Here is a 67,027-nt window from a genome sequence, read left to right on the forward strand (position 1 = left end):
TGTACCAGGAGAAAGGATTAGGCCCAGACTAGGGAGGAGTCTAGTCTGTGAAAGAAGCTTATTGGAACATCTTTGAGGGTGAGATATTACCTGTAATCTGTTTCTTAATGTATTAAGCTTAGACTTGTGTGTTTTGTTTTATTTTGCTTTGTGACTTACTTTGTTCTGGCTGGTATTACTTGAAACCACTTAAACTCTTCTTTTTATACTTAATAAAATCACTTTTGTTTATTAATAAACCCAGAGTAAGTGATTAATACCTGGGGGAGCAAACAGCTGTGCATGTCTCTCTATCAGTGATAGAAAGGGTGAACAATTTATGAATTTACCCTGTATAAGCTTTATACAGAAATGATGGCATGTGGTAAACCCCATCCCTGCTGTGAGGAGCATGACTGATGCAAGGCCTGGTAAGAACTGGAGGAAATGATGAGGAATGGGATGATACCCAGGAATTGTCCCACTGGATCAAACCCGTGGGTCCATTTAACCCAGACTCCTCCAGCTGATTGTGGCTGGCACTAGATGCTTCAGAAGAAGGTTCAATAAAACCTTGTGGCAGGGGGTTATAGGGCAGCCTGCACCCAGGGAATTGTCCCCCTAGCCTCCACTAACTGGAGGTTGACTGATCCTGGTGGTGGTTATAGGGATGAGGAAGATGATGATGATGATTTCCACATTGTCTTCTGCTTCCCAGGCTACATACTCTGTGCCAAACCCTCTCAGCAGAGACCTTGGGGCTCCCTCCATAGCAATGCCCCACCTGCCAGCTTAGAACAACAGAGGTTATAACCCTGAGAGACAGGCTCAGCAGAGCATCCAAGAAGGGAATTGGAAAATTCACTCCAGCAGCAGCGCCTCTGAGATGTAAAACTGGACCCCTGGCTCCATCCAGATTCTTCCTTCAATCACTGTGAGGGTGGCGTTCGCTCCTGGGCTCTTGCTGATCACAGTGGCACCGGCCCCCACCACGTGAATGTAGCCCACTGGTGCGTGCACCTCACCACACACCTTCATCCTGCCCAGGGTGAAAAAGCAGCCATGATGGGGAAGAACAATTAATCGCAGTCCTCTTTATAACAGCCCTCACCATATCTGAAGACTGTTATCCTTCCACCTCTGGGCTGCTGTAGGCATCTGTAGTTGGCTAGCATCTTCTGGCCCAGATGTTTCCACATGTGCCCGGCAGTCCAGAGCAAGACTGTCTCAAGAAGTACAAGCCCTTCAGTTGAAGGGACTGTACATCTGGAGGAGAGTGGCATAATGGTTTGTACACAGGACTCAGGATTCTGTTCCCCATATCATTATTTTGGTGAAAAATTGTCCATTTTCAAAATTCTTAATTTTTTAATAGATTTTTTTCTTTGGAGTGTTCCTTCTTTTCATTTGTCATCCCCCCTCTCCTTCCCACCCCTTTTGTTTTTTCTCTTTTCTTTCTGGCCATTTTAAACAGATTTTCTCCAAATATGACTTGGGGTACAGGGAGATGGAAAGAAATGGGGGGGGGACAGAAAATAAAATATGGGAAATCAGAATAATATACTCTAACATTCTCCAATTCTGAAAAAAATTGGTCCATATGAATTCATTTCCAAGGTGTTTTCACTTTGCAGGGTTCAAGATGGACCCAAATAAATATAAAACTCTTTTTACCATTTTTCTGCTGTCCATTTTTTAATTAATTAATTTTTTTGGACCACTTTGCTAGACAGGTGCAAAGTAGAATAAAATATTTCTGGATTCATTGCTGTGGTCTGTGTTGTGTCAGGAGCAATCAATGTTGCATGTGATTTTCTGCCTGTGTATTCCCAAGTGTGTAGCTTGGAAGCTTTCTGTCATGCTTCTGGCCTTCACCTCTCTGGAGTTCTGGGTACCTACTTATGTTCTCCAGCTCTGATCAGTTGAGTCTCCAGTTAAATGAAAACCTCTCACTTCTCATCTACTTTTTCCTACTTTTTTTCCACTGGTGGGGGGTGGAGAAAGGAAATGATAAAATAAAGAATTTATTTTTGTTTAAGTAAAGTGGGATTTCAAACTTCAAAACGAAATATTTTTGACAAGCATTGTGGAAAACCCAGAAATGTTCACACAAATCAGATTTCTCCACAGAAAAATGTCATTGTTGTCACAACCTTGTTTTTCATTTTTATATTTCAACTGGCTCTTGAGGATGGCAGTAAAAAGGGGATGAGGAAGATGATGGGGGGGTGGGGGCAGAGAGAGAGAGATGAAGTTTTCCCATGACAAATTTTAGTGTTGTTGAAACTGGTTTTTGTTACAAATTTTTTTTGACCAGTTCTAGAGGCTGGCAATAAAAGGGGGATGAGGAAGCTGTTTCGTGGTGAGGAGGAGGAAGATCATGATGACTTGCATATTGTCTCTTCTGTTTCCCAAGCTACATGCTTTGCGCCAAACTCTTTGAACAGAAACTGTGGGGCTCATCAGGCAGCAATGCCCCTTCTGCCAGTTTGAGAACTGTGGGGGCTGGTTTGGCCTTAGGACAGCTCTAATTTGTACCCCTGTGTTGCTTTGCATAGGTGCAGAATAGCCAGCATGTCAAAAGGGCTTGGCTCCACCCCTTCCCTACTCTGGCGTGGCTCAGCTGAGTGCAGGGGCAGGACTTAGCTGGCTTTACATCACTATTCTCTCCCCATCCTCATTCCTGCCCCCAAAATACCCCCTCCCCTATGATGCAGGAGTGGAGGGTGCAACATTCAAGGCTGACCTTTGACTGAACTCCCCAGGTGCTACTCTGGCAGCAGGCCGGGGCCTTGCCACGGGCCGTGCATGTGGCCCCTTGAGCTATAACCATGCATTGTCTACAAACCAGCATGCCCTCATTGGCCATACAGAGACTAACCGTGCTTACGCTTTATGGCTTCAGTGGGTGCTGTCCTGGCTGGGATATCAGGGGTTAAAGAGCAGCAGAGGCTGAGTCCCTATCAGGGAAACAAAGGGCATGTGGGAAGGAGGGGGGAGTTTCCCAGGAGGCAGGCAAGTTGGATGGGCTGGGCCTAGGGGCTGTGGATGGAAAGGGCTCCACGCCTGCTTCCATAAATCATTTCTCCTCTCATCGCAGTTCCCAGAGAGCTGACTCACGGGGCAAAGAGCATGGTTTATGGCAACATTTCCCAAGCTGGGGTGGCACTAAGTGGGGGCAGGGAGAAGGAGCAGGGGAGCGGGCGGGCAGGGCAGAGAAGTTGCAGGATCCTGAATCCACCATGTCTCCTCCTGTAAAGATACTGCTGCAGTTGTGGGTGACAAGTGACCTGAAAGCCACCTTCCCCCCCCTCCATGCTTTTCTATCCGCCCCTGCTACAGCCAGGCCTGGGTACAGTGCGCGCACACAGGGCATCGGGCTGAGGCTTCCTTGCTCCCACAATAGTCTGCTATGAAAGCTGCTGTGGCCCAGCCCCAGGTGTCATAGGTGCAGCCACCGTGGGGTTCAGATAATAAGGACCTGTCCCTCCTACACCACCACTCCATCGTCTTTGGAACTCCTCTTCAGGTAGCTGAAGGCTGTTATCAAATCCCGCCTCACTCTTCTCTTCTGGAGACTAAACAAGCCCAGTTCCCTCAGCCTTTCCTTGTACGTCATGTGCCCCAGCCCCCTGATCACTTTTGTTGCCCTCCACTGGAGTCTCTCCAATTTGTCCACATCCCTTCTGTAGTGGGGAGCCCAAAACTGGATGCAATACTCCAGATGTGGCCTCAACAGTGCTGAATAGAGGGGAATAATCACTTCCCTCGATCTGCTGGCAATGCTCCTACTAATGCACCTACTAGTGCTTAGGTCCTGTCTGCCTGTGGGAGAGCAGTATTCCTGATTATCTAGTGCACGGGTCCCCAACACAGAGGACTGGACAGGTGTCAGAGGTCATGCCATCCACATGGCTGCAGAACAGTCCCACCTTTCAATTTCCCCTTGTTCTTGTGTTAGGAGGCAGGGAGAACAGAAGCTCCCAGTCTCCCTTCTCTAAATCATGCATTATTTGTAGGCTTGGAGGGATTCGATCTTCATCAGAAAATGTCGGTAAACTTTGATTTCACATTACGCACAGAAACCAACAACAAAAATATTTCCATTTAATGACCATTGAACTGGACAGAGGCAAAGTAAAGAAAATGCTGTCTGAGAACATTAGAATTTGATTTAAAGATATTTACTTTGTATATTTTGATGTGTGATGTTGACAATTTATATTTTAAGTTATAGTTTTAACTTTATGAATCTCAACATCTTACTGTCATTAAATAATTACTGCCTCGTGCCCCCCCCCATAGTTTCCCACAACTGTGAAAATTTAAATGGATCGACATAAAAAAGTGCTTAAAACCCATAATTTTGTGCTGATGTAAATAGATAAGTCAGGAACAATGCTTAAAAATAAACTATCTGTCAAAATTATAAAAAAATCTCATGCTGCCAAGCCTAATTATTTTATAGTTTTACCATCTGCCCTCTTATTCATTTCCTTTCTAAGGTAACAATCCTAGTCTTTTCAATCTCTCTGCCTATCAAAGCTTCTCCAGGCCCCTGTTCATTCTCATCCTTTTCCCCAAGCCCTTTTTGTTCTGCAATATCCTTTTGGAAATAGTTGTGAAATACTTGTACAACAGTATAGTGTTTTTTTTTAAAAATGTGTGCTGAAGTTGGTACGTGCCACTTTCCAACTCCACTACGACATGAGCATATTTCTCAAAGTGGAAGGTTTTTTCCAGTAACCAAGTGTCTGAATGAGTGTATGGTGGAACCTCAAACAAACATTGTTAACTTGCACTCTGGGGAAAAGAGCAGCTTGGGCTCATTCAACTTTCCCTGCACTTCAAGCAGTTTTTCCACTGAATGCTTGCTCCAAAGGATTGTTTGCTTCTGGCAAACACAGATCAGGTTCCATCTGGCCTAGCAACAGGTCTCCATGCTGTAGCTATAAAAATATCCACATTAGAATTGATTAAATGAAAAGCTGGAACATTTCAGGTGTCCTAAAAGAGAATCATAGAATATCAGGGTTGGAAGGAACCTCAGGAGGTCATCTAGTCCAACCCCCTGCTCAAAGCAGGACCCATCCCCAACTAAATCATCCCAGCCAGGGCTTTGTCAAGCCTGACCTTAAAAACCTCAAAGGAAGGAGATTCCACCACCTCCCTAGGTAACCCATTCCAGTGCTTCACCACCCTCCTGGTGAAATAGTGTTTCCTAATATCCAACCTAAACTTCCCCCACTGCAACTTGAGACCATTACTCCTTGTTCTGTCATCTGCTACCACTGAGAACTAGATCCATCCTCTTTGGAACGCCCTTTCAGGTAGTTGAAAGCAGCAATCAAATCCCCCCTCACTCTTCTCTTCTGCAGACTAAACAATCCCAGTTCCCTCAGCCTCTCCTCAGAAGTCATGGGCTCCAGCCCCCTAATAATTTTTCAGAGTAGCAGCCATGTTAGTCTGTATTTGCAAAAAGAAAAGGAGTACTAGTGGCACCTTAGAGACTAACTAATTTATTTGAGCATAAGCTTTCGTGAGCGAAGCATAAGCTTTCGTGAGCTACAGCTCACTTCACTCACAAAAGCTTATGCTCAAATAAATTGATTAGTCTCTAAGGTGCCAATAGTACTCCTTTTCTTTTTGCTAATCGTTGTTGCCCTCCGCTGGACTCTTTCCAATTTTTCCACATCCTTCTTGTAGTGTGGGGCCCAAAACTGGACACAGTACTCCAGATGAGGCCTCACCAATGCCAAATAGAGGGGAATGATCATGTCCCTTGATCTGCTGGCAATGCTCCTATATATACAGCCCAAAATGCTGTTAGCCACCTAGGCAACAAGGACACGCCATTGACTTATATCCAGCTTCTTGTCCACTCTAACCCCTACGTCCTTTTCTGCAGAACTGCTGCCGAGCCATTCGGTCCCTAGTTTGTAGCAGTGCCTGGGATTTTTCTGTCCTAAGTGCAGGACTCTGCACTTGTCCTTGTTGAACCTCATCAGATTTCTTTTGACCCAATCCTCTAATTTGTCTAGGTCCCCCTGTATCCTATCCCTACCGTCCAGCATATCTACCATTCTTCCCAGTTTAGTGTCATCTGCAAATTTGCAGAGGGTGCAATCCACACCATCCTTCAGATCATTAATGAAGATATTGAACAAAACCGGCCCCAGGACCAACCCATGGGGCACTCCGCTTGATACCGGCTGCCAACTAGACATGGAGCCATTGATCACTACCCATTGACCCCGATGATCTAGCCAGCTTTCTATCCACCTTACAGTCCATTCATCCAGCCCATACTTCTTTAACTTGCTGGGAAGAATACTGTGGGAGACCGTATCAAAAGCTTTGCTAAAGTCAAGGAATAACACATCCACTGCTTTCCCCTCATCCACAGAACCAGTTATCTCGTCATAGAAGGCAATTAGGTTTATCAGGCATGACTTTCCCTTGGTGAATCCATGCTGACTGTTCCTGATTGTTTTCCTCTCCTCGAAGTGCTTCAAAATTGATTCTTTGAGGACCTGCTCCATGATTTTTCCCGGTATTGAGGTGAGGCTGACTGGTTGAATCTTGGGGTATCCTATGAAATGCCAACACTGTCCCAAGAAAACTGGGATATGTGGTTGCATTATGTGAGGGGAAAAGTTGAAGTTGAAGGGCTGTTTACAGGAAATACAGATTGTTTGTTTGTTTTCAGTGGAAATTCAAATACCAAAAAATTTAACCAAATAATTATATCTGAAAACTGAAATATTCAATTTGGAAATGCTGCCATGGTGCCTCATGCTCCTATTCTCCTGGAGAGGCAAGTGTCTGACCAGACTCCATCTCCAATAATGCACCATTGTCTCCTCTCTTGAAGGGAGAGTATCATGGGAGTCATTGTCCACAGTGCATCATGGAGGTTGTAGTCTGACTGGGTAGCCCTGCCCATAGAGGAAAAAGGGGGTGAGGAACAACTCACAAGAGATACCATTCTAAATCAAACTATTTGGTTTTAAGGCATTAGGCTTTTTGGATGAAAAATCCAATTTGTTTTCATGGAAAACACACTTTTTGCAAAAAAAACAAACAAACCAGAAAACCAAACATACCAATTTTCCACTAAAAAAGGTTTAAGGAAGTTTTCAACGACCCCACTATGGGGCACAGCTTTGGCATGGATTAAGTACTAGTGAAGTGATAGTAAGTAACTCTTCTGAATGTAAGGAGGCCAACAGTGGGGAGGCCCACAGGTTGCTTTTGGGACATTAGGACATTTGCTATCTAGGGCTGACCCATCACTCAGTTCAGTGAATCCCATCTTTTTTGCAGCATCTTTGGCACAATAAGGGCATTAGTAAGTGCAGCCAATGTTCATGGTCTTTCACACAAATGCTCCATAGATCATCAGGCTGGCCCAGTTGGTCTCTGGTGTGGATTCCTCAGCCATCGGGGATGAGGTGGTCCAGGAATCAGCAGGTTGGGGCTATGAATCCTGAGAGCTAACCTTTAGGGGCTACGCATCACAGGAATCAACCTCAAAACAGCATACAGCAATTTGAATCAGATGGTGGCGCAGGCATTCCTTGGAGAAGAGCCCAGAGCACTGGGGGTGAGTGATTTCTACCCACAGTTTGGTCCATGGGGACTAATCAATTCAGTGCATACAGGAGTGGGAAGGATCTCCAAAGGTCTGAATGTAGAGCAACCAAGGATGAGCAAACTCCAGGCTTCACCCTTGTTTGTTTGGATTTTTTTTAATTGAACAGATTTTTGAAAATAGAAAAGATCCAAAGAAGCAGAAACTGTAGAGCAACCGCGTCATTTCAGCCAGTGTGACTTTTATTTGAGCAGTAGGGTACGTCTACGCTGCAGGTGGATGTGTAATTTCCATCTTGGGTAGACGTATATCAGGCTAGTGTGCTTAAAAATAGCAGAGTAGCCCCACCAACTGGGGCTAGCTGCCTGAATACAATCCCCTCGGAGCTCCTAGGGATGTTTGCCATGGATACGCTGCTCTTGCTAGTGCACTAGCTCAGTCAAAGATCGCTCAGGTATGTCAGCCCCAGCTGGAAATTACCTCTCCAGCTGAAGTGTAGCGGTACCCTAGGAGAAATAGGGAAGAACAAATGAGGGGGAGAGCGCACACAGTGTGTGGCTCCTCCTTTGTAACATGCCGCATTAACTCGATCTCAGATTGACAGAAGGCAGATGACTTACATATTTAATGGTGCAGTACACAGAAAACAGTCATACCACAGGAAGCAGGCAGGTTAACCCATCTCTGCTGTTTCCAGAATAAGGCGCTATTGATCTACTGAGATCCTCATGTGGTTTCCAAAGTCATCTTTTGAGACAGAAAGGCTTCAAGTTCACATTACAGTTCATACACTGGGTTTAATATTTTGCCATGGGATAACCACTGCACTTCACCATGTAAGAGTAAGTGTTGGCGTTCGGACCGCATTTCTTCACTCATTGTAGCAAAGATGTGAGAATTGAGTCCATTTGCTTTCATAGAACTCACAATTTTAACAACTATACTGAGGACAATACTAAGCACTGGAGACAATTTCTTGGCTGCCAAGACCTCTCAATGAACAAAGCAGTGAGTTGCTTGAGCAACTTCCATCATTTTTGCTACTACACCTGAGTGTCTGCCTGTCATTGCAGCCTGTCCCATACTCATTTAGGACCCAAAAGACTTCAGCACTTGTCAAGTTTTGTGGCAGTTCTTTTCAGTGGAGTAGATATTTTATTAAATGTGCCTTCATAGGCATAGTGCACATAAACAGAAAGAACCACTGTGTTAGAAATGTCCATTGACTCATCTGACTGAATTGCACACCAGCTTGGTACTCTCACCCTTTCTATCAACTGAGCTTCAATATATTCTGCAATATCAGGTTTCAGAGTAGCAGCCGTCTTAGTCTGTATCCGCAAAAAGAAAACGTGGACTTGTGGCACCTTAGAGACTAACCAATTTATTTGAGCATAAGCTTTCGTGAGCTACAGCTCACTTCATCGGATGCATCTGATGAAGTGAGCGCATCCGATGAAGTGAGCTGTAGCTCACAAAAGCTTATGCTCAAATAAATTTGTTAGTCTCTAAGGTGCCACAAGTACTCCTTTTCTTTCTGCAATATCAGTTATTCAACGTGAGACAGTATCAGTGACAGTAGAATGCAGCTCACTTTTTGGCAGCTGTATCACACAAGGCTTCGTGACAAGCATCTATTACTGAAGGCATGATTAGTTCTTCACCAGATGTAAATGGCAATTTGCATTTAGCTATGCATAGGGACAGCAGATATGATGCTTTTAACATACCTTCATTTGATGTTATGGCGGTGTGCAGTAGTTTCTTTTGCCTCTTCTCTTCATCTCACTTCTATTGGAAGAATTCCACTGACTTTTCTTTTAAATTTGGATGTTTGATTCAGAGTTGTGCCACACACAACACAGAGGTTGAGCATTCTACATCCTCTCTTGCAACAAACCCATACTTAATGTAAGATGAATAGTATTTCTGATTGAAGGCCGAATGTTTCTTTTCTTTTCTTCCTTATCACATTTGGAGTCACTTGCATCTCCATTCTGTTTTTTCTGAACTTTTGTTACCTCTGAATCCATTTTTTGGAACTATCTGCTTTGACAATGACATTGTGTGGTTTAGCTAAGTAAAAGTTTTACTAGAACTTAAATTTCACTCGCTGCTTTCCGTTAACTACTTCCTTCCAACAAATGCGGGCAAACTTGCTTTGCATGTCAGCACCATGGCAACTGATGTCAACTCGGTTGGTTGATTTATTCATTTATTATTTTTAATGTTCAGAAATAATTGAATGAATACCGTGAAGTAAAATACAAGTACAAAAACATTACATTTTAAATATTAATATTCTATGCTAGGGAAATCTCAGGGACTGGCAAGAAGGGCCATCATAGACCGGCGCCGGTCCATGGACCAGTCATTAAGAAACACTGGGATAAATGAAAAGCTGTCAACAGACAGAATGGGGCTAATCCTCAGATGGTTTAAACAGACACAGCTCCATTGAAGCCAATGGTGTTATGCTCATTTACACCAACTGAGGATTTGACCCCTAGTGAGCCCTATTCGTTTCCGTGCAAGACAGCTCACTTGGATGGAAGTTCAGGAACTTTACAGAAGAGCAGAGAGTATCTCAGGGGCATCACAGGATGGGCTGGTCTCTGAGCTGCAAAGTGCTCACTGCACTTTACTGCATCTTGGTTACTGTGCAGTGAACGAGGTTTGGCTGCTGCTTACTGTGAATGCTCATTCTCTGAAGGAGGCAAATCATCCATAGCGGACCTTGCCTCCTTCGCAGAACGTTCTCCTGGGGAAGCGGTGAGAGCTTAGATCACCATTTTCACAAACAGGTGCCTAAAGTTAGACTCTGACATCTTTATGGAGGCTCCTAAATGAGTGAGCTGATTTCTGAAAGTACTGAGCACCCAGCAGCTCCCACTTGAAATCATTGGGACCTGCTAGGTGCTCACCACTTTGGAAAATCAGACCAATTACCGACTGACATAAATACAGATTTAGGATCTTAAATTTAGGCTCTTGTTTTTGAAAATCTTGATCCCGGTGTCATTGAGAAATTGATGCAGAAGGCGGTCAGCACCTGAAGATCTGAGCTCCTTTTAAAAAAATCTGTCCACTTATTTTGGTGACAACCTAGGAGCTGAGCTCTTGTCAACCCGGTGGCATTCCAACGAGCAGCATTTTTGGCATTCTGCAGCTGTCTACCAAGTTTAATAGTGAAGGTATTTTATTGAATCCATTTCTTTCAACCACCAACCAAGCCAGGAAATTCCATATGAAATTAATATGAGAAGAGCTTTAAGAAAAAATTACTTTTTCTCTTTTACTGTTCACTGTTTCTGGAGCCCTCTGTAGCAGCTGGGAAGCTACTCACAGTTAGGTTGACCAGATGTCCCAGTTGTATAGGGACAGTCCTGTTATTTGGAGCTTTGTCTTATATAGGTGCCTATTACCCCCCTTCTCTGTCCTGATTTTTCATACTTGCTATCTGGTTACCCTACACACAGTTCAGCTGGTGAGTTATAAGAATCCTTTGCATTTGTAACGTGGGGGCATTGTAGTTTCTCTGCTTTGTTCAGAACACGACATACATTGAGAGTGGATGACGGGGGAAAGCAAAGGCCTTGTTGATCAAGGAATGTGTGAATCTAGAGAGAGGATTTAATACTGACCCCAGTAGAGATGTCTATGTAGTGGGTAGTTTCCACTAAGGGAGAGTTTGCATTCCAACATATAACACTGGGGTGAGAGCCAGGACTAAATTAACATAGAGTTCCAGATACTCATATGGTGTAAAATCAACATGCAGCATTTACTTCAGTGCACTCTGATTTCCATCAGCTGAGGATCTGGCCTTGAAGTCTTATCTTGCTCCAGAATAGGAGGGTCTCTCTGGCACAGAAATGTATTGTGGTGGCACAGAAATGTGTTGTGATTGGATTCTGGTTTAAATGAACATGGAGACTAAATTCTCAATGTGTTTTTTACCTTTTTCAACTGAAAATGTGGTTTCCACAAAATTTACACTTTCAGTAATGTGGAAATTTTAACTTTTGTGGAAAGTTTGATTTTCTATAGGGAAAATTGAATCATTTCAGGTCGTTTCAATCTTAATCTACATCTTCCTGAGCCACTGTGGAGCCTTATGGCAGTTGTAGTTAAGGTATCCCATGCCTCATTTTCCCCTCTGGGCCAGGCTCCTTGGCAGGACTACATCATGTGTCCTCAATGCATCATGGGAGATGTAGTCCAACTGGGGAGCGCTGCCTATAGGGGAAAATGTGAGCATGAGGCACCCGGGACCACAACTCCCATAAGCTCCTGTGGTTGCTTAGGAAGAGGCCGATTAAAAGTAGAACCAACCCGAAACAAAATGTTCAGACATTTCCAAATCAAAAATTTTTGAGACATATACAAATGTCAAAATATTGGACTTTCCCACAGGGCAGAAATTCCGTTATTTCCTCAACTCTAGTTATAATTTTCATAGTCTTAGTTCTCTGAGCCCCAAATCGCCAACTTGCAGACATGCCACATTCCCTGTTCCGGGGAAAACTCCTCTGAGAGTGAGAAATTACCTCAGTCTCCATGGTCCAATCAATCCTTGCTCTTTCTGTTGCAAATGAGAACAAAGGTGCCAATTATTGACAGCAGGGATGGCGGTTTTATTAATAATACTTAGCTTATCAGTGGATCTCAAAGCACTTTACAGATGAGGTGAGCATCACTAGTCCCAATTTGCAGATGGGGAAACTGAAGCACAGAAGTGATGAGACTTGCCAAATCATGGACCAGGACCTTATTGTGCTAGGCATTATACAAAAACAAGAGACAATCCCTGCCTAACATAGCTGAAAATCTAAGTGACAGTGATTCAGTATCTTGGTTAGGCCTTTATTGGCATCTTGGCACTTCTTGTCTTAGACAAAGTCAAGAAATTTGACAGCTGTTGAACAAAGGGAAAACAAGACTCTTTCTAGACTCCCAAAGAAATTCAGGGATCTGAGGTGTGTGTGTGTGTGTTTTTATTTTAGCCAAAACCTGTTTGTCCTCCTGCCAGTCCTTTTGTGGGTCTCTTGGGAGCTGCCTGGCTTGTGCTCTTAGTTCATTTGCTGGGATCGTTCTGTTGCTAATGGATCTGATCCCAAACACCGCACGTTGCGACGATGCCTCTAGTAGGGACCTTCTGCTGGTAAGTGACTGGACTCTGCCTGGAGATGTGACTTCTCAAATTGCTTAATGTGTTTAGAAAGCCAAGACCTGGAGTTGTCCCAATCCCAGCTCTGGAAGCCAGAAATTTTCTAGGAGTTTGGGTCCAGATTTGCCAGAATTCAGTAAAGACAATGGCCACTGGACTGTCTTTTTTTTTTTTTTTTTTAATGGTGCTGATATTGGTCACATTGAGGCTAACGGCAACACGCCTCTTGAATCAGGGGAAGCAGGATCAGACTGAAGGTCAGGCTTTTGTTTAAAAATAAAATAAATGTGGCTAATAAGTCAGGGCTGGACTTTTCTCCTTTTACTTGGTGTTAAAAGCACGAAGTCACTTGCAGTACATAAAAACTTGTTCTTATGTGCCAATAGGTGGCGCTCTTTCCATTAACTGTCTATATAGACCTGTGTATAGCATACATATGCATCTCTTCTGTAGAGCACTCCTGGAGCAAGCAGTACCTGGCTTGTGGAGCAGTCTTGTTGGTCGAGAGATTAAAGTCTCCACTGGGACTATTCAAGCAGAGTAAGAGCAGCTGATTTAGGCCTTAAATAATTATGGGTGAGGAGGAGATGCTCCGGGGAGTGCTTGGGAGGAGGTGCTGCTCTTGACACCATTGTGGAGTTTCGCTGGTCCCTGGCTCGGGTGTGTGCTTCGGGCTACAAGTCACCTGTTGTGACCCTGATACAGTGAATGTTTCATTTCTCAGTGGAATTGAAGTGAGGTCATAGTTTGGAATGATGTTTGCTCCTGCTAGACTTGATAACTGATGGCAGAGGGGTATGAGTGGGAGTGGGGGAAACTAGGGATTGAGATTATAACTGAATTTTTTTCACTGAAGGTTTTTTTTATGTGAAACACCATTTTCATTGAAAGTGAAACATTTAAAAATGTGACTATTTTGATGAAATTTTTTTGGTGGGGGGTGGAATAAAAAGAAACAAAGCATCCTGATAATTTCAAAATGTCCCATTTCAACATTTTTGGAATTAAAATTTTTTATCTTTTTCATTCCAAAATGATTTCTCAAAAATAAATTAGTTGAGGTTTTAATATTTGTAAATATAAATCCCTCAACATTTTTAAAAGGTCAAAATTAAAATGTTTTGATTGACCCCCAAACAATTTTTTTTCAAAATTTCATTTCACTAGAAATTTCAGATGTTTTTATTTTTGTTTTGGAATGGGGGAGGGGGATGTCAGAATTGTGGAATTTCCTGCAAAATGGAAAAGCTGCTTCCCATCCTGCTCTAGCTGAGTGATTATAAATGTGGTGGTATCACATTCCTTTCCAGGCAGCTGGCAGCTCAGCCCAATTCTGTGGATCATTTTATTAAAGGATAAAATCATTTCTGTTTTCACTGCCACCACATTGATCCCTAGTTTAAGCGTGCTAAAGATCAATAGCAAACATGCAGCTTGGCCAACCTGTCTTTCTCCAGAAAGGCCAGTTCAGTCATTTGAGGCTAAATACTCAGTTCTTCACACTGCTCACCAAAAGGGTCTGGGACTTTGATTCTGATGCTCTCAAGCAAAGGTTGCTATAAGTGTAAATGCCTTTTCATTCTTCCAACAAGAGCTTCAAGAATCTCCATTCAAAGGGTATGTCTACGCTGCAAATAAAGATCCGCAGCAGTGAGTCTCAGAACCTGGGTCAACTGACTCAGGCTTGTAGGGTTCATGCTATGGGGTGAAAAATAGCAATATAGACTTTTCTGCTCAAACTGGAGCCTGGACTCTGAAACACAGCAAGGAAGGAGGGTCTCAGTTCCTGGGCTCCAGCCTGAGCGAGAACATCTACACTATTTTTAGTGCCATAGTATAAGCCTGCGTTAGTTGACCTGGACCCGTAGAGACTCTCGGCTGCGGGACTTTTTTTCCTGTGTAGACATGTCCAAAGTATTGAGGGTAACAGCAAGTGACCAGCAGCATGTTTCATGGTACCTGCCCATTGACCTCTCCAGGGAAAAGCATATGGCTAGTAAGTAGGCGGTTCATATTGGCATTGGTGGTGATGGACCAGATTCATCCCTGGTGTAACTCCATTGGGGTCCTAACAGGAATGAGTTTGGCCCAGGGACTTCCATGATGATGGTAACGAGAGGGATGAGGATGGTGGTTGGAGGAATGATGAGGATCATATTACCAGTGAGGGTTGACTTCTTTTGTTTTGCAGGCCATGTTTTCTGCACCATATGCCATCAGCGTAGATCTTGGACCTCCCTCTGCTCCAGTGCACCCTTTGCTGGCTTATGGTAGCACTGCTTCAGCATGTGGCAGTAGTGTACCAGCTTATGGCAGCTTTGCTCATGCTCCCAAGACACAAACTGAGCAGAGGGCCTGCGAAGGAACCCACAGGAGAAATCACTCCTGCAGCAGCAGCTGCTCCGAGGAGTAAAATCCAACACCCTCCCCTCTGATAGATGTCCTTCCTTTTCTTGAGTGCAATCTTAACACTCAGCTCCCTCACTGGTCAGTCTCTCTGCTCTTCACACTGTGGGTGTGTCTGTCACATTGGTGCGGGTTCTCCGTCATTAGCTGGTTTCACACAGTGCAGATTGCAGTAAGATCCATGATGACCATCCTTTGGCAAATGCCCCCAGCAGGCCTTACACCCAAACATTTTCCCACCGGCTTCTTCAATACAAGAATGAACAGGAGCCCTAAGTTGGGTCTTTTCATGTGTTTGTTCACTATGGTGCGTGTGTGTGAGTGTGGGGGTGCATGGCTCTGTATGTGTGTATACACACATGGGGGGTGTATGGGTGTGAGTGTGGGGATTGCATACCTGTGTATGAGGATCTGTGTGTGTGTATCGATATGTGGTGTGTGTACACGGGTATGCAGTGGTGCATGTGCATACACACAGGGGGTGTGCGTACATGGGTGTGGGGTAGGCATACCTAAGTACATGGGGGTATCTGTGAAATCATAGACATGGACATTTGACAAAGACATAGACAAGAGGGTACCTGTGAAACATAATAAACAATATGCCCTTAGAGGTTGGGGACCAGCCTATAAAAACGTTGTACCAATGATAGGCTGTCAGTTCTTTTTCAGACTTAGCAATTTTTAGCATGTCTCCATTTGTATGTAATATCTGAATGACATGACATGCTTCCCTATATCCCTCTGTCTGTTGTAAAAACGGAGTCACCTTTGTTTCTGACAATAAGTGATCCGTTAGATCACGCTAATCCAGGTCAAGGTTAACAGAGAAATTAACTGGGGTGGCAGTTATAGTGCTCTGGGCTGCTTCTATCTTTGGTAGCTAGTACCTGTGATTGCTAGTGTATAATGCACGAGCATTACATCTACAGTCATCCACGGGGGTTGGCTGATACTTGCATCCTCCCAAAATATTGTTTCCTAGGATGTAACACATACACATTCTGTTGTACAAAAAGTGTGCCACATTTTCTAATTCATCCCATACACATGTTCTCAATGATGTGTCCTTGCTGCATGGTTCTGTGGTGACAGGTAGGGACAAGCACATCCATTTGAGGGCTCCATTCCATACACCCTCAGATGTCCAATAATTTCTCCTCTTTCCTAGCCCACTGATCCATAACCTGGGGTAGCCAAAAGGATCCAATGGTCAATTTTGCGAGCTGGCTCACTTTCCATATCTGTCTTCATAGATTGTTGAACAATTTTAATAATTTCACATAATAAATCAGGCTTAACCATGTTGGAAACATATTGCATCCATTCATATTTGTAGGTGTCAAACAAGGACCTCTTCTGTTTTAAAAGATGTGTTAATACCCGAACATTCCCAGATATTACCCAAAACATTTCGTGTTCCAGTGATGCTAAACTAAGAATTTGCATCTCAGTACATCCTATGGCCAAGGCAGCTTTATTCCCTAATTCTATTTCTTGTTCATACAGCAGCCAGGAGGTGGTGTTTAGCCACCGCCACATAGTCCATGATGCTTTTAGTTTTCCCTGACTTTATACCAAGTTCACAGTAGTATCTGACTGCTTGTGAATGAGACTATCTTACAGTTGTGACAAGGAACTTAACTTCTTCTTAATTACCTCCAGGTCTAGAGTATTCATAATCCCTGCTCCAAAACCAATCCCTCCTAATATGATGTCTGTTACATGAGGATGTTTCCCTGTTAACAGACTGGCATTTCTTGACCTCCGCCCTTCTGCAGCATTGGTTTCTGTAAATACAGTTCAAATGCTTATTAATCCTTTTCTGCCTAATGCAGTAGGCTTGGGTTTTTTTGGTAACAATATACAATGCTAGCAACAAAACAAGACAAAAAAACCAACAATTTTTGTCATGCCAGTAGATTCATGGTATTCTGGGTTGCTCTTCAGCTGGTACCAGCTTTTCCTGAAGTTCTGAAAGACCAAACATTTTTCTACCCCTTTTGGGGTGGCAGATTATTGCTTAAAATATCCCTTTCTTTTACAAATACCCTTGCTGATTTCAGGCAAAACAGAGGAATTATCCCCATACTTTCCTGTGTTTTTGTTCTATAGGCAGGCCAGATTGAATGGTTTTTAGGCTTTAAGAGAAAGTATCCCACTGTTCAGTCATTAAATTCATGAGGTGGTGTACCTCAGTTTCCCTTTTTATACAACAGGCCAGGTTTGTAATGTTTTTTCTGCTGTGCTAAGCTTTAAGTTTATTCACAGGTAATAGCTGAGAAGCATCATTACCATATTACCTTAAAGGTTTTTTCCAAAAATATCACACTTTACATTGTTACAGGGGTACTTATTAATATTAACATTGGGATAACTTTAATGTTAACATCAAATCTATTAAAAGTAGCTTGTTATACCATGCCTTTTAGTTACATAATTTGTTTTTGAGGCCAGTGTATTCAATGTCCTCTTTAAATCTTTGCATAGGCTTTAATTTAATTATATCCTTGGGGTTTTAGTGAATTAAAAGGTAGGGGTGTCATGCATGTAAGCAAACCCCTTTTGTATGGGTCTTCAGATTTCAGCACTGCATACACACATGAAAAGGTTTGGGTGTTTTTTCTACTTAGGGTTAACCCTCTCATTCTTAGGGTTGACTTTTTCCACCTTCCTCTGGAGGGTCATAATTTGAGCCTTTTGGTTTCAGGTAGTTTGTTTGCTGACCAGGTATATCCTTTATCTGCAGCTCCTTTGTGCTGTCATTTATGGGCAGTTCTCTCCTTCCTCTATCGGTTAGATAATTTGCATCAACACAGACGCTTTCTGACTTGCTTTTGGATCCAAAGCCATCAGCAGCTCAGAGACTCGGTCTTAAAAGGGAAACAATCAACTTTCACCAGAGTTTTGATTACTTTTAACTTTTAACTCCTGCTTCCAAAACACACAGCAATCTGAAAAAGAAAACCCAACCTATTGTGGCTCCTTTTGGAGCCCTAATAGGATTTTAATTAAGTAGCATTTTTTTTGCATTTCTTTTACCCCTTCTACAATATACACTGTACATGTCCTGGGGAAAATGCACATTCCTTCCATAGTTTAACTTTTATAACTTTATATTAGCCATATCAATTTTTACATAAAGTGTAACACTTTTGTGCTCAGCATTTTCATGTACCCTTATCAAAGTGACAGCCTGATTACTCAGAGCCACCTCAAGGCTCATTGTTTCTAACATTGCTTCTTTGTGCACCACACCCCAATGTTGCTCCAGAGGGGCACTGTTTTTTTTTTTTTAATTTTATTCTTTTACTACAGCTCTTATCTGCTATTTTGTTACCAAAAAACAAATCCAGAATCTCTTTCCATTCTCCTGGGTTTGACTGCCCTGCTGCAGCCATGACTTTGATCTTTAAAAAGATATTGAACGTTATAAAGCATTGAGATACCTTAAGGGTTAAATGCTAAATACCAAAGCCAAACACCACTAGTTACCTGCATCTGGCAAAAAGAGTCTAAGTTTTGCAACTTTGAATGAAAGATTCAAATGGATTTTAGTGGTATTATTTAAAAACAAAACCAATTTATCTTAAACCTATGAAACAGTTTTACAGACCAGGAGTGTTGATTTAGGTCCTTAAAACCTCACATATTTACACAGTATATTTACACACGCATTCTTTTATTTAAGATCCCTTACACTGCTTTAGTTTTTTACACAGCTGTACATAGATTACATTTGTATACGTTTGGGGGCAGTTAAGTTCCAATAGAAACCCCTTAGTTCTTTTAGCCAGTTGGCTAAATTGTTCATAGTCAAATGATTTAAATCAGATTGTCTCTTTGCCTGGCTTATTTACAGACATTCCTTTGGAAAAGGGACCATTTCCCCTTCAGAATGGCTGGAAAGAAACCAAGAATTTTCTTTCTAGAATACTTTTTTTAAAAAACATTTTTACAAAGTTTAACTGCTTAATTCCCTCCAGCCCCTGCAGAGTTAGCTTCTTACTCTCTCTTCTTAAATCACTTGCTTATCTGTTGCCAGCCTACTTGTCTGGGCCCAATCCTGCTTTCCTTGCTGAACCAGCCCTTTTCATGGACACAGGCTTTGTTCCACTATCAATTTAGCAAGGAAGGTGGGCTCCTTAACTAGTCCCAACACCTCCTGGTCCCTTTTCTTAAACATTTTTCTTAAAATTGTGAAATCACAACTATAACCCACAATCCTATATCCTTCAGAGAGTGAGGTCTTACAGAAATCTACTTCTTATTTGCTCACGCTTGTGCTGGTACTTACACAACACAAAAAGTCTATACCCACTAAAAACTCTGCCTGACAGAGCAGGAGGGGGGAATTCTAAGCCCTCTACCTTTTGGTCTTGATCCTGCTACGACCAAGGGTATATTCACCTATGCAATTTTTCCCTGACAGACAGGTAGGAGCGAGGACTGTAATCCTCCCCCTTATGGCCCGGCACCTCTACAACTGGGAGTGTATATACCTAGTGTGGCAGAGCTCTGACCTTGTCCCCGTGGGGCCCATGCTTCCAGGTGGTTTATGCTAGCCTCAGAGGCTCACCAGGACCCTCCACATAGCACTTCTCTCTCTAGGGCCAGGGTACAGTCTACTGAGCCCTTTTCATCATACACCAGCAAGGAGGTTTGTGAGAGAACTCCCACAGTCTCTGTGGTCCCTACAGGTTTATTCAAGAACAGTTTAGCCTCCTGTCCTGACAGGGGCCTGTCTTCCCCTCCCAGGAGGTGTTTCTGTAGTGACAGGTTGGGGGGAACCCAGGCCCGCCCTCTACTCCAGGTTCCGCCCCAGGGACCCTAATGGCAGCAGCTGTTGGCAGCCAACCTTTCACTGCCAGAGTTATTACATTTCCCTGGGCCACTTCCCCACAGCTCCCCAACTTCCTTCTCTTAATGTCTTCTTCTCCCTTTCCAGTGGTTTGAGGGTGTCTTCATTACCCAGCCCTTCAGCCACACTTCCTCTCCTCTGGCTCCCTCCAGCCTGACTGGAGTGAGCCCTTTTATAGTATTAGAGGGGCCTTAATTAGAGTCAAGTATTCACATTAGCTTAACAGCCTTGCCTGACTCTTTGCAGGTTAATTGAAGTCAGGTGTTCACCCTAGCCTGAAGCAGCCCCTGCTTTGATCAGCCAGGGAACAGAAAACTGCTTATCCAGTGGCCAGTATATCTGCCTTCTACTAGTCTGCTGGTACCCAGCTGGCCTGGGTCTATCACACTAGACAGTTTGTGTATATCTTCTCTGTATAATTTTCCCCGACTGACAGGTCAGAGAGAGGACTCTAATCTTCCCCCTATTGCCCAGCACTTCTACCACCGGGGGTGTGCACACCTGAATGATCGATCACTTTACACGTATGGTATACCTTTTAGCAGTATTTTCAACAATCACAGTGCATGTCTTCTCCCGTTTGCAATTCTCCACCAAAAATGTTATGCTTCCAAGAAGCACATGGGATCTTTTTCAGGGGAAAAGGCAATACGCCACGTTTATTGAAGAGACAACAATTAGCATATGTATTCAATCACACCACCCACCCATCCACCCACTGTCCCACCAGTTGATGTTATAGTTACCAGTCCAGAGTCCGGATCAATCTAGTGGCCAGCTAGGTTGATCACGTGTAGGGAGGAGCTGGGTTCTGTCAGTCACGACACGGTGCTCCCGGGAAGTCTTGGCAGGACAAACCCAAAGTTTCATAGCAAGGTACCCTGTTTATATAGTGATTTTTTCTTCACTGGGACCAATGAGTTTTGCTCTGTCATGCTGTAATCAATTGGGGTGCTTGTTTTCTTAAATTGTTTTTCTCATCCTTTATCTTGTTCTTTCATCAAGTCTCTCAGGGAGTTACCCCATGCTGGTTTTGATCACTGCTATCTTGTCCCCACTGATAGGTTCCTGTCTCATCTTTAGAGGCATCAATCTGCCTTCCTCTGACATTTCAATAGGGGCGTGTTGCAGCCTCCTGGCACCCTTGCATCTGTCTCCTGTGCTCCCTAGAACATCTGGTTCAGTGGCGGCCTTCACACTTAGCTCTTAACACCCATTTCTCATTCAAACACAAAACAGAATTAATTTACACAGAACATTTTGAACAGGAACATCAAATTGCAATGCAAAATAAAAACAATCATGGCTACATTATTATCTTATTATTCTTTATCCTTCATTCTAAATTATACAAAATACAAACATAAAATCCTACTACTACACGGTGTGTCTGTGTGTATACACATATGGTGTGTGTTTGTACACGTGGGGGAATAGGGAGGGGGTGTATGCCTGTGTATATAAGGGTGTATATGTTGGTGTGTGTTTGTAAACACTTGGGTGGGTGTGTATGTTACCCAGGGTTTTAGAACCCAGGGCAGTTGTAACTTAACTGTTTGGGATTTTTAGGTGGTATTAGGAATAAATCAAGGGGGGCATAATTCATCTGTCTGATACATGATTGATACACACCAGAGTGCTTTTACCTAAAACTACTTTTTATTAGGTTTTAAGCACATACACACATACACATGCTGTTGCAGTAGGTTCAGACCATTTTAAACCTTTATATTTACCAAAGTTAAGATGGTTTTGAGGAATCAATAACCAGGCTTCTGGGGGTCCCCCACTTCCGTTTAACTGCTGGGGAACTTAGGTGTCTGATTGTTGCCCAGAGGAAAGCTTCCTTGGACTGCTTTAAAGCACATTTTTTAATTAACCATTTTATAATTTTTTTAAATAAAGCGTATAACTTATAATAGCCTTTAGTAGGCTAACTTTTTTTCAGCAACAGCCAATAACAATTTATTATTCTGTAACCCTTCTGCCCTGTGGAGTCGGCAGCAACAAGGGCTGGGTGCAGTATCTAGGGGTTCCTTTTCACCAGTACAACACAAAACCAGCTACAGTCCCCACCTAGTGACCTGGGACAATTACACACCACCCCCAGGGTGCCCGTAAGAGGCAATACTTCCCCTCTCTCAAGCACAGAGCCTAAGGGAGATGTGATGGTATTAAGCCAATGCTTCAAAATATTTCCTCTTCTCTACTAAAGTTAGCTCTATCTTGGCTGGGTTTAGCCCCACCTAATGGCATTTGATCACTGCTTCATCACTCAAGTACTAGGCAGCTGGGTGATGGGAGTGTGTTTATTTGATATCAAGGAGATCCAGAGATGGGTATTATCTGTGTACAGCTGGCATCTAAGATCACAGAGCCTCACAATTTCTCTTAGTGGTAAATGCTGACTATGAAGTTCCTAAGTGTTTAAGATGCTTAGATGCCGCAAAGTAGGATGCTACAGAAAAAGAGAGAGAGAGAGAGAGTGCATGCCTTGGAGATGAAAAGCACTAGATAAGTACTGAATGCTCTTATTAGAGCTGTTTGGAAAAAGGCCTTTTATCCATGGCCAATGTCAATTAAAATGGTCATTTTCATTAAAATTTTCAGTGGAAAATTCCTAGTTTTCTTCGAAAAACTGAAAATTATTCAGTTTTCAGACAATTTTTTTTCTGGGTGTTCAGCTTTCCAATGAACCGTCAACAAATTTTGAGGAAACCTGGTGCTACCTGGCAACACTTTTGATGAAAAACTGGGTTTTGGAATAAACAATCAAAAGTTTTGTTCTGAACATGTCCAACCAGTTGTGGCAGTTCCCTTTAGGCAAACAGGAAAAGGAAGGGTCTCGTTTTACTCAGTAGTGACCCTGGTGGCCAAAGGGTAGTGTTGGTGGGCTCCTATGTGGAGCCCCATATGCTCTGAGCCAGAACAAATGGTGATTAGGATGCGGAAAAGGCATATGAGGAACCCGGATGGGGATGGGGGAAGGGACCAGGACTAGGGAACAGGACTTTGGAGTCCTGCTGTAAAACAGGGCAGAGAAGGAGGGAGGAGGTGAGTGTGACCGTCAGGGCAGGATTCAAAGTCTGATGCTAATAAACCCCTTCTGCATGAGCCTGTGAGAATTTCCTGGTGAGGCTTGGAGTCACCCACAGCTGGACGGAGGAGAGCAGCCGCGGTGACAGAGTAAGTGCATCGGCAAACACTCTCCTTGGGTGATTGTTAAAATTGGGGGTTGGTGGCCGTACTGGGTGAGACGGCCATGGGGATGCCCTGAGATCCTTTCAGGACTCTTGTAGGAAAATGAGGTCAGAATTTAGAGAGCACCAGATCCGATTACCTGACAAGTGGGGAAGGGAGGAGGGGGGAGAAATTTGTGGCTCAAAGCAGCATGCGCCTGTGTGAGAAAGTGTCACTTCCCAAACCTCTAGAAAATGTTCACACAGAAAGGTGGAGCAGCAACATAACTTGCTTGCATTGATTCAAGTCTTTTCACATGTCAGCTGCTCTCTGCTATTTGTAGGGTTGCCAACTTTCTATTTGCAGAAAACCGAACACCCCTGCCCCACCTCTTCTCCGAGGCCATGCCCCTGCTCACTCCATCCCCTCTCCCTCCATCGTTCGCTCTCCTCCACCCTTGCTCACTTGCTCATTTTCTCCAGGCTGGGACAGGGGGTTGGGGTCTGAGGGCAGGGAGAGCTCCGGCTGCAGGTGTGAGCTCTGGGGTGGGGCCAGGGATGAGGGGTTTGGGGTGCAGGAGAGGGCTCCGGGATAGGGCAGGGGGTTTGGGTGCGAGGGGGGTTAGGGCTCCAGCTGGGGGTGCAGGCTCTGGGGTGGGGCCAGAAATGACGGGTTCAGGGTGTGGGAGGGGGATCCAGGCTGGGACAGGCGGTTGGGGTGTGGGGGGGGGAGGACTCAGGCTGGGGGCGCAGGTTCTGGAACCAGGGGTTTGGGGTGCAGGAGTGTGCTCCGGGCTGGGGTAGGCGGTTGGGGTGCAAGAGGGGATGAGGGCTCCGGATGGGGATGTGGCCTCTGGGGGGGCAGGGTTTGGGGTGCAGATTGGGGCTCAGAGCGGGGCAGGGGGTTGGGCCATGGAAGGGGATTCAGGGTGCAGGCTCTGGATGGCGCTTACCTCAGGCAGCTCCCGGGAAGCTACCTGCATCTCATTCCAGCTCCTAAGTGGAGACACGACCACGTGGCTCTGCGTGCTGCCCACACCTGCAGGCGCCGCCCCCTCAGCTCCCATTGGCCACGGTTCCTGGCCAACAGGAGCAGCTGAGATGGTTCTGGGGGTGGGGGCAGCGCAGAGAGCCCTTGTGGCCATCCCTTTGCCCAGGAACCAGAGGGAGATTCTGGTAGCTTCCTGGATAGCGGAACCAGGTGGGGAGCTTTCCTGCGCCAACAAACCGGACTTTTAACAGCCAGGTCAGCAAAGTTGACTGCAGCTGCCAGGGTCCCCTTTTGACTGGGCATTCCAGTCAAAAACCAGACACCCGGCAACCCTAATGACGTGGCTCTAGCCAGTGAATAAAAACACAGGGTTCAGAGGTCAGACTGGAATTGATATTGTCTGTGACGTCTCCTGTCTAATAACAGCTGGATCTGGGGTGAGCATTTGGTGCTGATAAAGGTCGGTGCCTCCAGCTCTTTTGAAAATATAGACACAAGTGGTGTCACCCTGCCACCTTCCCACTCCCACAACATCCCCCAGCCAAGGAACAAAGTACTCTGGCCCGGCCAGTGAAAGGGAAACAGAAATGGGACAAAAGTGGGTTGCACAGGTTGGAGAGAATAGAATCTCTGGGAAAGAAGAGACAGTCCTGACTATTCCCATGGCCCTTTAGCCTTTCCTTCCTCTAACTACATAGGTTAGAACGGCATTTAGATTGAAAGCTTCAGGGTCTGAAGGAATCATTATGGTCATCTAGTCTGATCTCCTCTGTAACAGAGGCCATAGAATTTCTCCCCAGGGATTTTGTGCATCAAGCCCCTTAATTCCTGCTTGCACTAAACTGAATTTATGCTTCCAACACTGGATCTTGTTTTCCCTTTGTCTGCCAAATGAAAGAGCCCTCTACCCTTAGAAATAATCTTCCCACTTACAGACCATGATCACAACCTGCTTTCCAATGCTTGTTAATACTTAAAAAATATCTAGAGCCTCTTAACATGCCAAACCTAGCATCAGACCCTTTCCACACACACAAATATCCACTTAATAGAAAACCCAATTTTCCATCAAAAACCGTTTTGGTGGAAAATTTTTGGCCAGCTCTTTCGTAAATGCTTTCGAGTCTGATCCCATGCCTTTGAAGTTAACGGGAATGTTTCCTTCACTTAGATGGAAGCAACAGCAGAGTCTTTGTGCCAAAGAACCTGAGATAATTTCTCCCTCTATCAGCCCTAAGATAATCAATTGCACAGCTCAGGAAAATTCCATCCCAAAAAGTGAAAGATCCAGTAAGTTAAAAGCACCTGGAAAACGAGGGGTAGAATGGAGATAATAGAGCTCCTGGGTTGAGATTTTAAAACCCAATGAGAAAGTTGAAATTAATGGGAGTTGTGTGGCTGAATCCTTGAGTCAGCTTTTGAAATCTCAACCCTGAGCTTTACGGTGTTGCTCGTGTTCCAATTATAGCTCCAGGAGAAGGACAAAATCTTGGCAGGGACTCAAAAGGGGTTGAGCAATAGCTAACTAAGATTCCTACTCAGCTAATTTGGGGAGTCAGTGTTATTACATATGTTTTAATCTGGGCCAATCACTCTTTTATGCAGCATCTTCGTTATCATGGCAGCACCAGGAAGCATGGCCAATGGGGTGCTTATATTCATGCCCCCAAACAGCGCTGGTGTCATCCACCAAGGCCAGGGGGTCTCTGGTGCCATTTCCCAGATTCCTGAGATGGTGCAGTGTGGGCCTCAGCAGTTCACAGTCATGAACCCTGGGAACCAACCTCTTGGGTCAATGTACCCCAGGAGTCCCGCTGAACAGGTCGCGCAGCTGAAGAAAGTAGGGATGATGGAGATATTCCTCAAAGCACAGCCCAAGACCCTGGGGGTAAGTGTGATCTTTGCTCTCAGTCCATGTGAATGAGTCATGCACAGGTGACTGAATGACTGAGCATGAGCAAATTCCAGACTCCACCCTTTTCTTTTTTACTTTAACCAACAGCTTTATGGGAAGGATCAATGGGTTGTGGTCAATGACCCAGTGTCTAGTTGGCAGCCGGTATCAAGTGGAGTGCCCTAAGGGTAGGTCCTTGGGCCAGTTTTGTTCAATATCTTCATAAATGATCTGGAGGATGGTGTGGATTGCACCCTCTGCAAGTTTGCAGATGACACTAAACTGGGAGGAGAGGTAGATACACTGGAGGGTAGGGATAGCATCCAGAGGGCCCTAGACAAATTAGAGGATTGGGCCAAAAGAAATCTGATGAGGTTCAACAAGGACAAGTGCAGAGTCCTGCACTTAGGCTGGAAGAATCCCATGCACTGCTACAGACTAGGGACCGAATGGCTTGGCAGCAGTTCTGCAGAAAAGGACCTAGGGGTTACAGTGGACGAGAAGCTGGATATGAGTCAACAGTATGCCCTTGATGCCAAGAAGGCCAATGGCATTTTGGGATGTATAAGTAGGGGCATTGCCAGCAGATCGAGAGACGTGATCGTTCCCCTCTTTTCGACATTGGTGAGGCCTCATCTGGAGTACTGTGTCCAGTTTTGGGCCCCACACTACAAGAAGGATGTGGAAAAATTGGAAAGAGTCCAGCGGAGAGCAACAAAAATGATTAGGGGACTGGAACACATGACTTATGAGGAGAGGCTGAGGGAACTGGGATTGTTTAGTCTGCAGAAGAGAAGAATGAGGGGAGATTTGATAGCTGCTTTCAACTACCTGAAAGGGGGTTTCAAAGAGGATGGCTCTAGACTGTTCTCAGTGGTAGCAGATGACAGAACAAGGAGTAATGGTTTCAAGTTGCAGTGGGGGAAGTTTAGGTTGGATATTAGGAAAAACTTGTTCACTAGGAGGGTGGTGCAACACTGGAATGTGTTACCTAGGGAGGCGGTGGAATCTCCTTCCTTAGATATTTTTAAGGTCAGGCTTGACAAAGCCCTGGCTGGGATGATTTAGTTGGGGATTGGTCTTGCTTTGAGCAGGGGGTTGGACTAGATGACCTCCTGAGGTGCCTTCCAACCCGGATATTCTATGATTCTATGATTCTAAGGATGCCAAGAAGCCAGTGCCGTCAGGTTACTTGGCACTTCAGGGACACAGGATAGGTCTGACCTCTTCTTGATACTTCATTGCTTTGGGGTCAGGGATATAGACGCAGAGTTCCAGGGGTAGTGAATCGTCCTAGCTGCCCAAACAGGAAGAAATGAGGATTAATCAAGCAAAGAAGAAAAAGTCAGGGAAAGATTATAAACCAGCTGTTTCTGTAACTAGTGGAATGAAACAGCCCCATATTGGGGAGAAGAGGATGGCGATTCAACTGTTATAAATCAGTGTAGCTCCATTGTGCTAATTCACACCAACCGAGGATCTGGTCAGAGAAGAAGCAGTTCAAACCCAGTGTCCCTCTCCTAGTTACTGCAGTGCAGAACTGATTCCATTCAGCCTTGAACTACTAGTAAAATCAACCAACATGCAACTTCTATCCATCGGTCTAGAGAGATACACCAATGGTTGTTTGTTTATAATCATATAAATAAATAAATGAGTTAATAGATTACTGGTTTTAGGCCAGTAGGGACCACTGGGATCATTTAGTCTGACCTAGGCCAGAGAACCATAAGCCAGAGAACATCTCTGAATTAATTCCTGTTTGAATTCAAGCATATCTGTTAGAAAAGCATCCAGTCTTGATTTAAAAATTGCTGGTGATGGAGAATCCACCACAACCCTTGGTAAGTTGTTGCAATGGTTAGTTACCTTCAGCGTTAAACATTTTCACCTTATTTCCAGTCCAAATTTGTCTAGCTTCAACTTCCAGTGTTTGGATTTGCTAGACCTTTGTCTGCTAGATTGAAGAGCCTGTTACTAAATTTTATTTCCCCACAGAGGTGCTTATAAATTGTGACCAAGTGAACCCTTAGCCTGTTTTAGTTAAGATCACCAGAGTCCTGAGAATGGGCATGTTTGAATTATTTTGTTGCAATGTTTGGGCTCCTCTAACTCAAAAGGCATGGTCCAAAATCTCTGCTGGTGTATATAGTCACAGCCCCATTCCTTTCAGTGGAGTTTTCCCTCCCAGCAGGGAATTTGTTCAGAGGGGTAGGTGTGGTGATCCATGGGTTTCTTATATACAGTTGTCTGTAGGGTTCCAGTGTTGAAACTGATCATGGTGTCCAGCAAGTTGATGCTAGTGTGGGAGAGAGTTTAACAGACAGATGAAGGTTGTTGAAGTTGTGGTGGAAATCTATGAGGAAATTTAAGTCATTTGTCAAGAGGATGAAAATATCATTGATGTATCTCAGGCATATCATTCATTTCATGGTGCATTTGTTCAGACATTCTTCTTCAAGATGGCCCGTAAAAAGTTTAGCGTACTGGGGGAGTCATCCTAATACCCATGGATGTTGCTATGGTCTGGACAAAGTGTTGGTTGTTGAATGTAAAAATAATATGGGTGAGGATGAAATGGATGAGTTTGGATATGTGCTTGTAGTAGATATCTGAGGGTTGTCCATTTTCTCGTAAATATTTGAGTCAGGCAGCTTTGCTGTCACTGTGAGGGATGTTGGTGTATTGAGAGGTGACATCCTTAGTGGTAAGGGTGGTGTTCTAAAGGAGGTTGTTGATGTTGCGGAGTTTGTGGAGGAAGTTGGTTGTATCCTGGAGGAAGCTGACCCTTTGTGTGGTTTGAGGATGGTTTCTATGAGTCCTGATATTCCTTCAGTAAAAGAGTGCTGTGGCCAGATATGATATGTCTGCTTGGGTTCCATTGTTTGTGTATCTTGGGAAGCAGGTAGAAGTTCCCTGGGTTGGGTACGTAGGAGAGGAGTTTGTAGAGATTGTCTTGGAGCTATTTGGGGAAGGATGAGGTGATATCCTTACATTCCTGGGTAAATTGTGGTGTGGGGTCTTATTTGAGTTCTTCATAGTAGGTGGTGTTGGAGAGTTGTCAATTGGCCTCATTAACATAGTCGAGGATTACGATGGCAACCCCTTTGTTTTCTGGTTGGATCACTCTCTGGTTAGATTTCTGAGACTGAATGGTTGTCCTCTTGGCAGTAGAGAGATTGTGGTGGATGTGAGGGTTGTTAAGGATTTCATAGTCAATTCTTTTTTGAAGCAATCAATGTAATCACCAAGAGTGTAGTTTTGTTTGTTCTGTGGTGTCCAGTCAGATGAGTCTTTTTTTTTTTGATTGATTGATTGATCGTCAGTGGGGATGTAGTAATTATGAGTGGTGTTGTCATTGTGAAATAATTCTTTGAGGTGGAGTCGGAAGAAGAATTCTTCTAGTTCTCTACATGTTAGTATGGTACTGGGTTCTGTGGTGCAGAAGAAGTTCAGTCTCTTAGGGTATGTCTATACTGCCCGCCAGATCGGCGGGCAGCGATCGATCCAGCGGGGATCGATTTATCACGTCTAGTCTAGATCATCTAGTCTAAATCGACCCCCGAGTACTCTCCCGTCGACTCCTGTACTCCATCGCTGCAAGAGGCACAGGCAGAGTCGATGGGGGAGCAGCAGCAGTTGATTCACTGCAGTGAAGACATTGTGGTGAGTAGGTCTAAGTACGTTGACTTCAGCTACGTTAGTCACATAGTTGAAGTTGCGTAACTTAGATCGATTCCCCCCCACCCTCACCCCAGTGTAGACCAGGCCTTAGAGAGTATAGATAATTCCGCTGCAGTTAGGGATAGTCTTGATAAAATGATGATGTTCATCTGTTGTGTACTGTCAATGTTGTGGGTATTGGTGCATTTGTTTCTCCCAGAGTGGGTATTCTGGGGGTTGTGGAGTAGTTGTGGTTGGTTCCACATTTTGTTTTTAATTTGGATGCCTGTCATCAGATTTCTTTGACAATTGTTTTGGATTTTTTGCACGATTTCCAGGTAACTTCCCTGGTGGTGGTGTTTTTTTTTCTTCCAGTGTGGAGCATGTGACGATTTCTTGTTTGAGATGCTCCCTTCTGCAATATATGAGGTGCAATAAATGGTTCCTTAGTTTTTCTAAAGTTCGTCTGAAGTGCTGTTCAGCATGTTTGGAATTATATGTCGTGGTCAGAGGGTCATGATGGTGAGACATCTGGGGATGATATTTTCTGTCTTGAACTTGCTAAGGAAGTAGATGTCGCTCTTAAGTTTTGTTTCCTTTTTCTTCGTGTTGTGGAGTTTCCACTTCAGACAGCAAATTCGATACCTTCCGTTATTATATTCAGTGTTGTAGCTGTGTTGGTCTCAGTATATTAGAGAGACTAGGTAGATGAGGTAACATCTTTTATTTATTGGACCAAGTTCTGTTGGTGAGAGAGAAAAGCCTTCGAGCTCACACAGATTTGCTTCTCTGATTCATTCTTTGGTGGTGATTCCTGTCACTGTTGAGGGAGTCACTAGGGGAACCACATTTTTTCAATGGGAAATGTAGTTTCCGCAAAATCAAAATTTTCCATTGAGAAAATCAAAAACAAAATATTTTGTTTTGGGTTGGGACTTCCCAGATCAATTATTCAGTTCGTCAAACTGAACTGAAATGTTTCCCCTCAGGTCAGTTTGACATTGAAACGGCATCCACCTGAGCTGCTACAAAGCCTCAAGGAAGTTGTAGTTCAGAGAGTGGTGTAGGACTGGCTCCCTGTTCCAAACTACGTCTTCCAAGACGCACTGCGGTCTTCTCTTTTACTGGACCACTATGGTATGTCATGGGAGTCCCGTGATTCCACAAATGTAGGTGTAGTCCGGCTAGGAAGTTATCCCATAGCAGAGAATGGGGACACTAGGCACCCCAACTATAATTCTCATAAGGCAACACACTGACTCAGGTAGACTCAGTCCAGCGTTAACCAAGCCTAAATGAAATATTTCAAGTCAGTTTGACAAACTGAAACAAAATGTTTCAACATTTCCAAACTGAAATTTTTCAGATTTTGGATTTAAACAGCTGTCAAAAGACCAGAATTTCCCATCAGCTCTGCTCGGGACATTGTGCTTTGCTCCTTCACAAGATGGCAAGGAATTGGCTCCTTTTACTGCTCCATTCTCTTCCCACAGGCCATCCAGATCCTGATTGGGCTGATGCACATTGGCTTTGGGGGTGTGGCTGCAGTTTTTGTCGGATACAACGTTTACATTTCCATCTCTGTTATTGGAGGATACCCCTTCTGGGGAGGACTTTTTGTGAGTAGAATAAATGAAAACATCTATGAAATGATGGCATGGCCACTTGGATATATAATTATTGTCTATGATTAATGCTGTACCGATATATGAGGATACACATAAGATAAACAGAGGGCAAGACAGACACTTCCAGGATCCTAATGCACTTCCTAACATGAGTGAACTAAATCTAATAAAACACTAGTGAGTTAGATATTATTTTCCCCATTTTACAGATGGGGAACCTGAGGCACCAAGGGGCTAACAGAGTCACCCAAGGTAATGTAGTTGAATTGTGGCAGCACTCGGTATAGAATCCAGATCTCCTGATTCCTCCTCATTTACTTCAAACTTCCTGTATGTATCAAGAGGCAATGCAGACTGTAGCTATGGTTATCAATAAGTAACAGATACCTAGTACCTCTCTACCAAAAGAAACCCACAAAGGCAAAGAGGCAGTGTGTGGCCAGCTCAGGAACCTGCAGCAGATGTTATTCAACAGGGATATAGTAGAATGTTAGTCCATCCAAACTGGCACTTAGTGTCCTGTCACACTTCCTGCTGTCACTTGGTAGATCATTGGCCCATCTAATGTGCAGACCCATTTCCTGCTATTGCTCAGCAGATCATTAGTTTGCTGTCCTGCAGCAAGCAGTGCCCCATGTGAGGCTTAAAAAATCCTTCCCCACATGTCACCTTAGACCCCCAATAAAACCAACCCACACACACTTGAAAGACAGGTGCCTTCCACCAACTACCAGCCCTGAGTGCCACTCTCAAAATCCCTGCTACCCCACCTTGCCTGTTCTACATGTCAGGTGTCCTGGCTTCTCATTTTTGACAATCTGCTCACCCTCTTCACCAAAACTGTCTTGTTGGGCTGGTGTTAGGGGCCAAGCTGCTGTGAAGTCCCTGCCTTAGCCCCTCTGCTGGGCTGATGTTGGCGCTCAGACATCCATGAAGTCATTGCCTCAGCACCTCTGACTACTTGGATGATGTCAAGGTCCAGGCCTTGGTGAGGTCACTGTCTGAGCACCTCTATCTTACTAAGCTGAGGTCAAGGCTCAGGTCTCGTCCCTTTGCAACACCCTTGGCTTATTTGGGCCTTGTTAGGGTTTGTCTGCCTTGAATGGAGGGAGGGGGAAAAACCTTGGCTCATCAGCAAAAAGGACAAATCTCCTGCCAGGTTCCAAACCAGAGACCATTCAACTGTCAAGTGAAAATGGTGACTGATCTGCCACAGAAAACAGTGTGGAGGTGACAGCAGGGGGCACTGCAGGTCTGGATTGAGACATGTTAGCACAGCTGGGAGGCTGGGGAGGACAGCACTGGAACAGCAGGGGGTACTGCAGGTCAGGCTTGAGATGTGGAGCTGCTCAGATCCCATGGCGATGGAAGTACTATAAAATCTCCATAGGCAGACACATAGGCAGGGGATGGCACAGCTGCACTGGGTGGAAGGTGGGGTGAGGAACCTGGTGACTTCCTGAGCTCTTCTCAGGACCATCCAGTCACTGCTCTATTTATGGGGAGAAGAGCAAGTTCAGTTGTCAAAAAGGAGCAAGAACTCAGAAGGAGGAAAGAAGAGGAGGAGAATCTGGGGGGAAGGATTATGACATGGGTGCCACCTTAACTGGATTTAGATGAACCTGGATGGCAGCATTATTTGATGGAAACTACTCTCCAACACTTGGTATAATTATTATGACTGCCCCAGCTGAGGGAAGAGTGCCATTCTTTCCCTTTGCTTCCATCACATACAGCCTGTCTTGGAGGAGTGATCATTCTTGTAAGTGTGAAATATGAATGACGGTTTTCTCTTTCCTGGGCAGTTCGTCATTTCTGGATCCCTCTCGGTTGCAGCTGAGACTCATCGCAACACCTGTTTGGTGAGTTTCTAGATATTGTTTCCTCCTCTTCCCTAACGTGGGGGATACTCAGAGTTTAGCTCTGCTTCGCCCAGGGCACTGTCCAGGAAGAGAGTTGCTGATGAGAGAGCAGAGAGTTTGTTCATCAAGAACATGGTGAAGGAATGTTGGAGAAGGAGAAGGTGGGGGAGGTAATATAGTTTACTGGACCAGCTTGTGCTGGAACACGTGTTGGAGAGGAAGACAGAAGAGACAAATGAGGAGCCGAAGGAGAAAAGGGGCTATTTTAAACTACTCCCTGCTGACTGCCTCAGTATTTTTAACAGCAGCTTGTGGCCCAACAACTACCTTCAATTTTTCTATTGACTAATAAACCTCAATTAGGAGCCCAATAGAAAGGAGCTCAATAGAAAGTAGAGCTGCAAACAGCTGCTGAAAAGGCAGCCAGACTACCAGGGAACAAAAGAAAGACAAAGGGTCCAGGGAGTCTGCAAAAAAAGGGGGGAATTCAGAAGAATTAAAGTAGCCAGAAATATATTCAAAATAGTAAAGAGAAGGGGACTTCCAGAGAGGCCGCTATGGAGTAAAGCACTAAGTATCTGTGAGACTTTAGGATGTGCTAAAAATTAAGCATGTGTTTAAGTGCTTTCCTGAATTGAGACCTACAGCAGATCAAAAAATATGGGAATAAATGAAAAATGTTGCAGAATTCTTTTCACCATTCACCCCCTCCCCCCAAAAATTCACATCAATGACATTTTGAAAATTTCAACCAGCTCCGCCTCTTACCTTTTACCTGCTATTTTCTTTTCTCTGCATAGTAGGAACTGTCTTTTCTAAGTGGCAAGACACATTGTATAATTCACCCCATGAGCCATACTCTAATAACCATGAGATGCTCCCGGAAATATATTAGCTAGCTATTGGTAGGCTTCGCAGGTGACTAAGGGCTTAAATAGCCAACTGCTATGGTTTATTGCTGTGGTCATGAGAAATGAACTTCCAAAGTGTCATAGGCTTGGCTTGTATGAAGCCCTAAAAGTCAGTCTAGGGTTTTGAATTCCCAAAATTACATAAGCCCTGAAATTGCATTTTAAGTGAATTTAGTGCTTATAAGAGGTCCTAAGACAGAAAAATCAAGCTCACTATTTACCCTGGAACATACACAGCATGTGTAAGTGACTGTTAAACCAGCTACAGGGTTTAGAACTTGGGAACCTTCAGCACTAGAAGGAAAAGTCTCTTCTACTTGAGCTAGCAGACAGGGAGCCTTAAGTGGCTTCAGCAGCAGCCTTATAAACCTTCCATGAGGCTCAGCTACTAGAGGCAGACAAGAACTCCACCCTGTCCTAGCATGACTTGCCTATGGACAGTGCAACATTAGCCCCAAACCACCTCACTAGTGCGCCTCACCCCAGGCGTGCTGGGATCACTTCTGAAGGTGAGCGTCTAAATCACCCTTCCAGCCCAGTCAGTTCTTGGCCTCTCTTCTACAGCCAAAGTGCAGGATGCTGGCCAAATTCTTGGAGATTCTTGTCCAAATAGGAACTGGTCTGAGACGTCCAGCTCCTTTCACGTAATCTGCAAAATGTCAGATGGGAGCAATTCTTTGTCACTAGTCTGGATTGGAGCTGGACACATAGGGGTGAAAGGCCCCAAATCCAGTTACAATTTCCCCAAGAAGAATCGGGTTTTTTGGTCATGAGTGTTCTAGTATTTCCAGGGAGGAAAGGGCGGAGTTGGGCTTTTTTTTTTTTTGGGCTGAAGAAAAAATACCCATGGAGAAAGGCCAAGCTGTTCTCATGGCATCTCCCCATTCTCAGTCCTAGCTGCAGTACGGACTGGTGACAAGCTCAAAGCATAGGCTAGTGGTGCTGAACTGAGAGCCAGTAGAGCTGAGTTGATTCCTCACTTTTCCGGTAACCTTTGGCAACTCCCTTCACCTCTCTGTGTTTCACTGGCCCTCTTGTGTGTTAGGTCATAAACTCTTTGGGGCAGGGACCGTGTGTGTGTGTACAGCACCCAGCACAATGAAGAACCTGTCTCCATTGGAATCTTTAGCTGTTATCATAATATGAGTCAGCCGGGCTTATCTAACTTTCCCAAAGAAGTGCAGAGTTTGAGTTGAGTGTAAGGGTTCAGGGATGGTTCTTATATCTTTTTTTCTATTACATTTTTATTACAATTTTTCAAAACCTACATACAAAATAAAAAAAAACTATATATAAACTTCTCATAATATATTAACAAGTTGCTACCTAATCTTAGCTGTACTTGAACCATTTAATTATGTATATGTGTATCTATATAATATGAATGGTTCAAATATAAATCAATTATTTGTATTATACAATTTACAAACAAACAATTTGTTTATCAAAATTCAATTAGTTAAAGCAAAATTATTAAGTTAACCTAAAGAATAAAAGCAAAGTTCAGAGGAGGGGGACACAGATGGGGAAGAAATGAAATGGATAAAGAGGAGGGGGAAGTAAGGGAGCCCATTCGTTTAACAGGATCATTCAGATACTTCCAGGAGAGCATCCCATATCTCTGAGAATTTTGCGGGATATGTCTGTTACAGTACACACGTCTTTCCATGGTGGCCACGCTTACGATATCTATGCTCCAGTCGTCAATTTCACTTTTTGGACTTTCATGCTTGTAGTATTGGTCTCGTAGCAATTACTAGTGCTCTGCTTAGCCAAGGTTTTTCAGATTTATTCAGCTTCCAACTAACATCCATTAGGGTTAAAATTACATTTTGACTTGTAACACAATTTTATCTGATAGAAAAAAGTGACTCTGCAATTAAGTTCTGCCCAAAACATACGAGTGCTGGAGCATTCCCAGAACACACAGGTGGGCTGGTTCTTGTTTTAACCAAACCTGTTCTCTGCCTACACACAGCCTGACCCTCTGCATGTCTCTTTCAGGTGAGAGGCAGCCTGGGAATGAACATCACTAGCGCCATCTTCTCAGCCATTGGGATCATTCTCTTCCTAACGGAGCTGATTATTAATGTGTCAGATTACAGCCGTAACTATGAGGTATATCTTTAGTTGGTAAATGACCAGACTCTGCCATAGAATCATAGAAATGTAAGGCTGGAAGGGACCTCAAGAGGTCGTCCAGTCCATCCCCCTGCACAGACTCCCCCTGGAGTCTAACAGGTGTGTTTAAAATACCAGGTGCCTGGAATTGTCCCAAGCCTTTGACCCCAGGGTAGAAACTATCCATGTGTTCAACTCCAGACTTCCTGATTTGGTTTTGCTGGATAAAGCCAGTGTCAAAACTCCTGCCCATGTCAAATATCAGGCCAGGACCATGTTTTTCTTCTGTTTTGTACAACACGTAGCATGTTAGAGTCCTGATTCATGACTGGGGTTTCCAGCTGCTATCAACATATAAATGAATAATAACTCCTATTGATTTCAGCAGGCATAGGATTGGATTCCAATGTCTGTTTTATTTTATTTAATTCCACTTTACACAGATGGGGACACTGAGGCACAGGGGAGTGAAGCCACTTGTCCAAAGTCACAAGCAAGTTAGTGGCAGAGTTTGGAACCAAATTCAGCTCTTCTGAGTTGTAGTCCAATGTTTGAGCAACTAGGCCACACACCTTCCCCTAGGCTTTATGATCCTCCATCTTGACAAATGGCTGCATCTCAGGGGCGCAGCTCCCTGCAGACCCAGGAGAAAAGAGAATCTTATGATCTCCTGACAGTGGTGTGGCTCCATGCATCACAATTACTGGGGCTCCTGAGTAGTTTGAATGAGGAGGAGAATTCTGTGTGCCTGGGAAGAGAAAAGAACCGGAACTGCATTTCTGCATTCCCAGAATTGGACTCCCCAGTGCATCCCCTCATGACAGCCCTGTGTTACCTCTAGCAGTCAAGAGTAATTAGCATCCTCTGTGGTTTTGTGCTCCCCAGGATGCTGCGAAGGGGATCACGGTCATGCTGTTCTTGATGACCATCCTGGAGTTCTCCGTTGCTGTCTCAACCTCATACTTTGCATGCCAAGCCATCTGCTATACCCCCAACACCGTGAGTCTTTCAGCTCTCAAACGGGATGTGAGTCAGAGCATGTGGTGAAAGGAAGGGAAGATGTTTGCCTGAATGAAGGGCCCTCCCTGATGGGAGGAGTGTCCTTGGGGAAGGGCCTGAATGTGTATGAGGGAGGCAGTGATGGAGGAAATGACAGCCCCTGATTTAGTCCTGGTTGAAAATTTTGTCTAATCATTTTTTAGATGGGAAATTGGGGTTTCAACTATATGAGAATTTTAGCAGAAAGCACCTGCTTTCTCCAGAAAATATTGCTATTTTGCCAAAACACTGACCACCTGAAAACTAGGGCAGTCAAATGATTAAAAAATTAATGCTGACTAAAATAATTAATGGCAATTAATCACACTGTTAAACAATAACAGAATACCATTTATTTAAATATTTTTGATGTTTTCCACATTTTCAAATATATTGATTTCAATTACAACACAGAATACAAAGTGCACAGTGCTCACTTTATATTTATTTTTATTACAAATATTTGCTCTCTAAAAAGAAACAAGAAGTTGTATTACAATTCACTTAATACAAGTACTATATTGCACTCTCTTTATCATGAAAGTTGAACTTACAAATGTAGAATTATGTACTTAAAAAATAACTGCACTCAAAAATAAAAGTGTCAAACTTTAGAGCCTGCAAGTCCACTCAGTCCTACTTCTTGTACAGCCAATCGCTCAGACAAACAAGTTTGTTTACATTTGTGGGAGATAATGCTGCCCGCTTCTTGTTTACAATGTCACCTGAAAGTGCGAACAGGTGTTCGCATGGCACTCTTGTAGCTGGCATCACAAGATATTTACGTGCCAGATGCATTAAAGATTCATATGTCCCTTCACACTTTGACCATCATTGCATGGGACATGCATCCATGCTGATGACAGGTTCTGCTCGATAATCATCCAAAGCAGTGCAGACTGACGCACGTTCATTTTCATCATCTAAGTCAGAAGGTTGATTATCTTTTTTGGTTGTTCGGGTTCTGTAGTTTCTGCATTGGAGTGATGCTCTTTTAAGACTTCTGAAAGCATCACCTCGTCCTTCTCTGATTTTGGAAGGCACTTCAGATCTTTAAATCTTGTGTCGAGTAGTGTAGCTATCTTTAGAAATCTCACATTGTTACCTTCTTTGTGTATTGTCAAATCTGCAGCAAAAGTGTTGTGAAAATGAACAACATGTGCTGGGTCATCATCCAAGACTGCTATAACATGAAATATATGGCAGAATGCAGGTAAAACACAGAGCAGGAGACTTACAATTCTCTAACAAAGAGTTCAGTCACAAATTCAATTAATGCATTTTTTTAATGAGCCTCATCAGCATGGAAGTATGTCCTCTGGAATGGTGGCTGAATCATGAAGGGGGTTATGAATGTTTAGCATATCTGGCACGTAAACATCATCCGATGCCAGCTACAACAATGCCATGTGAACGCCTGTTCTCACTTTCAGGTGACATCGTAAATAAGAAACGGGTAGCATTATCTCCCATAAATGTAAACAAACTTATTTGTCTGAGCGATTGGGTGAACAAGAAGTAGGACTGAGTGGACTTGCAGGCTCTAAAGTTTTACATTATTTTGGTTCTGAGTGCCGTTACGAAGCAAAAAAAAAAATCTACATTTGTAATTTGCACTTTCATGATAGAGATTGCACTACAATCCTTGTAGGAGATGAACTGAAAATACTATTTCTTTTGTTTATAATTTTTACAGTGCAAATATTTGTAATCAATAATAATACAAAGTGTACAGTGCTCATTTTATATTCTGTGTTGTAATTGAAATAGATATGTTTGAAAATGTAGAAAAACGTCCAAAATATTTAATAAATTTCAGTTGGTATTCTATTATTGTTTAACTCTGTGATTAAAACTGTGATTAATCACGATTACTTTTTTTGAGTTAATCATATGAGTTAACTACTATTAATTGACAACCCTACTGAAAACCAAACTATTTAGACTTAAAGCAGAACTATGGTGCCTGGTGGCAATTGTTGTTCAGCTGCCATGTGCTATCATTTTCCTCTATGGGCCGTGTCTTGCAGCACTTATATCTCCCATGATGCACCATGGGCAGGGACCTTTGTGACACATCCCCTCCCCTCACCAACAAGGGGAAAGTGATAAACCATGGCAGAAATAGTTCTGCATGTAAACACAGCTCATACAGGACAATGAAAGTATAAGACATCCAAACTACAACTCCCATGAGGCACTGTGGTTCCATGTTGAATCAAAATATTCTGCTGGTTGATAGATTTTTGTTGACATTTTTGGCAGAAGAAATAACCCTATTTTATGGCCCTTTTTTACCCTGATTCCTAACCAGGCTGCTGGCACCACGCTCCAAGTTACTGAATCTTTTTTTAATGGGAGGGGGAAGTAATCCCAGTTTTCACTGCCGCCACATTGACCTTCATTGTCAGTGTTTTAATTTCTGTGGAGCTGCATTTCATGTCCCCGCGCCAAGCAGCAGGGTGGGGTGTGGCGGGATGGGGAACAGGAAACTGTAACTGGGCCAGAACCTGAGCTGCAATCCCACCCTTTTTGTGCCACTGAAAGTCACTGGAGCTCTCCAGCAGAGAATTCCCTTGGCATGGAATTCCCCACCTGGCACAGCCAGCTCTTACTTCCTTGGTGGAGGGGATGTATTGAGGCATGGACAGAGTCCTTTGTACTTCAGCAGTACTTGACAGATGGACAGCTCCTTGGGGGTCATCACTAGCCTTTGTTTTAGAGCAGCTGGTGAGGCTCGCATAGAACCAGCCATGGAATCATGATGCTGCAAACTCCCCTCCCAAAAGCTACAGCTGTGGACATTCCCTCCAGGGACAATGTTTCTAGGCAGACAGAAAAATAAATGAATCGAGGCAACAGGAAATGCCTTGTTTGGAATACAACTCACTACTGTGAGGCTGATGAGACTGTGACCTCCCCAAAGGCTGGCTGGCTGCCTCCCATGCAGCAGTTCTCCTGGCCCTTCCTCTGAGCATCTTGGAAGAGTGAAGGGCATAGCTGTGATGAGGTTAACCCATGGTTTACCTGGGAGTTGGTAGGCTCACACACTGATAAACTAATGTTTTCTCAATCTGTGTTGAAAACTGTGTTAAGTTTTTATGGAAAAAAAACCCCACCTGTTTTTGTCTAAATTTTCCAGGCATTTTATATTTTTTGGCAGAAATTTGAATACCAAAGTATTTCAACAAAACCCAAAAGATTTCAATGTAGAAATGCTGCTGCGGTGCCTAATGAGGATTGTAGTTTGAATGCGTCATGTTGCCATTCTCCTTTGTGGGTAAGGCTCCTTAGTCCGACTACAACTCCCAACATTGTCCCCCTTTTAGTGAGGGGAGGTTGTTGCATCCTGGGAGTCCCTGGCCATGGTGCATCATGGGAAATGTAGTCTCGCCAGTAAGCCTGATCCATAGCAAAGAATGGGGGACAATAGGCAAACAAACTACACCTCCCATGTGGCACTGCAGCATCTCCAAATTGAAATGTAGTGCCCATCTTTAAAAAAGGAAAGGAGGAGGATCCTGGGAACTACAGGCCAGTCAGCCTCACCTCAATCCCTGGAAAAATCATGGAGCAGGTCCTCAAGGAATCTATTCTGAAGCACTTAGAGGAGAGGAAAGTGATCAGGAACAGTCAGCATGGATTCACCAAGGGCAAGTCATGCCTGACTAATCTAATCACCTTCTATGACGAGATAACTGGTTCTGTGGATGAGGGGAAAGCAGTGGACGTGTTGTTCCTTGACTTTAGCAAAGCTTTTGACATGGTCTCCCACAGTATTCTTGCCAGCAAGTTAAAGAAGTATGGGCTGGATGAATGGACTATAAGGTGGGTAGAAAGCTGGCTAGATTGTTGGGCTCAATGGGTGATCAATGGCTCCATGTCTAGTTGGCAGCCGGTATCAAGTGGAGTGCCCCAAGGGTCGGTCCTGGGGCCGGTTTTGTCCAATATCTTCATAAATGATCTGGAGGATGGTGTGGATTGCACCCTCTGCAAGTTTGCAGATGACACTAAACTGGGAGGAGAGGTAGATACGCTGGAGGGTAGGGATAGGATACAGAGGGCCCTAGACAAATTAGAGGATTGGGCCAAAAGAAATCTGATGAGGTTCAACAAGGACAAGTGCAGAGTCCTGCACTTAGGACGGAAGAATCCCATGCACTGCTACAGACTAGGGACCGAATGGCTAGGCAGCAGTTCTGCAGAAAAGGACCTAGGGGTTACAGTGGACAAGAAGCTGGATATGAGTCAACAGTGTACCCTTGTTGCCAAGAAGGCCAATGGCATTTTGGGATGTATAAGTAGGGGCATTGCCAGCAGATTGAGGGACGTGATCATTCCTGTCTATTCAACAGTGGTGAGGCCTCATCTGGAGTACTGTGTCCAGTTTTGGGCCCCACACTACAAGAAGGATGTGGAAAAATTGGAAAGCGTCCAGCAGAGGGCAACAAAAATGATTAGGGGACTGGAACACATGACTTATGAGGGGAGGCTGAGGGAACTGGGATTGTTTAGTCTGCGGAGAGAAGAATGAGGGGGGATTTGATAGCTGCTTTTAACTACCTGAAAGGGGGTTCCAAAGAGGATGGATCTAGACTGTTCTCAGTGGTAGCTGATGACAGAACAAGGAGTAATGGTCTCAAGTTGCAGAGGGGAGGTTTAGGTTGGATATTAGGAAAAACTTTTTCACTAGGAGGGTGGTGCAACACTGGAATGCGTTACCTAGGGAGGTGGTGGAATCTCCTTTCTTTGAGGTTTTTAAGGTCAAGCTTGACAAAGCCCTGGCTGGGATGATTTAGTTGGGGATTGGTCCTGCTTTGAGCAGGGGGTTGGACTAGATGACCTCCTGAGGTCCCTTCCAGCCCTGATATTCTATGATTCTATGACATCCTTAAGTTTTAGGGCATTCAATTTTTGGATGAAAAATTAAATTTTTCCCTGGAAACTAGATACTTTTCATGAAACAATTCATTGAGTTAAACATAAAAGTTTGGAGTTTGGGGTTTTTTTTTGTTTTTTGTTTTTTTTCTTTGAAAATCAGCATGTTGACAGGAAATTTTCAAGCAGCCCTAGCAAGGAGCACAGAGGGACAGTCTGTGGCATAGTGAGACCTACCACATTAACCTTTTAAGTGCCTCACACAAACCTGCTGCAGTCAAGACCCAAGAGAATGTCTAGTTTCCATATCCAAAATGTCATCACTATATCAAGAGACCAGGGTCATGTTCTATGACACCTGGGACCCATGCCCCTCCACAGGAAAAATCCTACTGATAGCAAGTAGGGTGTTGACAGTGATGATGCCACAGATTCATCCCTGGTGTAATTCCAGTCACAGCAGGAGAGTTATACCAGGGATGCACCTGCCCCAGTTATAAGAACTAGAGGGATGAGGAAGACGATGGTGGTAGTGCTGAAAAATATGTTGATGAAAGGGAGTGGAAGGGTGAGGAAGGTGAAGGGGGTGAGCATGGAGGACTGAGAAAAGTGATGGTGGGAAAGAATATGCGGAAGATGCTGGAGCGAGAATGGAGAGGTGAAGAAGGTGCTGGGTGTGAGGGCTGATCTCTTTTGTTTTGCAGGCCATGTTGTTCATGCCATATGCTGCCAATTCAAACTTTGCGGTTTCTTCTGCACCGATGACCTCTCCACCACCTTACACCAATCGGGCTTATGACTCCAAAGAAGAGACCGAGCAAGGGGCCTCATAAAGAACTCCTACGAGATATGGCTCCAGCAGCAGCTCCTCTGAGATGTAAAACTCAACCCCGTCCTGTATGATAGATTGTAATCCATTTCCTGAGTGCAGTTCTAGAACCCAGCTCTGTCACTCTTCACAGAGAGAACTCGCTTCAATCAGCTTCTCCCTGGCTCTGCACCGTTCATTGAATTCACATTATGCAATGAAATAAGATGATGACTCACCAGCCCTATCCAGCCCCCAGAGGCTTTGGTCCTGAATGTTTCCCCTGGCCACTTCTTCAATAAAGCTTCAAAATGGATCCTGAGTCAGTTGTTTTAAAGCCTTTTCTCACAGATGCATGTGTCATGTGTGTGCATGTAGCATGTGTGTCTGTGTGAACATGCAGCATGTAGGTGTGGGGTGTGTGGGTGGGTGGGCGGGTGTTGGAGTGTGCATGTGGAGTGTGCATATCCACATGTAACTCTCACCACACGCATGTGGAGCAGACGGTCTCCCTTCACCCATATCAGACATCACAAAAACTATTACTACAACTAGCACTAATTTGCTTGGGTCGGGACCCAACTCCTTTTACACACTCTCTTCCTTTGGAATCTGGCAGAGGCACTAAGATATAGGGCAGGAGGCAGGGGACACAGGCCTCATGGACATTCCGCTTCTCTCCCAGCCAGAGCTGGAGAATGGCAGAGCTGTGTCCAGCTAGAAGGGGAATGACCCCAAACACAGATGCATGTAGGTGCTGTCTGCAAAGGGTTTCTTTGAAAAGAAGAAACGGTAAAGGGGTGACTTGATCACAGTCTATAAGTACCTGCAGGGAAAAGAGAAATCTGATAATTCCTGGCTCTTTAGTCTAGCAGACAAAGGTCTAACAAGATCCAATGGCTGGAAGTTGAAGCTAGATAAAGTCAGACTAGAAATTAGGCACAATTTTTAACAGTTAGAGTAATTAAACATTGGAGGAAATTATCAAGGGCTGTGGTGTCTTCTTCCTCACTGGAAATTTTTAAATCAAGACTGGGTATTTCTCTTCAAGATCTGCTCTAGTTCAAACAGGAATTAATTCAGGGTAGTTCTATGGCCCGTGTTATAGTGGAGGTGAGACTAGATGATAACTGTGGTCCCTTCTGGCTTTGGAATCTATTAATATGGAGAGAAACCCTATTAGATAAGCATATAGGGCCAGATCCTCAGCTGGGATAAATCCCCACTGACCTGAACAGGGTCTGGGCACCCCCACAAGTTTTTCCCATGGTGCACACTGTCAATCCCCGTGGGGCCATCCCTGCTGCAGTTGCTGGCCCCAGCATGTCACCTGCCTAGTCCACACCATGTTCAGTTCCCACCTTCTAGCACAGCCCGCACAGATGCAATGTCACTCCCCATCTCTGGGAAGGGACATGGGCTTTTGGAAGTGGGGCAGGGTTGGGCAGGTCCCTGGAGATGAATTGTGGTGCAGGAGCTTGCCCTACACCTGAGGCAAAGAGTAGCGGCATGCATTCAGTCAATTTTGGCTCCACCACCCCCTTGTCATGACAGACAGTCAGAGTGCTAAACCTGAACTGGCAGCGAGGTGATCAGCGCTGGTGCTCCTCACTGTTGCCAATGGTGTGTAATATGCGTACAGCTGTAGGCACTACTGAATAGGACTATGTCGATTTACACCTTTGCAGGTTTTTGGCATTCAGTCTTTAATCCCTCATATGAAATCTGAGAAATAGCATAATATATCAGAGCATTTTTTGTAGACAGGTGTGTATCATCTTGTAATGTTTTCTTCATTCTGTGATACTGACAATATTTTTAGTGTTATAATGATCCAGCTGCTTTTCAGTGGCTTAGACATTTTTTACGGTAAATTCTTTCCTCTCTGATCTGCACTTTAATGTCTTCAGCCTCCATGTACTATACATTTTTCTTTCAACCAGCTTTAGGAACAATTGAGGGTGTGAGGCAGTTATGTACTAATGGCTAGAATTAGCTGCTGTATCTAGGCCATTGAGGTTCACAGCTACGTTAGATATTTTCTATGTCCGGATTACTGTGTAGATTTCACTAGAGTTGAGCAAAATTTTTCAGCCACAGCTTTTTTCACCAAACAAAAATGCAGATTCGGGTTGATCAAAACATTTTACAAATTTGTGTTGAATACGCTAAATTGTTTTGGTTGGGAGAAAAAAAAGTTTAAATGTTTTGTTTCAACATTTTCAAAATTAAAAGTTTTGACTTCAATTCAAAATGACTGTTTTGTATTTTATTTCAATTTTATTTAATTTTTTAAAAGTTTAAAAAAAAACAAAAAGAAACATTTCCTTTTAAGTCGACCAAAACATTTTGTTCAACCAGCAGCAAAATTTTTTTTGACTTTTTCAGTTTGTTTTGGGTTGACCTGAAACCATTTTTTTTTTTCAATTTTTTTTTTTTTTTTTTTGGTTCACCCATTCAGTCAAAAATTGGTTCTTCACACAACACAGAATTTCATAGAAATGCCTTTCCTGGGCTCTAGTTAACTGTCATGCACAGAGCAATGTTCAGTACTACCTGCTATATTTTCCACTGTATGCATCCGATGAAGTGAGCTATAGCTCACAAAAGCTTATGCTCAGATAAATTTGTTAGTCTCTAAGGTGCCACAAGTACTCCTGTTCTTTTTACAAAAGCACCCAGAGAACAAGCACCCTGTAGGAAGGTAGTGTGGTCTTGTGGTTAACACACTGGACTAGGATTCAGGATACCTTGGTTTGCGTCCTAGGTTTCCCACAGTCTGTGTGATTTGGGTGTGTCACATAGTTTCTTTGTGTCCTCGTTCCCTTTCTATAAAATGGAGATAGTAAAACAATGCTTGCTTTTATTTATCTTTTATCTCTCATGCCTATTAGTATGTAAGTGTGAGGCCTAGTACGTTGTGTGCCTCCAGCTGCTACTCTGATAATAATAATAGATTTCATAGACTCATTGGACTGGAAGGGACCGTGAGAGGTCATCTGGTCCAGTCCCCTGCAATCATGGCAGGACTAAGTATTATCTAGATCATTCGTGACAGGTGTTTGTCTAACCTGATTAAAAATATCTAATGAAGGAGATTCCACAACCTCCCTAGGCAATTTATTCCAGTGCTTAACCACACTGACAGGAAGTTTTTTTCTAATGTCCAATCTAAACCACCCTTGTTGTAATTTCAGCCCAGTGCTTCTTGTCCTATCCTCAGAGGTTAAGGAGAACAATTTTTCTCCCTCCTCCTTCTAACAACCTTTTATGTCTTCTCTTCTCCAGACTAAACAAAATCCAGTTTTTTCAATCTTTCCTCATAGGTCATGTTTTCTAGACCTTTAATTATTTGTTTCAGAGTAGCAGCCGTGTTAGTCTGTATCCCCAAAAAGAAAAGGAGTACTTGTTGTACCTTAGAGACTAACAAATTTATTTGAGCATAAGCTTTCGTGAGCTACAGCTCTTCTCTAAAATAACAGGACACCCCCAGCCGCTCGCCCTATGTGTCCTCCTCCGACTCCTCCCCACCACACACAAGGCTGTCATTCATTGCTGGAACCCTGAGGCGGGCCCCCCTCATGAGTTTGTCATCTGTCACTGTAACCTTGCAGGGGGGCCCCTGTCACCTGTGGCTGCTGACGCCTGTCGCTGGAACCTTGCCAGGGCCCTGCTGGCTACCAGCTCCAGAGTCCTGCAGCCCCTAGGGCTGAAGCAGAGAATGTCACAGAGGTCTCTGGAAGTCACGGATTCCGTGACTTCCATGACCCCCGTGACATAAATGTAGCCTTACTTATCATAGAATCATAGAAGATTAGGGTTGGAAGAGACCTCAGGAGGTCATCTAGTCCAACCCCCTGCTCAAAGCAGGACCAACCCCAACTAAATCATCCCAGTCAGGGCTTTGTCAAGATGGGCCTTAAAAAACTCTAGAGGAAGGAAATTCCATCACTTCCCTAGGTAACCCATTCCAGTGCTTCACCACCCTCCTAGTGAAATAGTTTTTCCTAATATACAACCGAGACCTCCCCCACTGCAACTTGAGACCATTGCTCCTGCCACCACTGAGAACAGCCGAGCTCCATCCTCTTTGGAACTCTCCCTTCAGGTAGCTGAAGGCTGCTATCAAATCCCCCCCTAATCCTTCTCTTCTGCAGACTAAAAAAGCCCAGTTCCCTCAGCCTTTCCTCATACGTCATGTGCCCCAGCCCCCTAATCATTTTCGTTGCCCTCCGCTGGACTCTCTCCAATTGGTCCACATCCTTTCTGTAGTGGGGGGCCCAAAACTGGACGGAATATTCCAGATGTGGCCTCACCAATACCGAAGAGAGGGGAATAATTACATTATCTTCTAGGTGTTTACAAACTTATTGCTTAATCATTTGCTCCATTATCTTTCTGGTTACTGAAGTAAGCTAACTGGTCTGTAATTCCCCGGGTTTTCTTTAATTCCCTTTTTATAGATGGGCACTATATTTGTGTTTTTCCAGTCCTCTGGAATCTCTCCCATCTTCCATGATCTTCCAAAGATAATCACTAATGGTTCAGATATCTCCTCAGACAGTTCCTTCAGTATTCTAGGATGTATTTCACCAGGCCCTGCTGACCTGGAGACATCTAACTTGTCTAAATAATTTTCAACTTGTTCTTCCCCTAGTATAGCCTCTGATCCTACCACATTTTCACTGATATTGACTATTTCAGATGTCCAATCGCTACTACCTTTTTTTGGGTGAAAACCGAAACATCATTTCCACATTTTCTGTTATTGTTCCCCCGCACCCTCCATTGAGTAACAGGCCAACCCTGTGCTTGGTCTTCCTCTTGCTTCAAATGGATTTGCAGAATGTTTTCTTTGTACTCTTTATGTCTCTAGCTAGTTTAATTTCATTTTGTGCCTTGGCTTTTCTAATTTTGTCCATACTTGTGTTCTTTGTTTATATTCAGCCTTTTTAATTTGACCTAGTTTTCACATTTTGTAGGACTCTTTTTTGTGTTTCAGATCATTGAAGATCTTCTGATTAAATTAATTTAGTCACAGCCATTTGCTTGCATGTGACAGATTCCTTCAGTTCATAGCACAGAAGCAGTGACAGGCCCTTTTCATGCCAAGTGGCTAGTCAAAGTTTGGAGCCCTGTGGGTGTTCCAGTCAGGAGCAGAAATTGGTGCTAGCCAGGTGGTTCTTTGATACTTTGCAAGGAATGTTCAAAGTCCTTGGTCTCTGAATGCAGACAGAAGCAAACAGCAGGAAACAGCTTCTTTTCCTCACAGCACCAAGGACACCCTTTTAGCCTGCTCCCTGACCCAAAAACCTCTTTCCCAGTGTTTTCCAGGGTCAGCCACCACACTTTCAGCTGCTCCTTCAGGCTGCCTGCCTCTCTCTCAGGGTATGTCTACACTATAGCAACACAGCTCTGGCACCTCAGGGCCATTGTGTGACTGCTTCTTACATCAATGGTAGGGGTTTTTCCATTGAGGTAGCTAATCCACTTCTGTGAGAGGCAAGATCTTCTGTCAACCTAGCCATGTCTATTGTTGTATCCTTGGGGGCAGCAGTTTTAGGAAGAAATCACTTGAGACACAGAGAGCTGTGAGCCATGAAAGCAGCCATTTATTTTCCACACATTGAACTAACCAAACCAGCCCAAACTGGCTGGGCTATCCCCTAATAATCTAGCTCAGTTGCCATAGTAACAACAAGGTGCTATTACCACGATAACCAAATACACAACATCTATGCCAGGAGTTTGGGGGACATAACTACAGTGCTTAGCATGTGGAATTTTTCACAGCTCTGAGTGACGTAGGTAGGTCATCCTAACTAAGATTTAAGTGTAGACCAGCTCTCAGTCTGTTCTTGTCTGACCTCAGTTTCTGTGTGATCTCTTTCTCGCTTACACACACACACAGATGCACAAAACAATACTCAGCCAAAAGCTGCTGAGTGGTTTCACACACACATTTTGTTGTAAGTGGGTCTTAGGCTTAGAGTTATGTTAAGTGAAGGGTTAACTAAGAGTGCTTAGAATCATAGAATATCAGGGTTGGAAGGGACCTCAGGAGGTCATCTAGTGCAACCCCCTGCTCAAAGCAGGACCAATCCCCCAATTTTTGCCCCAGATCCCTAAATAGCCCCCTCAAGGGTTGAACTCACAACCCTGGGTTTAGCAGGCCAATGCTCAAACCACTGACCCAGAGCCCATTAAAGTCAATGGAAGGACTCCTGTTGACTCTAGGCCTTCTGGCCAAGATTTTCAAAGGTGAGTAGTGATTTCAGGTACCCAACTTGAGACACCTTGCAAATGCCTGATTTTCAGAAGGTGGGTCCTCAGCACTTTCTCATCAGGCCCCCATAAGGGATCAGAAGCTGAATATCTCAAAGCCACTAGTTAGCTTGGCCCAACATCCTTATTCCTGTTAAGGAAAAGTTAGCACATGTGACTCCATTTTGGTTTGGGGCTCACCATTGTTTAAATGCCAGCACATCATACACCAGGAGGAGTGATCCTTAGATACTGAATCCCTGTGAAAATCCTCCTCGTTGTCTCCAGCTTGCCTTGACTCCCAGTATCTGGTTTTTGTTAGTCTCTAACTCCCTGTCTCTTGGCCTTGATGTGAGGCCTCCCATTCTGATAATAAAAGTTACTGATGCATGGCTTTAGGACCATGCTGTGTAATTAACATACTGGTATAGCACGAGGAATGCACCAAGCACGGATAGGTGGTAGATAAGACAAGGGTTTGTTTATTGGCTAAGGTTTCCGATGCACGAGGGCAACATGCTTTGCTAAAAAGTATATAACTTTTGTATAATCTGTATTCAGGGTCCCCCCCTGGCTAGCAGGGGGACACCACGCTTGAGCGTAATAAACTTAGTGTCTTTTGGGAACTCTGCAGTTGTGGACTTTGTTTCTGTGCCTCTGCCTAGATTCGAACTGTGCGTGTCCTACCAGGTGTAATTCGTAGCACTGGTGTGCGTGACCTAACAGGTGTAATTCGCAGCATTTGTGTGCGTGACCTATCAGGTGTAATTCGCAGCATTTGTGTGCGTGTCCTACCAGGTGTAATTCGCAGCATTTGTGTGTGTGTCCTACAAGGTATAATTCGCAGCAGTTGTATGCGTGTCCTACCAGGTGTAATTCGTAACAGTTTTGGCGACCACGAAGGGACTCTAGGCTCGCCCCAACAAGCGAGACTACACTCCTCCTCTCGGACAGCTCCAGCCGGCACAGGGTGAGTTCACCTTTGAGAACTCCAAGGGGGGGGGTGTGAGCTGTCGCTTAGGCGATAAGGTGGCACATTTTGTGTTCTTTTGGTAGCCCATTATGGGTTCTGGGCAGAGTGTAAGTAAGGGGACCCCTTTGGCTGAAATTCTCGAGAATTGGGGGAATATTTCTGGCACCCATGGGTTAGGTAGGAAAAAAGCTGTTATTTTATGTAAGGTTGAGTGGCCAGCACTAACAACTCAAACATCTGTTGAATGGCTACCGGATGGGTCCTTTGCTGGGGATACATTAACAGCGCTTAGAAGGAGGCTGGAGGACAAAGCTCCAGCCCAGATGGATTATTGGTATGTATGGGACAACTGTATGGGACAGAAACCCTCTGCTTTCTGACTTATGCCCGTCACCTCCTTGCTTGCCAATTAGCCGTGCTTTCTGTCCAGGTGACAAGCCTCATGTGGGGAGGACTCGGGTAGCCCTTGTAAGTAAAAATATTTAAGAAAAGAGACCAGGAGGGCTGGGGGCTAGTTAAGAAGCCCACCCTCCTTGTTAATTTGGTAGTGAAACAAAGCTGGTGCTCATGGAAGGGACAGTTCAGAGAAAAAAAAACAGGATCAGGCCCAAGCGGGCAGGCAACAAATAAAGAGATTGGAAAACAGGTTGGAAACTTGAAGGTCATAGTAATAAAAGAGGAGTAAATAATTACAGGAATGGAAAACGTAAATCCCGGAATAATACTTGGAATAGTAAAATCTAAGTTAATTGGGTGTCGTTTTGGGAAATAAGCAAGTGATTTAAGAAAGTAAGAAGTTAACGTTTTAGTTGCTGGAAAGAATTAAGCAGATGAACTTTGTGAAATACTGGAAAGAAAAAGAATGCTTGGTTTCTTTGCAGCCATTTTGGAAAAAATGGGCCCTTTTCCAAAGAAATGCAATTATACAGTGCTACTTAATTAATATCTTGTTAGGTTCCAAAGGGCTACAATAGGTGGTGTCTTCCTTTTCAGGTCGCTGTGTGTTTGACAGCAGCAGTTAAAAGTAAAAGGCAATCAAAAGTCTGGTAAAGTTTATTGTGCCCTTTTTAAAGTAAGAATCTTTAACCTGTGAATCCAAAAGCAAGCCGGAAAGCATTTGTTTTAATGTAAATTACCTAACTGATAAGGTAGAGGCCACTGAAACCTGGGCTGCCTATAAAACAAATACAAGAAAATATGGGTAATTCCTCTTTTTTGCCTGCAATTAACAAAGGTATTTGTATAAAAAGGAAATATGTTAAGCAATGACTGACTGCCCAAAAGGGGTAGATCTGTGGGGGTTTTTTGTCTTTCAGAAAATCAGAAAAAACTGATGCCAGCTGAAAAGCAATTCAACATCTCATGAATTTACTGGCACAATAGGAATTCTGTTCTGTGTTCTATGTCCTGTCTTGTGGTGTTTGTCTGGTGGCCAGAATTGCTGTGTTTAATTTTTCATAGGACAGTTTAATTTAAAACTAAATAAAAGGGTTAAATCAAAATGCAGATACTTGTTTTATTCAACTTGGAATACAAAGTGCTTGAATAATATTAAAAAATGTAATATACTAAAGTTTAATACATTTGCTTAAATAAAAAAAAAATTCATTGGCCAGATCTTTTAATTAAAAAAATTGATGTTAAAATTTGCACACCAACAGTCTTTGGAAGCAAGGACATGAAAGGTTAACCCACTCCCCATATTATACATGAGATCCTTCTGGCTACCTCACATTTCTAGCCAGAGGGCTGGGGAGGGAGGAAAGCTATTGGACACCAGAGGTTCTACCAAGTGGACTCCTCAAAAGTGGGTGTGCTTGTCCAGGCTTGTTGCTCCAAAGCTCTGTAATAAAGTCATTTTCCTAGAAGGGTGTATGTCACATAACATTATACAATAAGACTGAAGTGCTGTATAATGGGCAATGTACATGTGTTCCTTTTTAAACAAAGGTGTATGAGTAAAAAGTGAAAGTTTCCTTTGCAGGTTAATAAAAGCCAAGAAAGGGACAAAAAAATAAAACGGAGGACGAGCTAATTCAACGCTGTAGCTAGCAGGCTCGGTCCAAAGATAAAACACTGGCCTGCCCAAGGACACTACTCACAGTAGGATTTGGCTAACAGCCAAGAAAGAGGGGGGCTTGAATGTGCCCAAGCAGCTGTGAGATCTGCAACACACTGCCAGACATTAATAAAATGTGTTAGGTCTCTGTATTTACAGGTAAAAGAAGTCCTGCTTCAAGAATCCTGAGCAAACCTGCCATTTGTTAAAACCAGATGACTGGGTCTACAGAAAGGTCCATCAACAAAAGACTACTCTGGCCCCATGCTGAAAAGGCCCTTATTAAGTCCTGCTAACTACCAACACCGCTGTGAAGTGCCAAGGACTGTCTGCCTAGACCCATGCTTCTTACTGCAAAAAGACCCCTCCACCTCGAGGTGACTTCACTTCGACTACTGATCAGCCTGTCCCTCCTTCTGGGTTTTTTTTCTTTCCTCCTTTTAAACAGCAAAAAAAAAAATCCAAGGTGAAGTGCTAGTAACCTCTCCCTTGTCCACTGACAAAGCTAACCTGCATTCAGTATTTGCTAAAAAAACAAAACCAAAGCACTACAGGGTGACGTGTTAGTAACCTCTCCCCTGTATAATGCAAAACCATGACTGTTCCCAAAAAAAAAAAAAAACGCCTGCTCTGCTAAAACCACCAAAATCCAAGGATTCCTGACTGCAAAAGACACTGAAAATTGGCCTTGATGGCAAAGACAGAGCATTGTACATTGGCAGGGAGGAAGTTGCGGGATGTATTCTTGGGAATGTGAAGTAAAGTGGTGGGGTGGGTTTATTCCAGAGGCTGGAACTGTGCTTGTAGGCAAGTATAAACACCAAAAACGCCTTACAGCCATGAACATTACTCCCACCATCTGCCACCACTCCTTTGCAGGTAAAGGTTCCTGGATCCATCATAGCTATGTTAAGTTGGCGCTGAGACCCCCACCTGACCCTGAGAAGCCATTGGATGAGCCACTTCACGAATGAACACCACGACCAACCCATGGACTAAGCTTTCCAGCTACTGGGACCTTCACAGCCCACCAGGACTTTTTGTGTTCCTGTTTATTGGACTTACATTGGGGGTAGTGTTTTTTTGTATGGTACAGGGGAGGATGTCAACATTGGTATGGTTTGCCTGGGGGGTCCTCTCCCCAAGTCCAGTACAAGGATGGAAGGGCAATAGCTTCTTGAATTTAACCCGTGCTATCAAACAGGTGTAAATCGAACGCAGTGTTGGATTTGTATTTGTACCCCCACATATTTAGGTCAGGGGGTCCGTTGGTAGGGGTACCTATCCCCCTTAATCGAACACTCCAAGCTAAGCTATGGGCAAACACTACATTTAACTGAAATGTTACAATCCAAATATGGTCTATTGATATGGTGGCCCAGGGTAATTATGCTTTATGTGTGTCACGACGTAAGGGCATAGAAAATACAATTTTTGTAGGGAATTTTGTAGGGTGCAAGGACACCACCCAAATCAGCTCTGGTGCGGGAGGCCCCTTTACCTACTCCAGAACCCCGTGGCGGTCCCCGAAGGGTCTGGCTGGTATTGGTTATGCAATCACACAGCCTATAAGGTTCTCCCAGCAGGATGGTGTGGTCCATGTACCTTAGGGGCTATAGTACCCGCCGTGACAGTACACCAGACCCTGACCCGGGGAGAGATCCGCAATCTAGTATGAAGGGACCGACGAAGTATTCCTTTAAACCCCCTTTCTTATCGGCCCAAAGGCTTTCACTCCTTTGTGCGTTGGTTTCTGCCGTGGTTGGGAGTAAGCGAGCTGAAAAAGGCTATAGTTAACATTTCAGCTGCTTTGGAACTAATGGCAAATGTTACTGCAGATGCTCTCTCTGCCCTTCAATTGAAGTCACCCAGCTATCCCAAACTACATTGCAAAACCGCCTAGCTCTGGATTATCTTCTTGCAAACCAGGGCGGGGTTTGTGCTCTGGTCAATTCAAGCTGTTGTGTATTTGTAAATCAGCACCATAGGGTGGAAACTGACATCCACATCCTCAAGCAACAGGCAGCCCTATTCCACCACATCAGCCTTGACACTACCAACACCGGATTCCAGGAGGTCTGGGACTGGCTCACCTCATGGCTACTGGATGTGGGGACTTGGGGACGGCGTATTTTGTATTTACTTTTTTGACTGTTATTGTTTTTGCATTATTTTTTGTATGCCTACAATGCTGCAGTATGTGCTGTCGGCAGTTGCTAACCCTGCAGCGTGGTTACTCAGCCCCAATATAGCTTACTGACGTACAAAAAAAAAAGGGAGGACTGTTAAGGAAAAGTTAGCACATGTGACTCCATTTCGGTTTAGGGCCCACCATTGTTTAAATGCCAGCATATCATACACCAGGAGGAGTGATCCTTAGATACTGATTCCCTGTGAAAATCCTCCTTCTTGTCTCCAGCTTGCCTTGACTCCCAGTATCTGGTTTTTGTTAGTCTCTAACTCCCTGTCTCTTGGCCTTGATGTGAGGCCTCCCATTCTGATAATAAAAGTTACTGATGCATGGCTTTAGGACCATGCTGTGTAATTAACATACTGGTATAGCACAAGGAATGCACCAAGTACGGATAGGTGGTAGATAAGACAAGGGTTTGTTTATTGGCTAAGGTTTCCGATGCATGAGAGCAACATGCTTTGCTAAAAAGTATATAACCTTTGTATAATCTGTATTCAGGATCCCCCCCTGGCTGGCAGGGGGACACCACGCTCGAGCGTAATAAACTTAGTATCTTTTGGGAACTCTGCAGTTGTGGACTTTGTTTCTGTGCCTCAGCCTAGATTCGAACTGTGCGTGACCTATCAGGTATAATTCGCAGCATTGGTGTGCGTGTCCTATCAGGTGTAATTCGTAGCATTGGTGTGCGTGTCCTACCAGGTGTAATTCTTAGCATTTGTGTGCATGTCCTACAAGGTATAATTCGCAGCAGTTGTATGCGTGTTCTACCAGGTGTAATTCGTAACATTCCTATATTTGTAACCTCACCACAGACCCACACGATGGCAGGAGAAGGGTTCCTCTCCAACTATCAATGTTTGCTAACAAGAGAGAGGCTAATAAGGGGTCATGCTTTTTAGCTTTTCTATGCACCCACAAGGGCTAGTAACCTATATTTTAAAAAAATGAAAGCTAAAATTCTCTCACAATCATAAAAAGAAAAGTAGTACTTGTGGCACCTTAGAGACTAACCAATTTATTTGAGCATAAGCTTTCGTGAGCTACAGCTCACTTCATCAGATGGCTTATGCGCAAATAAATTCGTTAGTCTCTAAGGTGCGACAAGTACTCCTTTTCTTTTTGCGAATACAGATTAACACGGCTGTTACTCTGAAACCTCTCACAATCATAGGACTTCATGAGCTGAGACTTTAAGAGAAACATCAAATATTGCATGACTCAAAAAAAACCATCAGAGTTTGTAGTGATGAGAGTCTATCTTCTTTATTCCAAGTCATTAAATTCTTCTCTTCCTCATTATTCACTGGCTAGCTTTGAGCCAAGCACTGAGGAAGACTGTGTGGCATCTGTTGCTGATCGGTTTGTTATCAAAGCAACGTTTATATCTATCTGGTTCAGATGGGCTGGGCCATTCTCTGAGGTCACACCAGGCAATTTCAGAGTCTCTTCCTTGCTTGAGATCTTTATTCTAGCCTTTCTGGGTTCTCTGCTGTGTGAGTCTCCTGATTATGCAGGTTTCTCATAAAGCTCTGGTTTGTATACAATGATACAGCACAGCTGGACTCTGGGTCAGGATTTATCTTCAATTCCTACCCTATGGAGATCAGCTTGTCCTGCATCTGGTAAGTTCTTGTGGGCAGCAGAGGCTTGTCTGGTGTTTTCCTCTCAGCTGCTCTGCAGCAAGAGCCAGCTGGCATTTAAGACCACAGAGACTCACAATCTCTCTTAGTGGTAAATACTGAATAAGAAGTTCCTAAGGGCTTGTCTTCACTACTGCACTAAATTTTTGCTGCTGCATCAACGCAGCGTCATCCATTTAGCGCATCTGGTGAAGCCATATTATGTCAACAAGAGAGCATAATTACTCCACCTCAACACTTTAAGTCAATGTAATTCATGGAACTCTTTGGTTGGTTTTTTCACACCTCTGAGCGAAGTAACTTACATCAACTTAAATGGTAGTGTAGACAAGGCCTAAATGTTTATCATACTTAGATGCTGCAACTGGGAATGCTACAGAAGGAGAGAGAGAATGCCTTGGAAAGGAAAAGCACTAAGTAAGTACTGAGTGCACTCATTACAGCTGTTTGGGCTTTTTTTACATAGAAAATTTAATTAAAACAAAAAGATCATTGACATCAACATTTTCAGTGGAAAATTCCTAGTTTTCCTAAAAAAAAAACCTGAAAATTTCAGTTTTCAAACATAATTTTTTTTCTGTGTTCAGCTTTCCAATGAATCATCAACAAATTTTGAGGAAAGCTGATGCTACCCGGCAAGTTTTATACTCAATAAACAAGATTCCACCGGTGAAAACTTTGATCAGAAAACTTCCAACCAGCCCTTGCTATTTTTGTGGTAGTTCCCTCTAGGCAAACAGGAAATGGAAGGGTCTCATTTCACTCAGCAATGCCCCTAGTGGCCGAAGGGCAGTGTTGGTAGGCTCCTATGGGGAGCCCCATATGTTCTGAGCCAGAAGGGATGTGATTAAGGCATATGAGGCACCCTGAGGCAGATAAGGGAAGGGAACAGGACTTTGGAGTCTTACAGCAATACAGGGCAGAGAAGGAGTGGCTGAGTGTGACTTTCAGAGCAGAATTCAAAGTCTGATGCTAATAAAAGCCCGTGACAATTTCCTGGTGAAGCTTGGAGTAGCCCACGGCTGGATGGAGGAGAGCAGCTGCTGTGACAGAGTAAGTGCCTTGGCAAACACTCTTCTTGGGTGACCATTAAAATTGTGGGTTGGTTGACATACTGGGAAAGGAGGCCATGAGAATGCCCTGAGATCCTTTCAGGACCCTTGTAGGAAAATGACGTGAGAATTCAGAAAGCAGCAGATCCAATTACCTGAAGAGAGGAGCAAGGAGAAATTTGTGGCTCAAACAGCATGCTCCTGTGAGAGCAAGTGGCACCTGCCAGAAAATGCTAGAAAATGTTCATACAGAAGGGTGGAGAAGTGACATAACTTGCTTGCCTTCACCCAAAGCTTTCCATGCATCAGCTGCTCGCTACTAAGTGGCACTAGCCAGTGAGTAAAAGAATCAGGGCTCAGAGGTCGGACTGGTGTTGATATCATCTGTGACGTCTCCTGTCTAATAACAGCTGGATCTGGGGTGAGCATTTAGTGCTGCCATAGGTTGGTGCCTCCAGCTCTTTTGAAAACATAGACACAAGTGGTGTCACCCTGCCACCTTCCCACTCCCACAACATCCCCAAGCAAAGAAACAAAGTACTCTGGCCCGGCCAGTGAAAGGGAAACAGAAATGGGACAAAAGTGGGTTGCACAAGTTGGAGAGAATACAATCTCTGGGAAGGAAGAGGCAATCCTGACTATTCCCATGGCCCTTTAGCCTTTCCTTCCTCTTTAAAACCACATTGGTTAGAATGGCTTTTAGACTGAGAGCTTTCAAGACCTGAAGGGATCATTATAGTCATCTAGTCTGACGTCCTCTGTAACAGAGGCCATAGAATTCCCCCCAGGGATTTCTGCATCAAGCCCTATAATTCCTGTTTGCACTAGCCTGAATTTATGCTTCCGACACTGGATCTTGTTATACCTTTTTGTCTGTCAAATGAAAGAGCCCTCTACCCTTTGAAATAGTTTTCCCACTTACAGATTGTGACCTCATCCTGCTTTCCAGTGCTTGTTAACACTTAAAAAAATCTAGAGCCTCTTAACATGCCAAACCTAGCAGCAGCTGGGAGTATTATCAAAACTGGACCCTATGGGCTTAGTGCTGTTCATTGCCATGTGGGAGGACCCGTAAATGTCTCACAAAATGGGACATAGGCATATGTGCCTCTGCAGCAATCTTTCTTTTAGAGTCTTGGGAGATTATTAACTAGTCTTTGTGTTGTTAACTAGAGCCAGTTGACAAAATCAAATTTTTCCACAGAAAAAATCAATTTTCCATGGAAATCTGAAAACCAAAATATTTTTATTTGGAAATGATGACTCATAGGAGGTGTCATTCCTGTGCCTCATTGCCCCCCTTTTTCTCTGTAGGCCAGAAATCCTGGTCAGACAACTTCTCCTATGGCACACCATGGTCCTTCCTCCTGGAAATGGAGGCAGTGCATCATGGGAGTCGTTGGCCATGGTGCATGATGCGAGATGTAGTCCTGCCAAGGATCTCAGCCTGCAGAGGAGAAAGGTGATATGTGGCACCTGAACTACAAATCCCATGAGGCACCACAGCAGCATAGCTGAATTGCAATATTTCTGGTTTAGTGCTTTCAGTTTTATGACAAAAAGGTGAAAAGTTCTGTGCAAAGGAGACCCTTTCCACACACACAAATATCCACTTAATGGAAAACAATTTTCAAATGAAAAACAGTTTTAATAGAAAAATTTTGGCCAGCTCTTTCATAAATGCTTTTGGGTCTGATCCCATGCCTTTGAAGTTAATGGGAATGTTTCCTTCACTTCAATGGGAGCAGGAGCAGGGCCTTTGTGCCAAAGGACCTGAGTAAATTTCACAATCTATCAGCCCTAGGATAATCAATTACACAGCTCTGGAAAATTCCATCCTGAAAAGTTAAAGATCCAGAAAGTTAAAAGCACCTGGAAATGAAGGGGTGGAATGGAGACACTAGAGCTCCGTGGTTGAGATTTTAAAAGTTTAATTTAATGGGAGTTGTGTGGCTGAATCCTTGAGTCAGCTTTTGGAATTGCAACCCTTATTTGTGGGTGTTGCTTGTGCTCCAATTATAGCTGCATGAGAAGGACAAAATCCTGACAGGGACTCAAAAGTGGTTGAGCAATAAGTAATGAAGATTCCTACTCAGCATGGCCCAGGGGCTAATTTTGGAACCAGTATTATTACATATGCTTTAATCTGGGCCAATCACTCTTTTATGCAGCATCTTCACCATCATGGCAGCACCAGGAAGCACAGCCAATGGGGTGCTTGTGTTCATGCCCCCAAACAGCACTGGCATCGTCCAACAAGGCCAGGGGGTCTCTGGTGGCATTTTTCAGACTCCTGAGATGGTGCAATGTGGGCCTCAGCAGTTCACAGTCATGAACCAACTTGGGAACCAACCTCTTGGGTCAGTGTACCCCAGGAGTCCCGCTGAGCAGGTCGCGCAGCTGAAGAAAGTAGGGATGATGGAGATATTCCTCAAAGCACAGCCCAAGGCCCTGGGGGTAAGTGTGATCTTTGCTCTCAGTCCATGAGAATGAGTCATTTTGATGCAGAAGGGCCTACACAGGTGGATAAAGGCCTGAGCATGAGCAAACTCCAAACTCCACCCTTTTCTTTTTTACTTTAACCAACAGCTTTATGGGAAGGATGCATCAAGCCAGTGCCATCAAGTGACTTGGAATCTCTGAGACCAAGGGTAGATCTGACCTCTTCTTGAGACTTCATTGCTTTGTGGGGGGGAAGGGAATGAGAAGAATACATACAGGGTTCCAGGGGCAGTGAATCCTATTAGCTGCCCAAACAGGGAGAAATGAGGATTAATTAAGCAAAGGAGAAACAATGGGGGAAAGGATGATAAATCAACTGTTTCTGTAACTAAATGAATGAAACAGCCCCAAGTTGGCAGGGGCCATCTCGGGGAGGAAGGGACTGCAATTCAGCTGGTGTAAATCGATGTAGCTTCATTGTGCTAATTCACTCCAGCTGAGGATCTGGTCTGAGAAAGAGCAGTTCAAACCCAGGGTCCCTCTCTTAGTTACTGCAGTGCAGAGCTGATTCCATTCAGCCTTGAACTACTAGTGAAATCAACCAACCTGCAACTTCTATCCATCAGTCGAGAGGAATATGCCAATGCTTCTTCATTTATTTATAATTATGTAAATAAATAGGCAAATAAATTAATAGATTAATAGATTTTAAGGCCTGTAGGGACCACTAGGATCATTTAGTTTGACCACCTGTGTATCACACACCAGAGAACTTCCCTGAATTAATTCCTATTTGAATTCAAGCATATCTTTTAGAAAGGCATCCAGTCTTGATTTTAAAATTATCAGTGATGGAGAATTCACCACAACCCTTGGTAAGTTGTTCCAATGGTTAGTTACCTTCAGTGTTAAACATTTGTATCTTATCTCCAGTCCAAATTTGTCTAGCTTCAACTTCCAATGATTGGATTTGCTAGACCTTTGTCTGCTAGATTGAAGAGCCTGTTACTAAATTTTATTTCCCCACAGAGGTGCTTATAAATTGTGAACAAGTGAACCCTTAATCTTTTTAAGATAAGATAACCAGATTCCTGAGAATGTGCCGGTTTGGACTATCTTGTTGCAAAGTTAGGGCTCCTCTGGCTCAAAAGATCCAAAATCTCTGCTGGTGTACATAGTCACAGACCCATCCCTGTCAGTGGAGTTTTGTCCCACAGCAGGGAATTTGTTCGGAGTGGTTACTGGATCAGTGAATGTCAGTGTGGTGATGTCAAGGTTCCTTCCCCACTCTGAACTCTAGGGTACAGATGTGGGGACCTGCATGAAAGACCCCCTAAGCTTATTCTTACCAGCTTAGGTTAAAAACTTCCCCAAGGTACAAACTTTGCCTTGTCCTTGAACCGTACGCTGCCACCACCAAGTGTCTTAAACAAAGACCAGGGAAAGAGTCCACTTCCCCAAAAATATCCCCCCAAGCCCTACACCCCCTTTCCTGGGGAAGACTTGATAAGAATCCTCACCAATTTGTACAGGTGAACACAGACCCAAACCCTTGGATCTTAAGAACAATGAAAAATCAATCAGGTTCTTAAAAGAAGAATTTTAATTAAAGAAAAGGTAAAAGAATCACCTCTGTAAACTCAGGATGGTAAATACCTTACAGGGTAATCAGATTCAAAACATAGAGAATCCCTCTAGGCAAAACCTTAAGTTACAAAAAGACACAAAAACCGGAATATACATTCCATCCAGCACAGTTTATTTTACCAGCCATTAAACAAAAGGAAATTAATGCATTTCTAGCTAGATTACTTACTAATTTAAGGAGTTGTGAGGCTGCATTCCTGATCTATTCCCGGCAAAAGCATCACACAGACAGACCAAACCCTTTGTTCTTCCCCTCCGCCCCCCGCCTCCAGATTTGAAAGTATCTTGTCCTCTCGTTGGTCATTTTGGGTCAGGTGCCAGCTAGGGTACCTTAGCTTCTTAACCCTTTACAGGTGAAAGGGTTTTTCCTCTGGCTAGGGGGGATTTTATAGCACTGTATACAGAAAGGTGGTTACCCTTCCCTTTATATTTATGACAGGTGATCTGTGGGTTTCTTGTACATAGTTGTCTGTAGGGTTCCAGTGTTGAAGCTGAATTGTGGTGTCCAGGAAGTTGATGTTGGTGTGGGAGTGTTCCAGAGAGAGTTTAACAGAGAGGTGAAGGTTATTGATATTATGGTGGAAATCTATGAAGGAGTTTAAGTTGTCTGTTCAGAGGATGAAAATACCATCTATGTATCTCAGGTATATCATTGGTTTCATGGTACATTTTCCAGACATTCTTCTACAGGATGGCCCATGAAGAGATTGGCATACTGGGGACCCATCCTAATACCCATGGCTGTTACTATGGTTTGAAAAAGCGTTTGTAATTGAATGTAAAACTATTATGGGTGAGGATGAAATGGATGAGTTTGGCAATGTGTTTGTGGTAGGTATCTGAAGGTTGTCCATTGTCTTGTAAATATTTAAGGCAGGCAGCTTTGCTGTTATTGTGAGGGATGTTGGTGTATTGGGAGTATCAAGGATGGCATTCTGCGGGACTTCATTGATGTTGCAGAGTTTATGAAGGAAGTCAGTTGTGTCCTGGAAGAAGCTGTCCCTTTGTGTGGTGAGTAGTATGAGGATGGTTTCTGTGAGACCCTATATTCCTTCAGTAAGAGTGCTGTGGCCAGATATGACGGGTCTGCCTGGCTTCCCTTGTTTGTGTATCTTGGGAAGCATGTACAAGGTCCCTGGGGTGGATTCATGGTGGATGAGTCTGTAGAGTTTCTCTTGGAGCTATTTGGGGAAGAATTTGAAGATTTCCTTAAATTCCTGGGTAAATTGTGGTGTGAGGTCATCTTTGAGGTCTTTATAGTCGGTGGTGCTGGAGAGTTGTCAGTTGGCCTCATTAACCATAGTCATCATGGTTGAGGATTATAATGGCAACCCCTTTGTCTTCTGGTTTCATCACTCTGGTGATTAGATTTCAGGGACTGTACAGCTGTTGTCTCGGCAGTGGAGAGATTGTGATAGAAGTGGTGATTGTTAAGGATTTCAGTAAAAAAAATTTGAAGCAATCATAGAATCATAGAATCATAGAATATCAGGGTTGGAAGGGACCCCAGAAGGTCATCTAGTCCAACCCCCTGCTCAAAGCAGGACCAATTCCCAGTTAAATCATCCCAGCCAGGGCTTTGTCAAGCCTGACCTTAAAAACCTCTAAGGAAGGAGATTCTACCACCTCCCTAGGTAACGCATTCCAGTGTTTCACCACCCTCTTAGTGAAAAAGTTTTTCCTAATATCCAATCTAAACCTCCCCCACTGCAACTTGAGACCATTACTCCTCGTTCTGTCATCTGCTACCATTGAGAACAGTCTAGAGCCATCCTCTTTGGAACCCCCTTTCAGGTAGTTGAAAGCAGCTATCAAATCCCCCCTCATTCTTCTCTTCTGCAGGCTAAACAATCCCAGCTCCCTCAGCCTCTCCTCATAACTCATGTGTTCCAGTCCCCTAATCATTTTTGTTGCCCTTCGCTGGACTCTCTCCAATTTATCCACATCCTTCTTGAAGTGTGGGGCCCAAAACTGCACACAGTACTCCAGATGAGGCCTCACCAATGTCGAATAGAGGGGAACGATCACGTCCCTCGATCTGCTCGCTATGCCCCTACTTATACATCCCAAAATGCCATTGGCCTTCTTGGCAACAAGGGCACACTGCTGACTCATATCCAGCTTCTCGTCCACTGTCACCCCTAGGTCCTTTTCTGCAGAACTGCTGCCTAGCCATTCGGTCCCTAGTCTGTAGCTGTGCATTGGGTTCTTCCGTCCTAAGTGCAGGACCCTGCACTTATCCTTATTGAACCTCATCAGATTCCTTTTGGCCCAATCTTCCAATTGGTCTAGGTCCTTCTGTATCCTATCCCTCCCCTCCAGCGTATCTACCACTCCTCCCAGTTTAGTATCATCCGCAAATTTGCTGAGAGTGCAATCCACACCATCCTCCAGATCATTTATGAAGATATTGAATAAAACCTCAGTGTAATCAAGTGTGGTTTTGTCTGCTCTGTGGTATCCAGTCTGATGATTTTTTTCTGATTGTCAGTGATGATGTGGTAATTATGAGTAGAGTCATCAATTCTTTGAGTGGAGATGGTAGAATAATTTTTCCAGTTCTCTACATGTTAGTATGGTATCAGGTTCTGTTGTAGGGCAGAAGTTCAGTCCCTTAGAGTACAGAAAATTTCAGCTGCAGTTAGAGACAGTCTTTGTGAAATGATGTTTGGCTGTTGGGTAGTGTCAATGTTGTGGGCACTGGTGCCCTGGTTTCTCCTGGAGGTGCGGTTGTGGGTTGTGGAGTAGTTGTAGTTGGTTCCACTTTTTGTTTTTGTGTTGAATACCTGTCATCAGATTTCTTTGATGATTTACAAGTAACTTTCCTGGGCTTTTAGTTCCAGTGTGTGGGAGCACATGAAGATTTCTTGTTTGAGATGCTCCCTTCTGGAATATATGAGGTTCAAAAAGTAGTTCCTTCATTTTTCTGAAGTCCATCTGCAGAGCTTTTCAACATATTTGGAATTATATGTAGTGGCCAGAGGGTTATGATGGTGAGATGTCTGAGGATGATATTTTCTGTCTTGACTTCTCTCAGGAAGTAGATGTCGCTCTTAAGTTTTGTTTCCTTTTTCTTCATGCTCTGGAGTTTCTACTTCAGATAGCAAAATTTGTTATCTTCCATTATTATATGCAGTGTTGTTGTAGCTATGTTGGTCTCAGGATATTAGAGAGACAAAGTGGGTGAAGTGATATCTTTTATTGGACCAACTTCTGTTGGTAAGAGAGAGACAAGCTTTCGAGCTCACACAGATTTGCTTCTCTGATTCATTCTTTGGTGGTGATTCCTGTCACTGTTGAGGGAGTCACTAGGGGAACCACATTTTTTCAATGGGAAATGTAGTTTCCGCAAAATCAAAATTTTCCATTGAGAAAATCAAAAACAAAATATTTTGTTTTGGGTTGGGACTTCCCAAATCAAAGTGCTTCAGTTTGTCAAACTGAACTGAAATGTTTCCCCTCAGGTCAGTTTGACATTGAAACGGCATCCACCTGAGCTGCTACAAAGCCTCAAGGAAGTTGTAGTTCAGAGGGTGGTGTAGGACTGGCTCCCTGTTCCAAACTACGTCTTCCAAGACGCACTGCGGTCTTCTCTTTTACTGGACCACTATGGTATGTCATGGGAGTCCCATGATTCCACAAATGTAGATGTAGTCCAGCTAGGAAGTCTAGCCCATAGAAGAGAATGGGGACACTAGGCACCCCAACTACAATTCCCACAAGGCAACACACTGACTCAGGTGGACTCAGTCCAGCGTTAACCAAGCCTAAATGAAATATTTCAAGTCAGTTTGACAAACTGAAACTAAATGTTTCAACATTTCCAAACTGAAATTTTTCAGTTTTCAGATTAAAACAAGTCTCTAGAGATTAGAATTCCCCACAGGATGGAATTTTCAATTTCCGATCAGCTCTGCTCAGGACATGGTGCTCCACTCCTCCACCAGGTGGCATTGGCTCCTCTTACTACCCCATTGTCTTCCCACAGGCCATCCAGATCCTGACTGGGCTGATGCTCATTGGCTTTGGGGGTGTCTCTGCAGTTTTCATCCGACACTACGCTTCCATCTCTTTTATTGGAGGATATCCCTTCTGGGGAGGACTTTCTGTGAGTAGAATAAATGGAATCATTCATAAAATGATGGCATGGCCACATGGATAAATAATCACTGTCTATCATTAATGCTCTACCCATCTATCAGGACTGAAGTGATACACATAAGATAAACAAAGGGCAAGATGGACACTTCCAGAATCTTAATGCACTTTCTAAACATGAGTGAAATACACCTCATAAAACACTAGTGAGTTAGATATTATTATCCCCATTTTAAAGATGGGACATCAAGGGGCTAATGGAGTCACCCAAGGTAATGCAGTTGGATTGTGGCAGAAGTGAGTATAGAATCCAGATCTCCTGATTCCTCCTCATTTACTTCAAACTTCCTGTATGTATCAAGAGACAATGCAGACTGTAGCTATGGTCGATAAGAAACAAATACCTAGTACAGCACTACCAAACTCAACCCACAAAGGGAAAGTGACAGCGTGCGGTCAGCTCAGGAACCTGCAGCAGATGTCACTCCACTGGGATATGGTAAAACGTTAGTCCATCTAAACTAGCATGCCTCTTAGTCTGCTGCCACGCTTGCTGCTGTCACTTGGTAGATCATTGGCCCATCTAAGGTGCTGACCTATTTTCTGCCATTACAGCAGATCATTCATCTGCATCATGCAGTGCCCCAGATCAGGCTTCAAAATACCTTCCCCATGTTTGTGTCACCTTAGACCCCCCCCCAATAAAACCCACCCACATGCACTTGAAAGACAGGTGCCTTCCACCAGCTACCACTCTCACAATCCCTGCTACCCCACCTTGCCTGTTCTACACGTTGGGTGTCCTAGCTTCTCGTTTTGAAAATCTGCTCATCCTATTCACCAAAACTGTCTTGTTGGGCTGCTGTTAAGGACCAAGCTCCTGTGAAATCCCTGCCTTAACCCCTCTGCTGGCCCAATGTTGGCACTCAGACATCTGTGAAATCATTGGCTCAGCACTTCTGGCTACTGGGCTGATGCCAAAACCCAAGCCTTTGTGAGGTCACTGTCTGAGCACCCTAGTTTACTAGGCTTAGCTCAAGGCTCAGGTCTCCATCCTTTAGTGAATCTCCTGGCTGAACTAGACCCTGTTAGGGTTTATCTACCCGGAGTGGGGAAAGAACCTTGGCTGATGAGCAAAAAGGGCAAATCTCCTTCCAGGTTCCAAACCAGGGACCCGTTCAACTGTCAAATGAAATTGGTCACTGGTCTGCCATAGAAAGTAGAGTGTGGAGGTGACAGCAGGGGTCACTGCAGGTCTGGACTTTATTTAGCATGTACATAGTCATCTAGCCAAGTGATGGCATCTTCAATGGCGTGATGCAGTTCTTCTAGGCCACCGCTGGACTGAGGCATGTTAGCACTGCTGGGAGGCTGGGGAGGACAGCACTGGAATAGCAGGGGGTACTGCAGGTCAGGCTTGAGATGTGGAGGTGCTCAGATACCATGGTGATGGGAGTACTATACAATCTCCATAGGTAGAGAAGTAGGCGTCAGATGGCACAGCTGCACTGAGTGGAAGATGGGGTGAGGAACCTGGTGACTTCCTGAGCTCTTCTCAGGACCATCCTTTCATTGCTCTATTAATGGAGAGAGGAGCAAGAACTCAGAAGGAGAAGAGAAGAAGAGGAGGAGGAGAATCTGTGGGGAAGGATTATGATATGGGTGTCACCTTAAC

General features: G+C 44.0%; 2 protein-coding genes across 3 annotated transcripts in view; both read left to right on the forward strand.

The window, feature by feature from the left end:
- The first annotated feature begins 23,002 nt into the window (after window positions 1-23,002).
- LOC140913799 (membrane-spanning 4-domains subfamily A member 15-like) lies at window positions 23,003-43,293 on the forward strand. 2 transcript variants are annotated; one of them, XM_073350596.1, is made up of 7 exons: window positions 23,003-23,196; window positions 25,786-26,068; window positions 31,231-31,356; window positions 33,171-33,227; window positions 36,143-36,256; window positions 37,145-37,258; window positions 42,880-43,293. In XM_073350596.1, the coding sequence occupies exons 2-7, from the start codon at window positions 25,799-25,801 to the stop codon at window positions 43,006-43,008; spliced, it is 810 nt and encodes a 269-aa protein (XP_073206697.1). In that variant the 5' UTR covers window positions 23,003-23,196; window positions 25,786-25,798; the 3' UTR covers window positions 43,009-43,293. The 2 variants fall into 2 exon arrangements, with proteins under 2 accessions (XP_073206697.1, XP_073206698.1); XM_073350597.1 differs by lacking the exon at window positions 36,143-36,256.
- A 16,056-nt stretch (window positions 43,294-59,349) lies between these two features.
- The window catches only part of LOC140913228 (membrane-spanning 4-domains subfamily A member 15-like), a 14,306-nt gene continuing 6,628 nt past the window's right edge, over window positions 59,350-67,027 (forward strand). The window contains exons 1-2 of the mRNA XM_073349250.1: window positions 59,350-59,622; window positions 65,243-65,362. Of these exons, the coding sequence (XP_073205351.1) occupies window positions 59,350-59,622; window positions 65,243-65,362 (393 nt within the window). The remainder of the gene's footprint in view (window positions 59,623-65,242; window positions 65,363-67,027) is intronic.

Source organism: Lepidochelys kempii, chromosome 6, assembly GCF_965140265.1.
Source record: "Lepidochelys kempii isolate rLepKem1 chromosome 6, rLepKem1.hap2, whole genome shotgun sequence".
Classification (NCBI taxonomy): Eukaryota; Metazoa; Chordata; order Testudines; family Cheloniidae; genus Lepidochelys; species Lepidochelys kempii.

Bases quoted from the DNA above. Each gene is read 5' to 3' on its own strand.
- LOC140913799 (XM_073350596.1), top strand. From the start codon at position 25,799: ATGGCAGCACCAGGAAGCATGGCCAATGGGGTGCTTATATTCATGCCC. The intron at 31,357-33,170 runs GTGAGTAGAATA...TTTCCTGGGCAG, and splicing joins CCTTCTGGGGAGGACTTTTT to TTCGTCATTTCTGGATCCCT. The intron at 33,228-36,142 runs GTGAGTTTCTAG...TGTCTCTTTCAG, and splicing joins CTCATCGCAACACCTGTTTG to GTGAGAGGCAGCCTGGGAAT.